We start from the raw sequence: 72,089 nt of genomic DNA, 5'->3' as shown, positions 1-72,089 counted from the left end.
CCCTTACTTCCAGCTAGTAATGATCACATAATTCCTAACAAAGTTTTGACACAGATTCCCAATTCGGGCATTCAGAACATATAGCACGTTGCTGTAAGCAAGCACATTCTCATTCAAAGTTGCAAGTTACTATGTAGGAACAAGTTGGTATAGGTATTTCAAAGATGCCCGGAACTGAGCTAAACGTTGTATGTCTGCAACTCCTAGAAATAACTTCATGCCCCATCTCCCTTACTTCCAGCTAGTAAGGATCACATAATTCCTAACAAAGTTTTGAAACAGATTCCCAATTCGGGCATTCAGAACATATAGCACGTTGCTGTAAGCAAGCACATTCTCATTCAAAGTTGCAAGTTACTATGTAGGAACAAGTTTGTATAGGTATTTCAAAGATGCCCAGAACTGAGCTAAACTTGGTATGTGTCCAACTCCTAGAAATAACTTCATGCCCCATCTCCCTTACTTCCAGCTAGTAAGGATCACATAATTCCTAACAAAGTTTTGACACAGATTCCCAATTCGGGCATTCAGAACATATAGCACGTTGCTGTAAGCAAGCACATTCTCATTCAAAGTTGCAAGTTACTATGTAGGAACAAGTTTGTATAGGTATTTCAAAGATGCCCAGAACTGAGCTAAACTTGGTATGTCTCCAACTCCTAGAAATAACTTCATGCCCCATCTCCCTTACTTCCAGCTAGTAAGGATCACATAATTTCTAGCAAAGTTTTGACACAGATTCCCAATTCGGGCATTCAGAACATATAGCACGTTGCTGTAAGCAAGCACATTCTCATTCAAAGTTGCAAGTTACTATGTAGGAACAAGTTTCTATAGGTATTTCAAAGATGCCCAGAACTGAGCTAAGCTTTGTATGACTCCAACTCCTAGAAATAACTTCATGCCCCATCTCTCTTACTTCCAGCTAGTAAGGATCACATAATTTCTAACAAAGTTTTGACACAAATTCCCAATTTGGGCATTCAGAACATATAGCACGTTGCTGTAAGCAAGCACATTCTCATTCAAAGTTGCAAGTTACTATGTAGGAACAAGTTTGTATAAGTATTTAAAAGATGCCCAGAACTGAGCTAAACGTTGTATGTCTCCAACCTCTAGAAATAACTTCATGCCCCATCTCCCTTACTTCCAGCTAGTAAGGATCACATAATTTCTAACAAAGTTTTGACACAGATTCCCAGTTCGGGCATTCAGAACATATAGCACGTTGCTGTAAGCAAGCTCATTCTCATTCAAAGTTGCAAGTTACTATGAAGGAACAAGTTTGTATAGGTATTTCAAAGATGCCCAGAACTGAGCTAAACTTGGTATGTGTCCAACTCCTAGAAATAACTTCATGCCCCATCTCCCTTACTTCCAGCTAGTAAGGATCACATAATTCCTAACAAAGTTTTGACACAGATTCCCAATTCGGGCATTCAGAACATATAGCACGTTGCGGTAAGCAAGCACATTCTCATTCAAAGTTGCAAGTTACTATGTAGGAAGAAGTTTGTATAGGTATTTCAAAGATGCCCAGAACTGAGCAAAAGTGGATATGTGTCCAACTCCTAGAAATAACTTCATGCCCCATCTCCCTTACTTCCAGCTGGTAAGGATCACATAATTCCTAACAAAGTTTTGACACAGATTCCCAATTCGGGCATTCAGAACATATAGCACGTTGCTGTAAGCAAGCACATTCTCATTCAAAGTTGCAAGTTACTATGTAGAAACAAGTTTGTATAGGTATTTCAAAGATGCCCAGAACTGAGCTAAACGTTGTATGTCTCCAACTCCTAGAAATAACTTCCTGCCCCATCTCCCTTACTTCCAGCTAGTGAGGATCACATAATTCCTAACAAAGTTTTGACACAGATTCCCAATTCGGGCATTCAGAACATATAGCACGTTGCTGTAAGCAAGCACATTCTCATTCTAAGAAGCAAGTTACTATGTAGGAACAAGTTTGTATAGGTATTTCAAAGATGCCCAGAACTGAGCTAAAGTGGTTATGTGTCCAACTCCTAGAAATAACTTCATGCCCCATCTCCCTTACTTCCAGCTAGTAAGGATCACATAATTCCTAACAAAGTTTTGACACAGATTCCCAATTCGGGCATTCAGAACATATAGCACGTTGCTGTAAGCAAGCACATTCTCATTCAAAGTTGCAAGTTACTATGTAGGAACAAGTTTGTATAGGTATTTCAAAGATGCCCAGAACTGAGCTAAACTTGGTATGTCTCCAACTCCTAGAAATAACTTCATGCCCCATCTCCCTTACTTCCAGCTAGTAAGGATCACATAATTCCTAACAAAGTTTTGACACAGATTCCCAATTCGGGCATTCAGAACATATAGCAAGTTGCTGTAAGCAAGCACATTCTCATTCAAAGTTGCAAGTTACTATGTAGGAACAAGTTTGTATAGGTATTTCAAAGATGCCCAGAACTGAGCTAAACGTTGTATGTCTCCAACTCCTAGAAATAACTTCATGCCCCATCTCCCTTACTTCCAGCTAGTAAGGATCACATAATTCCTAACAAAGTTTTGACACAGATTCCCAATTCGGGCATTCAGAACATATAGCACGTTGCTGTAAGCAAGCACATTCTCATTCTAAGAAGCAAGTTACTATGTAGGAACAAGTTTGTATAGGTATTTCAAAGATGCCCAGAACTGAGCTAAAGTGGGTATGTGTCCAACTCCTAGAAATAACTTCATGCCCCATCTCCCTTACTTCCTGCTGGTAATGATAACATAATTCCTAACAAAGTTTTGACACAGATTCCCAAATCGGGCATTCAGAACATATAGCACGTTGCTGTAAGCAAGCACATTCTCATTCAAAGTTGCAAGTTACTATGTAGGAACAAGTTGGTATAGGTATTTCAAAGATGCCCAGAACTGAGCTAAACGTTGTATGTCTCCAACTCCTAGAAATAACTTCATGCCCCATCTCACTTACTTCCAGCTAGTAAGGATCACATAATTCCTAACTAAGTTTTGACACAGATTCCCAATTCGGGCATTCAGAACATACAGCACGTAGCTGTAAGCAAGCACATTCTCATTCAAAGTTGCAAGTTACTATGTAGGAACAAGTTTGTATAGGTATTTCAAAGATGCCCAGAACTGAGCTAAACTTGGTATGTGTCCAACTCCTAGACATAACTTCATGCCCCATCTCCCTTACTTCCAGCTAGTAATGATCACATAATTCCTAACAAAGTTTTGACACAGATTCCCAATTCGGGCATTCAGAACATATAGCACGTTGCTGTAAGCAAGCACATTCTCATTCAAAGTTGCAAGTTACTATGTAGGAAAAAGTTTGTATTGGTATTTCAAAGATGCCCTGAACTGAGCTAAACGTTGTATGTCTCCAACTCCTAGAAATAACTTCATGCCCCATCTCCCTTACTTCCAGCTAGTAAGGATCACATAATTCCTAACAAAGTTTTGACACAGATTCCCAATTCGGGAATTCAGAACATACAGCACGTTGCTGTAAGCAAGCACTTTCTCATTCAAAGTTGCAAGTTACTATGTAGGAACAAGTTTGTATAGGTATTTCAAAGATGCCCAGAACTGAGCTAAACTTGGTATGTGTCCAACCTCTAGAAATAACTTCATGCCCCAACTCCCTTACTTCCAGCTAGTAAGGATCACATAATTCCTAACAAAGTTTTGACACAGATTCCCAATTCGGGCATTCAGAACATATAGCACGTTGCTGTAAGCAAGCACATTCTCATTCAAAGTTGCAAGTTACTATGTAGAAACAAGTTTGTATAGGTATTTCAAAGATGCCCAGAACTGAGCTAAACGTTGTATGTCTCCAACTCCTAGAAATAACTTCATGCCCCATCTCCCTTACTTCCAGCTACTAAGGATCACATAATTCCTAACAAAGATTTGACACAGATTTCCAATTCGGGCATTCAGAACATATAGCACGTTGCTGTAAGCAAGCACATTCTCATTCTAAGAAGCAAGTTACTATGTAGGAACAAGTTTGTATAGGTATTTCAAAGATGCCCAGAACTGAGCTAAAGTGGGTATGTGTCCAACTCCTAGACATAACTTCATGCCCCATCTCCCTTACTTCCAGCTAGTAATGATCACATAATTCCTAACAAAGTTTTGACACAGATTCCCAATTCGGGCATTCAGAACATATAGCACGTTGCTGTAAGCAAGCACATTCTCATTCAAAGTTGCAAGTTACTATGTAGGAACAAGTTTGTATAGGACTTTCAAAGAAGCCCAGAACTGAGCTGAAGTTTGTATGTCTCCAACTCCTAGAAATAACTTCCTGCCCCATCCCCCTTACTTCCAGCTAGTGAGGATCACATAATTCCTAACAAAGTTTTGACACAGATTCCCAATTCGGGCATTCAGAACATATAGCACGTTGCTGTAAGCAAGCACATTCTCATTCTAAGAAGCAAGTTACTATGTAGGAACAAGTTTGTATAGGTATTTCAAAGATGCCCAGAACTGAGCTAAAGTGGTTATGTGTCCAACTCCTAGAAATAACTTCATGCCCCATCTCCCTTACTTCCAGCTAGTAAGGATCACATAATTCCTAACAAAGTTTTGACACAGATTCCCAATTCGGGCATTCAGAACATATAGCACGTTGCTGTAAGCAAGCACATTCTCATTCAAAGTTGCAAGTTACTATGTAGGAACAAGTTTGTATAGGTATTTCAAAGATGCCCAGAACTGAGCTAAACTTGGTATGTCTACAACTCCTAGAAATAACTTCATGCCCCATCTCCCTTACTTCCAGCTAGTAAGGATCACATAATTCCTAACAAAGTTTTGACACAGATTCCCAATTCGGGCATTCAGAACATATAGCACGTTGCTGTAAGCAAGCACATTCTCATTCTAAGAAGCAAGTTACTATGTAGGAACAAGTTTGTATAGGTATTTCAAAGATGCCCAGAACTGAGCTAAAGTGGGTATGTGTCCAACTCCTAGACATAACTTCATGCCCCATCTCCCTTACTTCCAGCTAGCAATGATCACATAATTCCTAAAAAAGTTTTGACACAGATTCCCAATTCGGGCATTCAGAACATATAGCACGTTGCTGTAAGCAAGCACATTCTCATTCAAAGTTGCAAGTTACTATGTAGGAACAAGTTTGTATAGGACTTTCAAAGAAGCCCAGAACTGAGCTGAAGTTTGTATGTCTCCAACTCCTAGAAATAACTTCCTGCCCCATCTCCCTTACTTCCAGCTAGTGAGGATCACATAATTCCTAACAAAGTTTTGACACAGATTCCCAATTTGGGCATTCAGAACATATAGCACGTTGCTGTAAGCAAGCACATTCTCATTCTAAGAAGCAAGTTACTATGTAGGAACAAGTTTGTATAGGTATTTCAAAGATGCCCAGAACTGAGCTAAAGTGGTTATGTGTCCAACTCCTAGAAATAACTTCATGCCCCATCTCCCTTACATCCAGCTAGTAAGGATCACATAATTCCTAACAAAGTTTTGACACAGATTCCCAATTCGGGCATTCAGAACATATAGCACGTTGCTGTAAGCAAGCACATTCTCATTAAAAGTTGCAAGTTACTATGTAGGATCAAGTTTGTATAGGTATTTCAAAGATGCCCAGAACTGAGCTAAACGTTGTATGTCTCCAACTCCTAGAAATAACTTCATGCCCCATCTCCCTTACTTCCAGCTAGTAAGGATCACATAATTCCTAACAAAGTTTTGACACAGATTCCCAATTCGGGCATTCAGAACATATAGCACGTTGCTGTAAGCAAGCACATTCTCATTCAAAGTTGCAAGTTACTATGTAGGAACAAGTTTGTATAGGTATTTCAAAGATGCGCAGAACTGAGCTAAACGTTGTATGTCTCCAACTCCTAGAAATAACTTCATGCCCCATCTCCCTTACTTCCATCTAGTAAGGATCACATAATTCCTAACAAAGTTTTGACACAGATTCCCAATTCGGGCATTCAGAACATACAGCACGTTGCTGTAAGCAAGCACATTCTCATTCAAAGTTGCAAGTTACTATGTAGGAACAAGTTTGTATAGGTATTTCAAAGATGCCCAGAACTGAGCTAAACGTTGTATGTCTCCAACTCCTAGAAATAACTTCATGCCCCATCTCCCTTACTTCCAGCTAGTAAGGATCACATAATTCCTAACAAAGTTTTGACACAGATTCCCAATTTGGGCATTCAGAACATATAGCACGTTGCTGTAAGCAAGCACATTCTCATTCAAAGTTGCAAGTTACTATGTAGGAACAAGTTTGTATAGGTATTTCAAAGATGCCCAGAACTGAGCTATACTTGGTATGTGTCCAACCTCTAGAAATAACTTCATGCCCCAACTCCCTTACTTCCAGCTAGTAAGGATCACATAATTCCTAACAAAGTTTTGACACAGATTCCCAATTCGGGCATTCAGAACATATAGCACGTTGCTGTAGGCAAGCACATTCTCATTCAAAGTTGCAAGTTACTATGTAGAAACAAGTTTGGATAGGTATTTCAAAGATGCCCAGAACTGAGCTAAACGTTGTATGTCTGCAACTCCTAGAAATAACTTCATGCCCCATCTCCCTTACTTCCATTTAGTAAGGATCACATAATTCCTAACAAAGTTTTGACACAGATTCCCAATTCGGGCATTCAGAACATATAGCACGTTGCTGTAAGCAAGCACATTCTCATTTAAAGTTGCAAGTTACTATTTAGGAACTAGTTTGTATAGGTATTTCAAAGATGCCCAGAACTGAGCTAAACGTTCTATGTCTCCAAGTCCTAGAAATAACTTCAGGCCCCATCTCCCTTACTTCCAGCTAGTGAGGATCCCATAATTCCTAACAAAGTTTTGACAAAGATTCCCAATTCGGGCATTCAGAACATATAGCACGTTGCTGTAAGCAAGCTCATTCTCATTCTAAGAAACAAGTTACTATGTAGGAACAAGTTTGTATAGGTATTTCAAAGATGCCCAGAACTGAGCTAAAGTGGGTATGTGTCCAACTCCTAGAAATAACTTCATGCCCCATCTCCCTTACTTCCAGCTAGTGAGGATCACATAATTCCTAACAAAGTTTTGACACATATTCCCAATTCGGGCATTGAGAACATATAGCACGTTGCTGTAAGCAAGCACATTCTCATTCAAAGTTGCAAGTTACTATGTAGGAACAAGTTTGTATAGGTATTTCAAAGATGCCCAGAACTGAGCTGAAGTTTGTATGTCTCCAACTGCTAGAAATAACTACATGCCCCAACTCCCTTACTTCCAGCTAGTAAGGATCACATAATTCCTAACAAAGTTTTGACACAGATTCCCATTTCGGGCATTCAGAACATATAGCACGTTGCTGTAAGCAAGCACATTCTCATTCAAAGTTGCAAGTTACTATGTAGGAACAAGTTTGTATAGGTATTTCAAAGATGCCCAGAACTGAGCTAAACGTTGTATGTCTCCAACTCCTAGAAATAACTTCATGCCCCATCTCCCTTACTTCCATCTAGTAAGGATCACATAATTCCTAACAAAGTTTTGACACAGATTCCCAATTCGGGCATTCAGAACATATAGCACGTTGCTGTAAGCAAGCACATTCTCATTCAAAGTTGCAAGTTACTATGTAGGAACAAGTTTGTATAGGTATTTCAAAGATGCCTAGAACTGAGCTAAACGTTCTATGTCTCCAAGTCCTAGAAATAACTTCATGCCCCATCTCCCTTACTTCCAGCTAGTAAGGATCACATAATTCCTAACAAAGTTTTGACACAGATTCCCAATTCGGGCATTCAGAACATATAGCACGTTGCTGTAAGCAAGCACATTCTCATTCTAAGAAGCAAGTTACTATGTAGGAACAAGTTTGTATAGGTATTTCAAAGATGCCCAGAACTGAGCTAAAGTGGGTATGTGTCCAACTCCTAGACATAACTTCATGCCCCATCTCCCTTACTTCCAGCTAGCAATGATCACATAATTCCTAACAAAGTTTTGACACAGATTCCCAATTCGGGCATTCAGAACATATAGCACGTTGCTGTAAGCAAGCACATTCTCATTCAAAGTTGCAAGTTACTATGTAGGAACAAGTTTGTATAGGACTTTCAAAGAAGCCCAGAACTGAGCTGAAGTTTGTATGTCTCCAACTCCTAGAAATAACTTTCTGCCCCATCTCCCTTACTTCCAGCTAGTGAGGATCACATAATTCCCAACAAAGTTTTGACACAGATTCCCAATTCGGGCATTCAGAACATATAGCACGTTGCTGTAAGCAAGCACATTCTCATTCTAAGAAGCAAGTTACTATGTAGGAACAAGTTTGTATAGGTATTTCAAAGATGCCCAGAACTGAGCTAAAGTGGTTATGTGTCCAACTCCTAGAAATAACTTCATGCCCCATCTCCCTTACTTCCAGCTAGTAAGGATCACATAATTCCTAACAAAGTTTTGACACAGATTCCCAATTCGGGCATTCAGAACATATAGCACGTTGCTGTAAGCAAGCACATTCTCATTCAAAGTTGCAAGTTACTATGTAGGAACAAGTTTGTATAGGTATTTCAAAGATGCCCAGAACTGAGCTAAACGTTGTATGTCTCCAACTCCTAGAAATAACTTCATGCCCCATCTCCCTTACTTCCAGCTAGTAAGGATCACATAATTCCTAACAAAGTTTTGACACAGATTCCCAATTCGGGCATTCAGAACATATAGCACGTTGCTGTAAGCAAGCACATTCTCATTCAAAGTTGCAAGTTACTATGTAGGAACAAGTTTGTATAGGTATTTCAAAGATGCCCAGAACTGAGCTAAACTTGGTATGTGTCCAACTCCTAGACATAACTTCATGCCCCATCTCCCTTACTTCCAGCTAGTAATGATCACATAATTCCTAACAAAGTTTTGACACAGATTCCCATTTCGGGCATTCAGAACATATAGCACGTTGCTGTAAGCAAGCACATTCTCATTCAAAGTTGCAAGTTACTATGTAGGAACAAGTTTGTATAGGTATTTCAAAGATGCCCAGAACTGAGCTAAACGTTGTATGTCTCCAACTCCTAGAAATAACTTCATGCCCCATCTCCCTTACTTCCATCTAGTAAGGATCACATAATTCCTAACAAAGTTTTGACACAGATTCCCAATTCGGGCATTCAGAACATATAGCACGTTGCTGTAAGCAAGCACATTCTCATTCAAAGTTGCAAGTTACTATGTAGGAACAAGTTTGTATAGGTATTTCAAAGATGCCTAGAACTGAGCTAAACGTTCTATGTCTCCAAGTCCTAGAAATAACTTCATGCCCCATCTCCCTTACTTCCAGCTAGTAAGGATCACATAATTCCTAACAAAGTTTTGACACAGATTCCCAATTCGGGCATTCAGAACATATAGCACGTTGCTGTAAGCAAGCACATTCTCATTCTAAGAAGCAAGTTACTATGTAGGAACAAGTTTGTATAGGTATTTCAAAGATGCCCAGAACTGAGCTAAAGTGGGTATGTGTCCAACTCCTAGACATAACTTCATGCCCCATCTCCCTTACTTCCAGCTAGCAATGATCACATAATTCCTAACAAAGTTTTGACACAGATTCCCAATTCGGGCATTCAGAACATATAGCACGTTGCTGTAAGCAAGCACATTCTCATTCAAAGTTGCAAGTTACTATGTAGGAACAAGTTTGTATAGGACTTTCAAAGAAGCCCAGAACTGAGCTGAAGTTTGTATGTCTCCAACTCCTAGAAATAACTTTCTGCCCCATCTCCCTTACTTCCAGCTAGTGAGGATCACATAATTCCCAACAAAGTTTTGACACAGATTCCCAATTCGGGCATTCAGAACATATAGCACGTTGCTGTAAGCAAGCACATTCTCATTCTAAGAAGCAAGTTACTATGTAGGAACAAGTTTGTATAGGTATTTCAAAGATGCCCAGAACTGAGCTAAAGTGGTTATGTGTCCAACTCCTAGAAATAACTTCATGCCCCATCTCCCTTACTTCCAGCTAGTAAGGATCACATAATTCCTAACAAAGTTTTGACACAGATTCCCAATTCGGGCATTCAGAACATATAGCACGTTGCTGTAAGCAAGCACATTCTCATTCAAAGTTGCAAGTTACTATGTAGGAACAAGTTTGTATAGGTATTTCAAAGATGCCCAGAACTGAGCTAAACGTTGTATGTCTCCAACTCCTAGAAATAACTTCATGCCCCATCTCCCTTACTTCCAGCTAGTAAGGATCACATAATTCCTAACAAAGTTTTGACACAGATTCCCAATTCGGGCATTCAGAACATATAGCACGTTGCTGTAAGCAAGCACATTCTCATTCAAAGTTGCAAGTTACTATGTAGGAACAAGTTTGTATAGGTATTTCAAAGATGCCCAGAACTGAGCTAAACTTGGTATGTGTCCAACTCCTAGACATAACTTCATGCCCCATCTCCCTTACTTCCAGCTAGTAATGATCACATAATTCCTAACAAAGTTTTGACACAGATTCCCAATTCGGGCATTCAGAACATATAGCACGTTGCTGTAAGCAAGCACATTCTCATTCAAAGTTGCAAGTTACTATGTAGGAACAAGTTTGTATAGGACTTTCAAAGATGCCCAGAACTGAGCTGAAGTTTGTATGTCTCCAACTCCTAGAAATGACTTCCTGCCCCATCTCCCTTACTTCCAGCTAGTGAGGATCACATAATTCGTAACAAAGTTTTGACACAGAGTCCCAATTCGGGCATTCAGAACATATAGCACGTTGCTGTAAGCAAGCACATTCTCATTCTAAGAAGCAAGTTACTATGTAGGAACAAGTTTGTATAGGTATTTCAAAGATGCCCAGAACTGAGCTAAAGTGGTTATGTGACCAACTCCTAGAAATAACTTCATGCCCCATCTCCCTTACTTCCAGCTAGTAAGGATCACATAATTCCTAACAAAGTTTTGACACAGATTCCCAATTCGGGCATTCAGAACATATAGCACGTTGCTGTAAGCAAGCACATTCTCATTCAAAGTTGCAAGTTACTATGTAGGAACAAGTTTGTATAGGTATTTCAAAGATGCCCAGAACTGAGCTAAACGTTGTATGTCTCCAACTCCTAGAAATAACTTCATGCCCCATCTCCCTTACTTCCAGCTAGTAAGGATCACATAATTCCTAACAAAGTTTTGACACAGATTCCCAATTCGGGCATTCAGAACATATAGCACGTTGCTGTAAGCAAGCACATTCTCATTCAAAGTTGCAAGTTACTATGTAGGAACAAGTTTGTATAGGTATTTCAAAGATGCCCAGAACTGAGCTAAACTTGGTATGTGTCCAACTCCTAGACATAACTTCATGCCCCATCTCCCTTACTTCCAGCTAGTAATGATCACATAATTCCTAACAAAGTTTTGACACAGATTCCCAATTCGGGCATTCAGAACATATAGCACGTTGCTGTAAGCAAGCACATTCTCATTCAAAGTTGCAAGTTACTATGTAGGAACAAGTTTGTATAGGACTTTCAAAGATGCCCAGAACTGAGCTGAAGTTTGTATGTCTCCAACTCCTAGAAATGACTTCCTGCCCCATCTCCCTTACTTCCAGCTAGTGAGGATCACATAATTCGTAACAAAGTTTTGACACAGAGTCCCAATTCGGGCATTCAGAACATATAGCACGTTGCTGTAAGCAAGCACATTCTCATTCTAAGAAGCAAGTTACTATGTAGGAACAAGTTTGTATAGGTATTTCAAAGATGCCCAGAACTGAGCTAAAGTGGTTATGTGACCAACTCCTAGAAATAACTTCATGCCCCATCTCCCTTACTTCCAGCTAGTAAGGATCACATAATTCCTAACAAAGTTTTGACACAGATTCCCAATTCGGGCATTCAGAACATATAGCACGTTGCTGTAAGCAAGCACATTCTCATTCAAAGTTGCAAGTTACTATGTAGGAACAAGTTTGTATAGGTATTTCAAAGATGCCCAGAACTGAGCTAAAGTGGGTATGTGTCCAACTCCTAGAAATAACTTCATGCCCCATCTCCCTTACTTCCAGCTAGTAATGATCACATAATTCCTAACAAAGTTTTGACACAGATTCCCAATTCGGGCATTCAGTACATATAGCACGTTGCTGTAAGCATGCACATTCTCATTCAAAGTTGCAAGTTACTATGTAGGAACAAGTTTGTATAGGTATTTCAAAGATGCCCAGAACTGAGCTAAACGTTGTATGTCTCCAACTCCTAGAAATAACTTCATGCCCCATCTCCCTTACTTCCATCTAGTAAGGATCACATAATTCCTAACAAAGTTTTGACACAAATTCCCAATTCGGGCATTCAGAACATACAGCACGTTGCTGTAAGCAAGCACATTCTCATTCAAAGTTGCAAGTTACTATGTAGGAACAAGTTTGTATAGGTATTTCAAAGATGCCCACAACTGAGCTAAACGTTGTATGTCTCCAACTCCTAGAAATAACTTCATGCCCCAAATCCCTTACTTCCAGCTAGTAAGGATCACATAATTCCTAACAAAGTTTTGACACAGATTCCCAATTCGGGCATTCAGAACATATAGCACGTTGCTGTAAGCAAGCACATTCTCATTCAAAGTTGCAAGTTACTATGTAGGAACAAGTTTGTATAGGTATTTCAAAGATGCCCAGAACTGAGCTAAACTTGGTATGTCTCCAATTCATAAAAATAACTTCATGCCCCATCTCCCTTACTTCCAGCTAGTAAGGATCACATAATTCCTAACAAAGTTTTGACACAGATTCCCAATTCGGGCATTCAGAACATATAGCACGTTGCTGTAAGCAAGCACATTCTCATTCAAAGATGCAAGTTACTATGTACGAACAAGTTTGTATAGGACTTTCAAAGATGCCCAGAACTGAGCTGAAGTTTATATGTCTCCAACTCCTAGAAATAACTTCATGCCCCATCTCCCTTACTTCCAGCTAGTGAGGATCCCATAATTCCTAACAAAGTTTTGACAAAGATTCCCAATTCGGGCATTCAGAACATATAGCACGTTGCTGTAAGCAAGCTCATTCTCATTCTAAGAAACAAGTTACTATGTAGGAACAAGTTTGTATAGGTATTTCAAAGATGCCCAGAACTGAGCTAAAGTGGGTATGTGTCCAACTCCTAGAAATAACTTCATGCCCCATCTCCCTTACTTCCAGATAGTGAGGATCACATAATACCTAACAAAGTTTTGACACAGATTCCCAATTCGGGCATTCAGAACATATAGCACGTTGCTGTAAGCAAGCACATTCTCATTCAAAGTTGCAAGTTACTATGTAGGAACAAGTTTGTATAGGTATTTCAAAGATGCCCAGAACTGAGCTGAACGTTGTATGTCTGCAACTCCTAGAAATAACTTCATGCCCCATCTCCCTTACTTCCATTTAGTAAGGATCACATAATTCCTAACAAAGTTTTGACACAGATTCCCAATTCGGGCATTCAGAACATATAGCACGTTGCTGTAAGCAAGCACATTCTCATTCAAAGTTGCAAGATACTATGTAGGAACAAGTTTTTATAGGTATTTCAAAGATGCCCAGAACTGAGCTAAACGTTCTATGTCTCCAAGTCCTAGAAATAACTTCATGCCCCATCTCCCTTACTTCCAGCTAGTGAGGATCCCATAATTCCTAACAAAGTTTTGACAAAGATTCCCAATTCGGGCATTCAGAACATATAGCACGTTGCTGTAAGCAAGCTCATTCTCATTCTAAGAAACAAGTTACTATGTAGGAACAAGTTTGTATAGGTATTTCAAAGATGCCCAGAACTGAGCTAAACGTTGTATGTCTCCAACTCCTAGAAATAACTTCATGCCCCATCTCCCTTACTTCCAGCTAGTAAGGATCACATAATTCCTAACAAAGTTTTGACACAGATTCCCAATTTGGGCATTCAGAACATATAGCACGTTGCTGTAAGCAAGCACATTCTCATTCAAAGTTGCAAGTTACTATGTAGGAACAAGTTTGTATAGGTATTTCAAAGATGCCCAGAACTGAGCTAAACTTGGTATGTGTCCAACCTCTAGAAATAACTTCATGCCCCAACTCCCTTACTTCCAGCTAGTAAGGATCACATAATTCCTAACAAAGTTTTGACACAGATTCCCAATTCGGGCATTCAGAACATATAGCACGTTGCTGTAGGCAAGCACATTCTCATTCAAAGTTGCAAGTTACTATGTAGAAACAAGTTTGGATAGGTATTTCAAAGATGCCCAGAACTGAGCTAAACGTTGTATGTCTGCAACTCCTAGAAATAACTTCATGCCCCATCTCCCTTACTTCCATTTAGTAAGGATCACATAATTCCTAACAAAGTTTTGACACAGATTCCCAATTCGGGCATTCAGAACATATAGCACGTTGCTGTAAGCAAGCACATTCTCATTTAAAGTTGCAAGTTACTATTTAGGAACTAGTTTGTATAGGTATTTCAAAGATGCCCAGAACTGAGCTAAACGTTCTATGTCTCCAAGTCCTAGAAATAACTTCAGGCCCCATCTCCCTTACTTCCAGCTAGTGAGGATCCCATAATTCCTAACAAAGTTTTGACAAAGATTCCCAATTCGGGCATTCAGAACATATAGCACGTTGCTGTAAGCAAGCTCATTCTCATTCTAAGAAACAAGTTACTATGTAGGAACAAGTTTGTATAGGTATTTCAAAGATGCCCAGAACTGAGCTAAAGTGGGTATGTGTCCAACTCCTAGAAATAACTTCATGCCCCATCTCCCTTACTTCCAGCTAGTGAGGATCACATAATTCCTAACAAAGTTTTGACACATATTCCCAATTCGGGCATTGAGAACATATAGCACGTTGCTGTAAGCAAGCACATTCTCATTCAAAGTTGCAAGTTACTATGTAGGAACAAGTTTGTATAGGTATTTCAAAGATGCCCAGAACTGAGCTGAAGTTTGTATGTCTCCAACTGCTAGAAATAACTACATGCCCCAACTCCCTTACTTCCAGCTAGTAAGGATCACATAATTCCTAACAAAGTTTTGACACAGATTCCCATTTCGGGCATTCAGAACATATAGCACGTTGCTGTAAGCAAGCACATTCTCATTCAAAGTTGCAAGTTACTATGTAGGAACAAGTTTGTATAGGTATTTCAAAGATGCCCATAACTGAGCTAAACGTTGTATGTCTCCAACTCCTAGAAATAACTTCATGCCCCATCTCCCTTACTTCCATCTAGTAAGGATCACATAATTCCTAACAAAGTTTTGACACAGATTCCCAATTCGGGCATTCAGAACATATAGCACGTTGCTGTAAGCAAGCACATTCTCATTCAAAGTTGCAAGTTACTATGTAGGAACAAGTTTGTATAGGTATTTCAAAGATGCCTAGAACTGAGCTAAACGTTCTATGTCTCCAAGTCCTAGAAATAACTTCATGCCCCATCTCCCTTACTTCCAGCTAGTAAGGATCACATAATTCCTAACAAAGTTTTGACACAGATTCCCAATTCGGGCATTCAGAACATATAGCACGTTGCTGTAAGCAAGCACATTCTCATTCTAAGAAGCAAGTTACTATGTAGGAACAAGTTTGTATAGGTATTTCAAAGATGCCCAGAACTGAGCTAAAGTGGGTATGTGTCCAACTCCTAGACATAACTTCATGCCCCATCTCCCTTACTTCCAGCTAGCAATGATCACATAATTCCTAACAAAGTTTTGACACAGATTCCCAATTCGGGCATTCAGAACATATAGCACGTTGCTGTAAGCAAGCACATTCTCATTCAAAGTTGCAAGTTACTATGTAGGAACAAGTTTGTATAGGACTTTCAAAGAAGCCCAGAACTGAGCTGAAGTTTGTATGTCTCCAACTCCTAGAAATAACTTTCTGCCCCATCTCCCTTACTTCCAGCTAGTGAGGATCACATAATTCCCAACAAAGTTTTGACACAGATTCCCAATTCGGGCATTCAGAACATATAGCACGTTGCTGTAAGCAAGCACATTCTCATTCTAAGAAGCAAGTTACTATGTAGGAACAAGTTTGTATAGGTATTTCAAAGATGCCCAGAACTGAGCTAAAGTGGTTATGTGTCCAACTCCTAGAAATAACTTCATGCCCCATCTCCCTTACTTCCAGCTAGTAAGGATCTCATAATTCCTAACAAAGTTTTGACACAGATTCCCAATTCGGGCATTCAGAACATATAGCACGTTGCTGTAAGCAAGCACATTCTCATTCAAAGTTGCAAGTTACTATGTAGGAACAAGTTTGTATAGGTATTTCAAAGATGCCCAGAACTGAGCTAAACGTTGTATGTCTCCAACTCCTAGAAATAACTTCATGCCCCATCTCCCTTACTTCCAGCTAGTAAGGATCACATAATTCCTAACAAAGTTTTGACACAGATTCCCAATTCGGGCATTCAGAACATATAGCACGTTGCTGTAAGCAAGCACATTCTCATTCAAAGTTGCAAGTTACTATGTAGGAACAAGTTTGTATAGGTATTTCAAAGATGCCCAGAACTGAGCTAAACTTGGTATGTGTCCAACTCCTAGACATAACTTCATGCCCCATCTCCCTTACTTCCAGCTAGTAATGATCACATAATTCCTAACAAAGTTTTGACACAGATTCCCAATTCGGGCATTCAGAACATATAGCACGTTGCTGTAAGCAAGCACATTCTCATTCAAAGTTGCAAGTTACTATGTAGGAACAAGTTTGTATAGGACTTTCAAAGATGCCCAGAACTGAGCTGAAGTTTGTATGTCTCCAACTCCTAGAAATGACTTCCTGCCCCATCTCCCTTACTTCCAGCTAGTGAGGATCACATAATTCGTAACAAAGTTTTGACACAGAGTCCCAATTCGGGCATTCAGAACATATAGCACGTTGCTGTAAGCAAGCACATTCTCATTCTAAGAAGCAAGTTACTATGTAGGAACAAGTTTGTATAGGTATTTCAAAGATGCCCAGAACTGAGCTAAAGTGGTTATGTGACCAACTCCTAGAAATAACTTCATGCCCCATCTCCCTTACTTCCAGCTAGTAAGGATCACATAATTCCTAACAAAGTTTTGACACAGATTCCCAATTCGGGCATTCAGAACATATAGCACGTTGCTGTAAGCAAGCACATTCTCATTCAAAGTTGCAAGTTACTATGTAGGAACAAGTTTGTATAGGTATTTCAAAGATGCCCAGAACTGAGCTAAAGTGGGTATGTGTCCAACTCCTAGAAATAACTTCATGCCCCATCTCCCTTACTTCCAGCTAGTAATGATCACATAATTCCTAACAAAGTTTTGACACAGATTCCCAATTCGGGCATTCAGTACATATAGCACGTTGCTGTAAGCATGCACATTCTCATTCAAAGTTGCAAGTTACTATGTAGGAACAAGTTTGTATAGGTATTTCAAAGATGCCCAGAACTGAGCTAAACGTTGTATGTCTCCAACTCCTAGAAATAACTTCATGCCCCATCTCCCTTACTTCCATCTAGTAAGGATCACATAATTCCTAACAAAGTTTTGACACAAATTCCCAATTCGGGCATTCAGAACATACAGCACGTTGCTGTAAGCAAGCACATTCTCATTCAAAGTTGCAAGTTACTATGTAGGAACAAGTTTGTATAGGTATTTCAAAGATGCCCACAACTGAGCTAAACGTTGTATGTCTCCAACTCCTAGAAATAACTTCATGCCCCAAATCCCTTACTTCCAGCTAGTAAGGATCACATAATTCCTAACAAAGTTTTGACACAGATTCCCAATTCGGGCATTCAGAACATATAGCACGTTGCTGTAAGCAAGCACATTCTCATTCAAAGTTGCAAGTTACTATGTAGGAACAAGTTTGTATAGGTATTTCAAAGATGCCCAGAACTGAGCTAAACTTGGTATGTCTCCAATTCATAAAAATAACTTCATGCCCCATCTCCCTTACTTCCAGCTAGTAAGGATCACATAATTCCTAACAAAGTTTTGACACAGATTCCCAATTCGGGCATTCAGAACATATAGCACGTTGCTGTAAGCAAGCACATTCTCATTCAAAGATGCAAGTTACTATGTACGAACAAGTTTGTATAGGACTTTCAAAGATGCCCAGAACTGAGCTGAAGTTTATATGTCTCCAACTCCTAGAAATAACTTCATGCCCCATCTCCCTTACTTCCAGCTAGTGAGGATCCCATAATTCCTAACAAAGTTTTGACAAAGATTCCCAATTCGGGCATTCAGAACATATAGCACGTTGCTGTAAGCAAGCTCATTCTCATTCTAAGAAACAAGTTACTATGTAGGAACAAGTTTGTATAGGTATTTCAAAGATGCCCAGAACTGAGCTAAAGTGGGTATGTGTCCAACTCCTAGAAATAACTTCATGCCCCATCTCCCTTACTTCCAGATAGTGAGGATCACATAATACCTAACAAAGTTTTGACACAGATTCCCAATTCGGGCATTCAGAACATATAGCACGTTGCTGTAAGCAAGCACATTCTCATTCAAAGTTGCAAGTTACTATGTAGGAACAAGTTTGTATAGGTATTTCAAAGATGCCCAGAACTGAGCTGAACGTTGTATGTCTGCAACTCCTAGAAATAACTTCATGCCCCATCTCCCTTACTTCCATTTAGTAAGGATCACATAATTCCTAACAAAGTTTTGACACAGATTCCCAATTCGGGCATTCAGAACATATAGCACGTTGCTGTAAGCAAGCACATTCTCATTCAAAGTTGCAAGATACTATGTAGGAACAAGTTTTTATAGGTATTTCAAAGATGCCCAGAACTGAGCTAAACGTTCTATGTCTCCAAGTCCTAGAAATAACTTCATGCCCCATCTCCCTTACTTCCAGCTAGTGAGGATCCCATAATTCCTAACAAAGTTTTGACAAAGATTCCCAATTCGGGCATTCAGAACATATAGCACGTTGCTGTAAGCAAGCTCATTCTCATTCTAAGAAACAAGTTACTATGTAGGAACAAGTTTGTATAGGTATTTCAAAGATGCCCAGAACTGAGCTAAACGTTGTATGTCTCCAACTCCTAGAAATAACTTCATGCCCCATCTCCCTTACTTCCAGCTAGTAAGGATCACATAATTCCTAACAAAGTTTTGACACAGATTCCCAATTTGGGCATTCAGAACATATAGCACGTTGCTGTAAGCAAGCACATTCTCATTCAAAGTTGCAAGTTACTATGTAGGAACAAGTTTGTATAGGTATTTCAAAGATGCCCAGAACTGAGCTAAACTTGGTATGTGTCCAACCTCTAGAAATAACTTCATGCCCCAACTCCCTTACTTCCAGCTAGTAAGGATCACATAATTCCTAACAAAGTTTTGACACAGATTCCCAATTCGGGCATTCAGAACATATAGCACGTTGCTGTAGGCAAGCACATTCTCATTCAAAGTTGCAAGTTACTATGTAGAAACAAGTTTGGATAGGTATTTCAAAGATGCCCAGAACTGAGCTAAACGTTGTATGTCTGCAACTCCTAGAAATAACTTCATGCCCCATCTCCCTTACTTCCATTTAGTAAGGATCACATAATTCCTAACAAAGTTTTGACACAGATTCCCAATTCGGGCATTCAGAACATATAGCACGTTGCTGTAAGCAAGCACATTCTCATTTAAAGTTGCAAGTTACTATTTAGGAACTAGTTTGTATAGGTATTTCAAAGATGCCCAGAACTGAGCTAAACGTTCTATGTCTCCAAGTCCTAGAAATAACTTCAGGCCCCATCTCCCTTACTTCCAGCTAGTGAGGATCCCATAATTCCTAACAAAGTTTTGACAAAGATTCCCAATTCGGGCATTCAGAACATATAGCACGTTGCTGTAAGCAAGCTCATTCTCATTCTAAGAAACAAGTTACTATGTAGGAACAAGTTTGTATAGGTATTTCAAAGATGCCCAGAACTGAGCTAAAGTGGGTATGTGTCCAACTCCTAGAAATAACTTCATGCCCCATCTCCCTTACTTCCAGCTAGTGAGGATCACATAATTCCTAACAAAGTTTTGACACATATTCCCAATTCGGGCATTGAGAACATATAGCACGTTGCTGTAAGCAAGCACATTCTCATTCAAAGTTGCAAGTTACTATGTAGGAACAAGTTTGTATAGGTATTTCAAAGATGCCCAGAACTGAGCTGAAGTTTGTATGTCTCCAACTGCTAGAAATAACTACATGCCCCAACTCCCTTACTTCCAGCTAGTAAGGATCACATAATTCCTAACAAAGTTTTGACACAGATTCCCATTTCGGGCATTCAGAACATATAGCACGTTGCTGTAAGCAAGCACATTCTCATTCAAAGTTGCAAGTTACTATGTAGGAACAAGTTTGTATAGGTATTTCAAAGATGCCCAGAACTGAGCTAAACGTTGTATGTCTCCAACTCCTAGAAATAACTTCATGCACCATCTCCCTTACTTCCATCTAGTAAGGATCACATAATTCCTAACAAAGTTTTGACACAGATTCCCAATTCGGGCATTCAGAACATATAGCACGTTGCTGTAAGCAAGCACATTCTCATTCAAAGTTGCAAGTTACTATGTAGGAACAAGTTTGTATAGGTATTTCAAAGATGCCTAGAACTGAGCTAAACGTTCTATGTCTCCAAGTCCTAGAAATAACTTCATGCCCCATCTCCCTTACTTCCAGCTAGTAAGGATCACATAATTCCTAACAAAGTTTTGACACAGATTCCCAATTCGGGCATTCAGAACATATAGCACGTTGCTGTAAGCAAGCACATTCTCATTCTAAGAAGCAAGTTACTATGTAGGAACAAGTTTGTATAGGTATTTCAAAGATGCCCAGAACTGAGCTAAAGTGGGTATGTGTCCAACTCCTAGACATAACTTCATGCCCCATCTCCCTTACTTCCAGCTAGCAATGATCACATAATTCCTAACAAAGTTTTGACACAGATTCCCAATTCGGGCATTCAGAACATATAGCACGTTGCTGTAAGCAAGCACATTCTCATTCAAAGTTGCAAGTTACTATGTAGGAACAAGTTTGTATAGGACTTTCAAAGAAGCCCAGAACTGAGCTGAAGTTTGTATGTCTCCAACTCCTAGAAATAACTTTCTGCCCCATCTCCCTTACTTCCAGCTAGTGAGGATCACATAATTCCCAACAAAGTTTTGACACAGATTCCCAATTCGGGCATTCAGAACATATAGCACGTTGCTGTAAGCAAGCACATTCTCATTCTAAGAAGCAAGTTACTATGTAGGAACAAGTTTGTATAGGTATTTCAAAGATGCCCAGAACTGAGCTAAAGTGGTTATGTGTCCAACTCCTAGAAATAACTTCATGCCCCATCTCCCTTACTCCAGCTAGTAAGGATCACATAATTCCTAACAAAGTTTTGACACAGATTCCCAATTCGGGCATTCAGAACATATAGCACGTTGCTGTAAGCAAGCACATTCTCATTCAAAGTTGCAAGTTACTATGTAGGAACAAGTTTGTATAGGTATTTCAAAGATGCCCAGAACTGAGCTAAACGTTGTATGTCTCCAACTCCTAGAAATAACTTCATGCCCCATCTCCCTTACTTCCAGCTAGTAAGGATCACATAATTCCTAACAAAGTTTTGACACAGATTCCCAATTCGGGCATTCAGAACATATAGCACGTTGCTGTAAGCAAGCACATTCTCATTCAAAGTTGCAAGTTACTATGTAGGAACAAGTTTGTATAGGTATTTCAAAGATGCCCAGAACTGAGCTAAACTTGGTATGTGTCCAACTCCTAGACATAACTTCATGCCCCATCTCCCTTACTTCCAGCTAGTAATGATCACATAATTCCTAACAAAGTTTTGACACAGATTCCCAATTCGGGCATTCAGAACATATAGCACGTTGCTGTAAGCAAGCACATTCTCATTCAAAGTTGCAAGTTACTATGTAGGAACAAGTTTGTATAGGACTTTCAAAGATGCCCAGAACTGAGCTGAAGTTTGTATGTCTCCAACTCCTAGAAATGACTTCCTGCCCCATCTCCCTTACTTCCAGCTAGTGAGGATCACATAATTCGTAACAAAGTTTTGACACAGAGTCCCAATTCGGGCATTCAGAACATATAGCACGTTGCTGTAAGCAAGCACATTCTCATTCTAAGAAGCAAGTTACTATGTAGGAACAAGTTTGTATAGGTATTTCAAAGATGCCCAGAACTGAGCTAAAGTGGTTATGTGACCAACTCCTAGAAATAACTTCATGCCCCATCTCCCTTACTTCCAGCTAGTAAGGATCACATAATTCCTAACAAAGTTTTGACACAGATTCCCAATTCGGGCATTCAGAACATATAGCACGTTGCTGTAAGCAAGCACATTCTCATTCAAAGTTGCAAGTTACTATGTAGGAACAAGTTTGTATAGGTATTTCAAAGATGCCCAGAACTGAGCTAAACGTTGTATGTCTCCAACTCCTAGAAATAACTTCATGCCCCATCTCCCTTACTTCCAGCTAGTAAGGATCACATAATTCCTAACAAAGTTTTGACACAGATTCCCAATTCGGGCATTCAGAACATATAGCACGTTGCTGTAAGCAAGCACATTCTCATTCAAAGTTGCAAGTTACTATGTAGGAACAAGTTTGTATAGGTATTTCAAAGATGCCCAGAACTGAGCTAAACTTGGTATGTGTCCAACTCCTAGACATAACTTCATGCCCCATCTCCCTTACTTCCAGCTAGTAATGATCACATAATTCCTAACAAAGTTTTGACACAGATTCCCAATTCGGGCATTCAGAACATATAGCACGTTGCTGTAAGCAAGCACATTCTCATTCAAAGTTGCAAGTTACTATGTAGGAACAAGTTTGTATAGGACTTTCAAAGATGCCCAGAACTGAGCTGAAGTTTGTATGTCTCCAACTCCTAGAAATGACTTCCTGCCCCATCTCCCTTACTTCCAGCTAGTGAGGATCACATAATTCGTAACAAAGTTTTGACACAGAGTCCCAATTCGGGCATTCAGAACATATAGCACGTTGCTGTAAGCAAGCACATTCTCATTCTAAGAAGCAAGTTACTATGTAGGAACAAGTTTGTATAGGTATTTCAAAGATGCCCAGAACTGAGCTAAAGTGGTTATGTGACCAACTCCTAGAAATAACTTCATGCCCCATCTCCCTTACTTCCAGCTAGTAAGGATCACATAATTCCTAACAAAGTTTTGACACAGATTCCCAATTCGGGCATTCAGAACATATAGCACGTTGCTGTAAGCAAGCACATTCTCATTCAAAGTTGCAAGTTACTATGTAGGAACAAGTTTGTATAGGTATTTCAAAGATGCCCAGAACTGAGCTAAAGTGGGTATGTGTCCAACTCCTAGAAATAACTTCATGCCCCATCTCCCTTACTTCCAGCTAGTAATGATCACATAATTCCTAACAAAGTTTTGACACAGATTCCCAATTCGGGCATTCAGTACATATAGCACGTTGCTGTAAGCATGCACATTCTCATTCAAAGTTGCAAGTTACTATGTAGGAACAAGTTTGTATAGGTATTTCAAAGATGCCCAGAACTGAGCTAAACGTTGTATGTCTCCAACTCCTAGAAATAACTTCATGCCCCATCTCCCTTACTTCCATCTAGTAAGGATCACATAATTCCTAACAAAGTTTTGACACAGATTCCCAATTCGGGCATTCAGAACATACAGCACGTTGCTGTAAGCAAGCACATTCTCATTCAAAGTTGCAAGTTACTATGTAGGAACAAGTTTGTATAGGTATTTCAAAGATGCCCACAACTGAGCTAAACGTTGTATGTCTCCAACTCCTAGAAATAACTTCATGCCCCAAATCCCTTACTTCCAGCTAGTAAGGATCACATAATTCCTAACAAAGTTTTGACACAGATTCCCAATTCGGGCATTCAGAACATATAGCACGTTGCTGTAAGCAAGCACATTCTCATTCAAAGTTGCAAGTTACTATGTAGGAACAAGTTTGTATAGGTATTTCAAAGATGCCCAGAACTGAGCTAAACTTGGTATGTCTCCAATTCATAAAAATAACTTCATGCCCCATCTCCCTTACTTCCAGCTAGTAAGGATCACATAATTCCTAACAAAGTTTTGACACAGATTCCCAATTCGGGCATTCAGAACATATAGCACGTTGCTGTAAGCAAGCACATTCTCATTCAAAGATGCAAGTTACTATGTACGAACAAGTTTGTATAGGACTTTCAAAGATGCCCAGAACTGAGCTGAAGTTTATATGTCTCCAACTCCTAGAAATAACTTCATGCCCCATCTCCCTTACTTCCAGCTAGTGAGGATCCCATAATTCCTAACAAAGTTTTGACAAAGATTCCCAATTCGGGCATTCAGAACATATAGCACGTTGCTGTAAGCAAGCTCATTCTCATTCTAAGAAACAAGTTACTATGTAGGAACAAGTTTGTATAGGTATTTCAAAGATGCCCAGAACTGAGCTAAAGTGGGTATGTGTCCAACTCCTAGAAATAACTTCATGCCCCATCTCCCTTACTTCCAGATAGTGAGGATCACATAATACCTAACAAAGTTTTGACACAGATTCCCAATTCGGGCATTCAGAACATATAGCACGTTGCTGTAAGCAAGCACATTCTCATTCAAAGTTGCAAGTTACTATGTAGGAACAAGTTTGTATAGGTATTTCAAAGATGCCCAGAACTGAGCTAAACGTTCTATGTCTCCAAGTCCTAGAAATAACTTCATGCCCCATCTCCCTTACTTCCAGCTAGTGAGGATCCCATAATTCCTAACAAAGTTTTGACAAAGATTCCCAATTCGGGCATTCAGAACATATAGCACGTTGCTGTAAGCAAGCTCATTCTCATTCTAAGAAACAAGTTACTATGTAGGAACAAGTTTGTATAGGTATTTCAAAGATGCCCAGAACTGAGCTAAAGTGGGTATGTGTCCAACTCCTAGAAATAACTTCATGCCCCATCTCCCTTACTTCCAGCTAGTGAGGATCACATAATTCCTAACAAAGTTTTGACACATATTCCCAATTCGGGCATTGAGAACATATAGCACGTTGCTGTAAGCAAGCACATTCTCATTCAAAGTTGCAAGTTACTATGTAGGAACAAGTTTGTATAGGTATTTCAAAGATGCCCAGAACTGAGCTAAACGTTGTATGTCTGCAACTCCTAGAAATAACTTCATGCCCCATCTCCCTTACTTCCAGCTAGTAAGGATCACATAATTCCTAACAAAGTTTTGACACAGATTCCCAATTCGGGCATTCAGAACATATAGCACGTTGCTGTAAGCAAGCACATTCTCATTCAAAGTTGCAAGTTACTATGTAGGAACAAGTTTGTATAGGTATTTCAAAGATGCCTAGAACTGAGCTAAACGTTCTATGTCTGCAACTCCTAGAAATAACTTCATGTCCCATCTCCCTTACTTCCATCTAGTAAGGATCACATAATTCCTAACAATGTTTTGACACAGATTCCCAATTCGGGCATTCAGAACATATAGCACGTTGCTGTAAGCAAGCACATTCTCATTCAATGTTGCAAGTTACTATGTAGGAACAAGTTTGTATAGGTATTTCAAAGATGCCCAGAACTGAGTTAAACGTTGTATGTCTCCAACTCCTAGAAATAACTTCATGCCCCATCTCCCTTACTTCCAGCTAGTAAGGATCACATAATTCCTAACAAAGTTTTGACACAGATTCCCAATTCGGGCATTCAGAACATATAGCACGTTGCTGTACGCAAGCACATTCTCATTCTAAGAAGCAAGTTACTATGTAGGAACAAGTTTGTATAGGTATTTCAAAGATGCCCAGAACTGAGCTAAAGTGGGTATGTGTCCAACTCCTAGAAATAACTTCATGCCCCATCTCCCTTACTTCCAGCTAGTAATGATCACATAATTCCTAACAAAGTTTTGACACAGATTCCCAAATCGGGCATTCAGTACATATAGCACGTTGCTGTAAGCAAGCACATTCTCATTCAAAGTTGCAAGTTACTATGTAGGAACAAGTTTGTATAGGTATTTCAAAGATGCCCAGAACTGAGCTAAACTTGGTATGTCTCCAATTCATAGAAATAACTTCATGCCCCATCTCCCTTACTTCCAGCTAGTAAGGATCACATAATTCCTAACAAAGTTTTGACACAGATTCCCAATTCGGGCATTCAGAACATATAGCACGTTGCTGTAAGCAAGCACATTCTCATTCAAAGATGCAAGTTACTATGTACGAACAAGTTTGTATAGGTATTTCAAAGATGCCCAGAACTGAGCTGAAGTTGTATGTCTCCAACTGCTAGAAATAACTTCATGCCCCATCTCCCTTATTTCCAGCTAGTAAGGATCACATAATACCTAACAAAGTTTTGACACAGATTCCCAATTCGGGCATTCAGAACATATAGCACGTTGCTGTAAGCAAGCACATTCTCATTCAAAGTTGCAAGTTACTATGTAGGAACAAGTTTGTATAGGTATTTCAAAGATGCCCAGAACTGAGCTAAACGTTGTATGTCTGCAACTCCTAGAAATAACTTCATGCCCCATCTCCCTTACTTCCATTTAGTAAGGATCACATAATTCCTAACAAAGTTTTGACACAGATTCCCAATTCGGGCATTCAGAACATATAGCACGTTGCTGTAAGCAAGCACATTCTCATTCAAAGTTGCAAGATACTATGTAGGAACAAGTTTTTATAGGTATTTCAAAGATGCCCAGAACTGAGCTAAACGTTCTATGTCTCCAAGTCCTAGAAATAACTTCATGCCCCATCTCCCTTACTTCCAGCTAGTGAAGATCCCATAATTCCTAACAAAGTTTTGACAAAGATTCCCAATTCGGGCATTCAGAACATATAGCACGTTGCTGTAAGCAAGCTCATTCTCATTCTAAGAAACAAGTTACTATGTAGGAACAAGTTTGTATAGGTATTTCAAAGATGCCCAGAACTGAGCTAAAGTGGGTATGTGTCCAACTCCTAGAAATAACTTCATGCCCCATCTCCCTTACTTCCAGCTAGTGAGGATCACATAATTCCTAACAAAGTTTTGACACATATTCCCAATTCGGGCATTGAGAACATATAGCACGTTGCTGTAAGCAAGCACATTCTCATTCAAAGTTGCAAGTTACTATGTAGGAACAAGTTTGTATAGGTATTTCAAAGATGCCCAGAACTGAGCTAAACGTTGTATGTCTGCAACTCCTAGAAATAACTTCATGCCCCATCTCCCTTACTTCCAGCTAGTAAGGATCACATAATTCCTAACAAAGTTTTGACACAGATTCCCAATTCGGGCATTCAGAACATATAGCACGTTGCTGTAAACAAGCACATTCTCATTCAAAGTTGCAAGTTACTATGTAGGAACAAGTTTGTATAGGTATTTCAAAGATGCCTAGAACTGAGCTAAACGTTCTATGTCTCCAAGTCCTAGAAATAACTTCATGCCCCATCTCCCTTACTTCCAGCTAGTAAGGATCACATAATTCCTAACAAAGTTTTGACACAGATTCCCAATTCGGGCATTCAGAACATATAGCACGTTGCTGTAAGCAAGCACATTCTCATTCAAAGTTGCAAGTTACTATGTAGAAACAAGTTTGTATAGGTATTTCAAAGATGCCCAGAACTGAGCTAAACGTTGTATGTCTGCAACTCCTAGAAATAACTTCATGTCCCATCTCCCTTACTTCCATCTAGTAAGGATCACATAATTCCTAACAATGTTTTGACACAGATTCCCAATTCGGGCATTCAGAACATATAGCACGTTGCTGTAAGCAAGCACATTCTCATTCAATGTTGCAAGTTACTATGTAGGAACAAGTTTGTATAGGTATTTCAAAGATGCCCAGAACTGAGTTAAACGTTGTATGTCTCCAACTCCTAGAAATAACTTCATGCCCCATCTCCCTTACTTCCAGCTAGTAAGGATCACATAATTCCTAACAAAGTTTTGACACAGATTCCCAATTCGGGCATTCAGAACATATAGCACGTTGCTGTACGCAAGCACATTCTCATTCTAAGAAGCAAGTTACTATGTAGGAACAAGTTTGTATAGGTATTTCAAAGATGCCCAGAACTGAGCTAAAGTGGGTATGTGTCCAACTCCTAGAAATAACTTCATGCCCCATCTCCCTTACTTCCAGCTAGTAATGATCACATAATTCCTAACAAAGTTTTGACACAGATTCCCAAATCGGGCATTCAGTACATATAGCACGTTGCTGTAAGCAAGCACATTCTCATTCAAAGTTGCAAGTTACTATGTAGGAACAAGTTTGTATAGGTATTTCAAAGATGCCCAGAACTGAGCTAAACTTGGTATGTCTCCAATTCATAGAAATAACTTCATGCCCCATCTCCCTTACTTCCAGCTAGTAAGGATCACATAATTCCTAACAAAGTTTTGACACAGATTCCCAATTCGGGCATTCAGAACATATAGCACGTTGCTGTAAGCAAGCACATTCTCATTCAAAGATGCAAGTTACTATGTACGAACAAGTTTGTATAGGACTTTCAAAGATGCCCAGAACTGAGCTGAAGTTTATATGTCTCCAACTCCTAGAAATAACTTCATGCCCCATCTCCCTTACTTCCAGCTAGTGAGGATCCCATAATTCCTAACAAAGTTTTGACAAAGATTCCCAATTCGGGCATTCAGAACATATAGCACGTTGCTGTAAGCAAGCTCATTCTCATTCTAAGAAACAAGTTACTATGTAGGAACAAGTTTGTATAGGTATTTCAAAGATGCCCAGAACTGAGCTAAAGTGGGTATGTGTCCAACTCCTAGAAATAACTTCATGCCCCATCTCCCTTACTTCCAGATAGTGAGGATCACATAATTCCTAACAAAGTTTTGACACATATTCCCAATTCGGCCATTGAGAACATATAGCACGTTGCTGTAAGCAAGCACATTCTCATTCAAAGTTGCAAGTTACTATGTAGGAACAAGTTTGTATAGGTATTTCAAAGATGCCCAGAACTGAGCTGAAGTTTGTATGTCTCCAACTGCTAGAAATAACTTCATGCCCCATCTCCCTTATTTCCAGCTAGTAAGGATCACATAATTCCTAACAAAGTTTTGACACAGATTCCCAATTCGGGCATTCAGAACATATAGCACGTTGCTGTAAGCAAGCACATTCTCATTCAAAGTTGCAAGTTACTATGTAGGAACAAGTTTGTATAGGTATTTCAAAGATGCCCAGAACTGAGCTAAACGTTGTATGTCTGCAAGTCCTAGAAATAACTTCATGCCCCATCTCCCTTACTTCCATTTAGTAAGGATCACATAATTCCTAACAAAGTTTTGACACAGATTCCCAATTCGGGCATTCAGAACATATAGCACGTTGCTGTAAGCAAGCACATTCTCATTCAAAGTTGCAAGTTACTATGTAGGAACAAGCTTGTATAGGTATTTCAAAGATGCCCAGAACTGAGCTAAACGTTCTATGTCTCCAAGTCCTAGAAATAACTTCATGCCCCATCTCCCTTACTTCCAGCTAGTGAGGATCCCATAATTCCTAACAAAGTTTTTACAAAGATTCCCAATTCGGGCATTCAGAACATATAGCACGTTGCTGTAAGCAAGCTCATTCTCATTCTAAGAAACAAGTTACTATGTAGGAACAAGTTTGTATAGGTATTTCAAAGATGCCCAGAACTGAGCTAAAGTGGGTATGTGTCCAACTCCTAGAAATAACTTCATGCCCCATCTCCCTTACTTCCAGCTAGTGAGGATCACATAATTCCTAACAAAGTTTTGACACATATTCCCAATTCGGGCATTGAGAACATATAGCACGTTGCTGTAAGCAAGCACATTCTCATTCAAAGTTGCAAGTTACTATGTAGGAACAAGTTTGTATAGGTATTTCAAAGATGCCCAGAACTGAGCTGAAGTTTGTATGTCTCCAACTGCTAGAAATAACTACATGCCCCAACTACCTTACTTCCAGCTAGTAAGGATCACATAATTCCTAACAAAGTTTTGACACCGATTCCCAATTCGGGCATTCAGAACATATAGCACGTTGCTGTAAGCAAGCACATTCTCATTCAAAGTTGCAAGTTACTATGTAGGAACAAGTTTGTATAGGTATTTTAAAGATGCCCAGAACTGAGCTAAACGTTGTATGTCTGCAACTCCTAGAAATAACTTCATGCCCCATCTCCCTTACTTCCATTTAGTAAGGATCACATAATTCCTAACAAAGTTTTGACACAGATTCCCAATTCGGGCATTCAGAACATATAGCACGTTGCTGTAAGCAAGCACATTCTCATTCAAAGTTGCAAGTTACTATGTAGGAACAAGTTTGTATAGGTATTTCAAAGATGCCTAGAACTGAGCTAAACGTTCTATGTCTCCAAGTCCTAGAAATAACTTCATGCCCCATCTCCCTTACTTCCAGCTAGTAAGGATCACATAATTCCTAACAAAGTTTTGACACAGATTCCCAATTCGGGCATTCAGAACATATAGCACGTTGCTGTAAGCAAGCACATTCTCATTCAAAGTTGCAAGTTACTATGTAGAAACAAGTTTGTATAGGTATTTCAAAGATGCCCAGAACTGAGCTAAACGTTGTATGTCTGCAACTCCTAGAAATAACTTCATGTCCCATCTCCCTTACTTCCATCTAGTAAGGATCACATAATTCCTAACAAAGTTTTGACACATATTCCCAATTCGGGCATTGAGAACATATAGCACGTTGCTGTAAGCAAGCACATTCTCATTCAAAGTTGCAAGTTACTATGTAGGAACAAGTTTGTATAGGTATTTCCAAGATGCCCAGAACTGAGCTAAACTTGGTATGTGTCCAACCTCTAGAAATAACTACATGCCCCAACTCCCTTACTTCCAGCTAGTAAGGATCACATAATTCCTAACAAAGTTTTGACACAGATTCCCAATTCGGGCATTCAGAACATATAGCACGTTGCTGTAAGCAAGCTCATTCTCATTCTAAGAAACAAGTTACTATGTAGGAACAAGTTTGTATAGGTATTTCAAAGATGCCCAGAACTGAGCTAAAGTGGGTATGTGTCCAACTCCTAGAAATAACTTCATGCCCCATCTCCCTTACTTCCAGCTAGTGAGGATCACATAATTCCTAACAAAGTTTTGACACATATTCCCAATTCGGGCATTGAGAACATATAGCACGTTGCTGTAAGCAAGCACATTCTCATTCAAAGTTGCAAGTTACTATGTAGGAACAAGTTTGTATAGGTATTTCAAAGATGCCCAGAACTGAGCTGAAGTTTGTATGTCTCCAACTGCTAGAAATAACTACATGCCCCAACTACCTTACTTCCAGCTAGTAAGGATCACATAACTCCTAACAAAGTTTTGACACCGATTCCCAATTCGGGCATTCAGAACATATAGCACGTTGCTGTAAGCAAGCACATTCTCATTCAAAGTTGCAAGTTACTATGTAGGAACAAGTTTGTATAGGTATTTCAAAGATGCCCAGAACTGAGCTAAACGTTGTATGTCTGCAACTCCTAGAAATAACTTCATGCCCCATCTCCCTTACTTCCATTTAGTAAGGATCACATAATTCCTAACAAAGTTTTGACACAGATTCCCAATTCGGGCATTCAGAACATATAGCACGTTGCTGTAAGCAAGCACATTCTCATTCAAAGTTGCAAGTTACTATGTAGGAACAAGTTTGTATAGGTATTTCAAAGATGCCTAGAACTGAGCTAAACGTTCTATGTCTCCAAGTCCTAGAAATAACTTCATGCCCCATCTCCCTTACTTCCAGCTAGTAAGGATCACATAATTCCTAACAAAGTTTTGACACAGATTCCCAATTCGGGCATTCAGAACATATAGCACGTTGCTGTAAGCAAGCACATTCTCATTCAAAGTTGCAAGTTACTATGTAGAAACAAGTTTGTATAGGTATTTCAAAGATGCCCAGAACTGAGCTAAACGTTGTATGTCTGCAACTCCTAGAAATAACTTCATGTCCCATCTCCCTTACTTCCATCTAGTAAGGATCACATAATTCCTAACAAAGTTTTGACACATATTCCCAATTCGGGCATTGAGAACATATAGCACGTTGCTGTAAGCAAGCACATTCTCATTCAAAGTTGCAAGTTACTATGTAGGAACAAGTTTGTATAGGTATTTCCAAGATGCCCAGAACTGAGCTAAACTTGGTATGTGTCCAACCTCTAGAAATAACTACATGCCCCAACTCCCTTACTTCCAGCTAGTAAGGATCACATAATTCCTAACAAAGTTTTGACACAGATTCCCAATTCGGGCATTCAGAACATATAGCACGTTGCTGTAAGCAAGCTCATTCTCATTCTAAGAAACAAGTTACTATGTAGGAACAAGTTTGTATAGGTATTTCAAAGATGCCCAGAACTGAGCTAAAGTGGGTATGTGTCCAACTCCTAGAAATAACTTCATGCCCCATCTCCCTTACTTCCAGCTAGTGAGGATCACATAATTCCTAACAAAGTTTTGACACATATTCCCAATTCGGGCATTGAGAACATATAGCACGTTGCTGTAAGCAAGCACATTCTCATTCAAAGTTGCAAGTTACTATGTAGGAACAAGTTTGTATAGGTATTTCAAAGATGCCCAGAACTGAGCTGAAGTTTGTATGTCTCCAAATGCTAGAAATAACTTCATGCCCCATCTCCCTTATTTCCAGCTAGTAAGGATCACATAATTCCTAACAAAGTTTTGACACAGATTCCCAATTCGGGCATTCAGAACATATAGCACGTTGCTGTAAGCAAGCACATTCTCATTCAAAGTTGCAAGTTACTATGTAGGAACAAGTTTGTATAGGTATTTCAAAGATGCCCAGAACTGAGCTAAACTTGGTATGTGTCCAACCTCTAGAAATAACTACATGCCCCAACTCCCTTACTTCCAGCTAGTAAGGATCACATAATTCCTAACAAAATTTTGACACAGATTCCCAATTCGGGCATTCAGAACATATAGCACGTTGCTGTAAGCAAGCACATTCTCATTCAAAGTTGCAAGATACTATGTAGGAACAAGTTTGTATAGGTATTTCAAAGATGCCCAGAACTGAGCTAAACGTTCTATGTCTCCAAGTCCTGGAAATAACTTCATGCCCCATCTCCCTTACTTCCAGCTAGTGAGGATCCCATAATTCCTAACAAAGTTTTGACAAAGATTCCCAATTCGGGCATTCAGAACATATAGCACGTTGCTGTAAGCAAGCTCATTCTCATTCTAGGAAACAAGTTACTATGTAGGAACAAGTTTGTATCGGTATTTCAAAGATGCCCAGAACTGAGCTAAAGTGGGTATGTGTCCAACTCCTAGAAATAACTTCATGCCCCATCTCCCTTACTTCCAGCTAGTGAGGATCACATAATTCCTAACAAAGTTTTGACACATATTCCCAATTCGGGCATTGAGAACATATAGCACGTTGCTGTAAGCAAGCACATTCTCATTCAAAGTTGCAAGTTACTATGTAGGAACAAGTTTGTATAGGTATTTCAAAGATGCCCAGAACTGAGCTGAAGTTTGTATGTCTCCAACTCCTAGAAATAACTTCATGCCCCATCTCCCTTATTTCCAGCTAGTAAGAATCACATAATTCCTAACAAAGTTTTGACACAGATTCCCAATTCGGGCATTCAGAACATATAGCACGTTGCTGTAAGCAAGCACATTCTCATTCAAAGTTGCAAGTTACTATGTAGGAACAAGTTTGCATAGGTATTTCAAAGATGCCCAGAACTGAGCTAAACGTTGTATGTCTCCAACTCCTAGAAATAACTTCATGCCCCATCTCCCTTACTTCCAGCTAGTAAGGATCACATAATTCCTAACAACGTTTTGACACAGATTCCCAATTCGGGCATTCAGAACATATAGCACGTTGCTGTAAGCAAGCACATTCTCATTCAAAGTTGCAAGTTACTATGTAGGAACAAGTTTGTATAGGTATTTCAAAGATGCCCAGAACTGAGCTAAACGTTCTATGTCTCCAAGTCCTAGAAATAACTTCATGCCCCATATCCCTTACTTCCAGCTAGTAAGGATCACATAATTCCTAACAAAGTTTTGACACAGATTCCCACTTCGGGCATTCAGAACATATAGCACGTTGCTGTAAGCAAGCACATTCTCATTCAAAGTTGCAAGTTACTATGTAGGAACAAGTTTGTATAGGTATTTCAAAGATGCCCAGAACTGAGCTAAACTTGGTATGTCTCCAACCTCTAGAAATAACTTCATGCCCCATCTCCCTTACTTCCAGCTAGTAAGGATCACATATTTCCTAACAAAGTTTTGACACAGATTCCCAATTCGGGCATTCAGAACATATAGCACGTTGCTGTAAGCAAGCACATTCTCATTCTAAGTTGCAAGTTCCTATATAGGAACAAGTTTGTATAGGTATTTCAAAGATGCCCAGAACTGAGCTAAACTTGGTATGTCTCCAACCTCTAGAAATAACTTCATGCCCCATCTCCCTTACTTCCAGCTAGTAAGGATCACATATTTCCTAACAAAGTTTTGACACAGATTCCCAATTCGGGCATTCAGAACATATAGCACGTTGCTGTAAGCAAGCACATTCTCATTCTAAGTTGCAAGTTCCTATATAGGAACAAGTTTGTATAGGTATTTCAAAGATGCCCAGAACTGAGCTAAACTTGGTATGTGTCCAACCTCTAGAAATAACTTCATGCCCCAACTCCCTTATTTCCAGCTAGTAAGGATCACATAATTCCTAACAAAGTTTTGACACAGATTCCCAATTCGGGCATTCAGAACATATAGCACGTTGCTGTAAGCAAGCACAGTCTCATTCAAAGTTGCAAGTTACTATGTAGGAACAAGATTGTATAGGTATTTCAAAGATGCCCAGAACTGAGCTAAACTTGGTATGTGTCCAACCTCTAGAAATAACTTCATGCCCCATCTCCCTTACTTCCAGCTGGTAAGGATCACATAATTCCTAACAAAGTTTTGACACAGATTCCCAATTCGGGGATTCAGAACATATAGCACGTTGCTGTAAGCAAGCACATTCTCATTCAAAGTTGCAAGTTACTATGTAGGAACCAGTTTGTATAGGTATTTCAAAGATGCCCAGAACTGAACTAAACAAGGTATGTGTCCAACCTCTAGAATTAACTTCATGCCCCATCTCCCTTACTTCCAGCTAGTAAGGATCACATAATTGCTAACAAAGTTTTGACACAGATTCCCAATTCGGGCATTCAGAACATATAGCACGTTGCTGTAAGCAAGCACATTCTCATTCAAAGTTGCAAGTTACTATGTAGGAACAAGTTTGTATAGGTATTTCAAAGAAGCCCAGAACTGAGCTAAACGTTGTATGACTCCAACTCCTAGAAATAACTTCATGCCCCATCTCCCTTACTTCCAGCTAGTAAGGATCACATAATTTCTAACAAAGTTTTGACACAGATTCCCAATTCGGGCATTCAGAACATATAGAACGTTGCTGTAAGCAAGCACATTCTCATTCAAAGTTGCAAGTTACTATGTAGGAACAAGTTTGTATAGGTATTTCAAAGATGCCCAGAACTGAGCTAAACTTGGTATGTGCCCAACTCCTAGAAAAATCTTCATGCCACATCTCCCTTACTTCCAGCTAGTAAGGATCACATAATTCCTAACAAAGTTTTGACAGAGATTCCCAATTCGGGCATTCAGAACATATAGCACGTTGCTGTAAGCAAGCACATTGTCATTCAAAGTTGCAAGTTACTATGTGGGAACCAGTTTTTATAGGTATTTCAAAGATGCCCAGAACTGAGCTAAACTTGGTATGTGTCCAACCTCTAGAAATAACTTTATGCCCCATATCCCTTACTTCCAGCTAGTAAGGATCACATAATTCCTAACAAAGTTTTGACACTCATTCACAATTCGGGCATTCAGAACATATAGCACGTTGCTGTAAGAAAGCACATTCTCATACAAAGTTGCAAGTTACTATGTAGGAACAAGTTTGTATAGGTATTTCAAAGATGCCCAGAACTGAGCTAAACTTGATATGTGTCCAACCGCTAGAAATAACTTCATGTCCCAACTCCCTTACTTCCAGCTAGTAAGGATCACATAATTCCTAACAAAGTTTTGACACAGATTCCCAATTCGGGCATTCAGAACATATAGCACGTTGCTGTAAGCAAGCACATTCTCATTCAAAGTTGCAAGTTACAATGTAGGAACAAGTTTGTATAGGTATTTCAAAGACGCCCAGAACTGAGCTAAACTTGGTATGTCCAACCTCTAGAAATAACTTCATGCCCCATCTCCCTTACTTCCAGCTAGTAAGGATCACATAATTCCTAACAAAGTTTTGACACAGATCCCAATTCTGGCATTCAGAACATATAGCACGTTGCTGTAAGCAAGCACATTCTCATTCAAAGTTGCAAGTTACTATGTAGGAACAAGTTTGTGTAGGACTTTCAAAGATGCCCAGAACTGAGGTGAAGTTTGTACGTCTCCAACTCCTAGAAATAACTTCATGCCCCATCTCCCTTACTTCCAGCTAGTGAGGATCACATAATTCCTAACAAAGTTTTGACACAGATTCCCAATTCGGGCATTCAGAACATATAGCACGTTGCTGTAAGCAAGCGCATTCTCATTCAAAGTTGCAAGTTACTATGTAGGAAGAAGATTGTATAAGTATTTCAAAGATGCCGAGAGCTGAGCTGAAGTTTGTATGTCTCCAACTCCTAGAAATAACTTCATGCCCCATCACCCTTACTTCCAGCTAGTGAGGATCACATAATTCCTAACAAAGTTTTGACAGATTCCCAATTCGGGCATTCAGACCATATAGCACGTTGCTGTAAGCAAGCACATTCTCATTCTAAGAAGCAAGTTACTATGTAGGAACAAGTTTGTATAGGTATTTCAAAGATGCCCAGAATTGAGCTGAAGTCGGTATGTGTCCAACTGCTAGAAATAACTTCATACCCCATCTCCCTTACTTCCAGCTAGTAAGGATCACATAATTCCTAACAAAGTTTTGACACAGATTCCCAATTCGGGCATTCAGAACATATAGCACGTTGCTGTAAGCAAGCACATTCTCATTCAAAGTTGCAAGTTACTATGTAGGAACAAGTTTGTATAGGTATTTCAAAGATGCCCAGAACTGAGCTAAAATTGCTATGTGTCCAACCTCTAGAAATAGCTTCATGCCCCAACTCCCTTACTTCCAGCTGGTAAGGATCACATATTTCCTAACAAAGTTTTGACACAGATTCCCAATTCGGGCATTCAGAACATATAGCACGTTGCTGTAAGCAAGCACATTCTCATTCAAACTTGCAAGTTACTATGTAGGAACAAGTTTGTATAGGTATTTCAATGATGCCCAGAACTGAGCTAAAGTGGGTATGGCTCCAACTCCTAGAAATAACTTCATGCCCCATCTCCCTTACTTCCAGCTAGTAAGGATCACATAATTCCTAACAAAGTTTTGACACAGATTCCCAATTCGGGCATTCAGAACATATAGCACGTTGCTGTAAGCAAGCACATTCTCATTCTAAGAAGCAAGTTACTATGTAGGAACCAGTTTGTATAGGTATTTCAAAGATGCCCAGAACTGAGCTAACAGTTGTATGTGTCCAACTCCTAGAAATAACTTCATGCCCCATCTCCCTTACTTCCAGCTAGTAAGGATCACATAATTCCTAACAAATTTTGACACACATTCCCAATTCGGGCATTCAGAACATATAGCACGTTGCTGTAAGCAAGCACATTCTCATTCAAAGTTTCAAGTTACTATGTAGGAACCAGTTTGTATAGGTATTTCAAAGATACCCAGAACTGAGCTAAACTTGGTATGTCTCCAACCTCTAGAAATAACTTCATGCCCCATCTCCCTTACTTCCAGCTAGTAAGGATCACATAATTCCTAACAAAGTTTTGACACAGATCCCAATTCGGGCATTCAGAACATATAGCACGTTGCTGTAAGCAAGCACATTCTCATTCAAAGTTGCAAGTTACTATGTAGGAACAAGTTTGTATAGGTATTTCAAAGATGCCCAGAACTGAGCTAAACGTTGTATGTCTCCAACTCCTAGAAATAACTTCATGCCCCATCTCCCTTACTTCCAGCTAGTAAGGATCACATAATTTCTAATAAAGTTTTGACACAGATTCCCAATTCGGGCATTCAGAACATATAGAACGTTGCTGTAAGCAAGCACATTCTCATTCAAAGTTGCAAGTTACTATGTAGGAACAAGTTTCTATAGGTATTTCAAAGATGCCCAGACTGAGCTAAACTTGGTATGTGTCCAACTCCTAGAAATAACTTCATGCCCCATCTCCCTTACTTCCAGCTCGTAAGGATCACATAATTCCTAACAAAGTTTTGACACAGATTCCCAATTCGGGCATTCAGAACATATAGCACGTTGCTGTAAGCAAGCACATTCTCATTCAAAGTTGCAAGTTACTATGTAGGAACAAGTTTGTATAGGTATTTCAAAGATGCCCAGAACTGAGCTAAACGTTGTATGTCTCCAACTCCTAGAAATAACTTCATGCCCCATCTCCCTTACTTCCAGCTAGTAAGGATCACATAATTCCTAACAAAGTTTTGACACAGATTCCCAATTCGGGCATTCAGAACATATAGCACGTTGCTGTAAGCAAGCACATTCTCATTCAAACTTGCAAGTTACTATGTAGGAACAAGTTTGTATAGGTATTTCAATGATGCCCAGAACTGAGCTAAAGTGGGTATGGCTCCAACTCCTAGAAATAACTTCATGCCCCATCTCCCTTACTTCCAGCTAGTAAGGATCACATAATTCCTAACAAAGTTTTGACACAGATTCCCAATTCGGGCATTCAGAACATATAGCACGTTGCTGTAAGCAAGCACATTCTCATTCTAAGAAGCAAGTTACTATGTAGGAACCAGTTTGTATAGGTATTTCAAAGATGCCCAGAACTGAGCTAACAGTTGTATGTGTCCAACTCCTAGAAATAACTTCATGCCCCTTCTCCCTTACTTCCAGCTAGTAAGGATCACATAATTCCTAACAAATTTTGACACACATTCCCAATTCGGGCATTCAGAACATATAGCACGTTGCTGTAAGCAAGCACATTCTCATTCAAAGTTTCAAGTTACTATGTAGGAACCAGTTTGTATAGGTATTTCAAAGATACCCAGAACTGAGCTAAACTTGGTATGTCTCCAACCTCTAGAAATAACTTCATGCCCCATCTCCCTTACTTCCAGCTAGTAAGGATCACATAATTCCTAACAAAGTTTTGACACAGATCCCAATTCGGGCATTCAGAACATATAGCACGTTGCTGTAAGCAAGCACATTCTCATTCAAAGTTGCAAGTTACTATGTAGGAACAAGTTTGTATAGGTATTTCAAAGATGCCCAGAACTGAGCTAAACGTTGTATGTCTCCAACTCCTAGAAATAACTTCATGCCCCATCTCCCTTACTTCCAGCTAGTAAGGATCACATAATTCCTAACAACGTTTTGACACAGATTCCCAATTCGGGCATTCAGAACATATAGCACGTTGCTGTAAGCAAGCACATTCTCATTCAAAGTTGCAAGTTACTATGTAGGAACAAGTTTGTATAGGTATTTCAAAGATGCCCAGAACTGAGCTAAACGTTCTATGTCTCCAAGTCCTAGAAATAACTTCATGCCCCATATCCCTTACTTCCAGCTAGTAAGGATCACATAATTCCTAACAAAGTTTTGACACAGATTCCCACTTCGGGCATTCAGAACATATAGCACGTTGCTGTAAGCAAGCACATTCTCATTCAAAGTTGCAAGTTACTATGTAGGAACAAGTTTGTATAGGTATTTCAAAGATGCCCAGAACTGAGCTAAACTTGGTATGTCTCCAACCTCTAGAAATAACTTCATGCCCCATCTCCCTTACTTCCAGCTAGTAAGGATCACATATTTCCTAACAAAGTTTTGACACAGATTCCCAATTCGGGCATTCAGAACATATAGCACGTTGCTGTAAGCAAGCACATTCTCATTCTAAGTTGCAAGTTCCTATATAGGAACAAGTTTGTATAGGTATTTCAAAGATGCCCAGAACTGAGCTAAACTTGGTATGTCTCCAACCTCTAGAAATAACTTCATGCCCCATCTCCCTTACTTCCAGCTAGTAAGGATCACATATTTCCTAACAAAGTTTTGACACAGATTCCCAATTCGGGCATTCAGAACATATAGCACGTTGCTGTAAGCAAGCACATTCTCATTCTAAGTTGCAAGTTCCTATATAGGAACAAGTTTGTATAGGTATTTCAAAGATGCCCAGAACTGAGCTAAACTTGGTATGTGTCCAACCTCTAGAAATAACTTCATGCCCCAACTCCCTTATTTCCAGCTAGTAAGGATCACATAATTCCTAACAAAGTTTTGACACAGATTCCCAATTCGGGCATTCAGAACATATAGCACGTTGCTGTAAGCAAGCACAGTCTCATTCAAAGTTGCAAGTTACTATGTAGGAACAAGATTGTATAGGTATTTCAAAGATGCCCAGAACTGAGCTAAACTTGGTATGTGTCCAACCTCTAGAAATAACTTCATGCCCCATCTCCCTTACTTCCAGCTGGTAAGGATCACATAATTCCTAACAAAGTTTTGACACAGATTCCCAATTCGGGGATTCAGAACATATAGCACGTTGCTGTAAGCAAGCACATTCTCATTCAAAGTTGCAAGTTACTATGTAGGAACCAGTTTGTATAGGTATTTCAAAGATGCCCAGAACTGAACTAAACAAGGTATGTGTCCAACCTCTAGAATTAACTTCATGCCCCATCTCCCTTACTTCCAGCTAGTAAGGATCACATAATTGCTAACAAAGTTTTGACACAGATTCCCAATTCGGGCATTCAGAACATATAGCACGTTGCTGTAAGCAAGCACATTCTCATTCAAAGTTGCAAGTTACTATGTAGGAACAAGTTTGTATAGGTATTTCAAAGAAGCCCAGAACTGAGCTAAACGTTGTATGACTCCAACTCCTAGAAATAACTTCATGCCCCATCTCCCTTACTTCCAGCTAGTAAGGATCACATAATTTCTAACAAAGTTTTGACACAGATTCCCAATTCGGGCATTCAGAACATATAGAACGTTGCTGTAAGCAAGCACATTCTCATTCAAAGTTGCAAGTTACTATGTAGGAACAAGTTTGTATAGGTATTTCAAAGATGCCCAGAACTGAGCTAAACTTGGTATGTGCCCAACTCCTAGAAAAATCTTCATGCCACATCTCCCTTACTTCCAGCTAGTAAGGATCACATAATTCCTAACAAAGTTTTGACAGAGATTCCCAATTCGGGCATTCAGAACATATAGCACGTTGCTGTAAGCAAGCACATTGTCATTCAAAGTTGCAAGTTACTATGTGGGAACCAGTTTTTATAGGTATTTCAAAGATGCCCAGAACTGAGCTAAACTTGGTATGTGTCCAACCTCTAGAAATAACTTTATGCCCCATATCCCTTACTTCCAGCTAGTAAGGATCACATAATTCCTAACAAAGTTTTGACACTCATTCACAATTCGGGCATTCAGAACATATAGCACGTTGCTGTAAGAAAGCACATTCTCATACAAAGTTGCAAGTTACTATGTAGGAACAAGTTTGTATAGGTATTTCAAAGATGCCCAGAACTGAGCTAAACTTGATATGTGTCCAACCGCTAGAAATAACTTCATGTCCCAACTCCCTTACTTCCAGCTAGTAAGGATCACATAATTCCTAACAAAGTTTTGACACAGATTCCCAATTCGGGCATTCAGAACATATAGCACGTTGCTGTAAGCAAGCACATTCTCATTCAAAGTTGCAAGTTACAATGTAGGAACAAGTTTGTATAGGTATTTCAAAGACGCCCAGAACTGAGCTAAACTTGGTATGTCCAACCTCTAGAAATAACTTCATGCCCCATCTCCCTTACTTCCAGCTAGTAAGGATCACATAATTCCTAACAAAGTTTTGACACAGATCCCAATTCTGGCATTCAGAACATATAGCACGTTGCTGTAAGCAAGCACATTCTCATTCAAAGTTGCAAGTTACTATGTAGGAACAAGTTTGTGTAGGACTTTCAAAGATGCCCAGAACTGAGGTGAAGTTTGTACGTCTCCAACTCCTAGAAATAACTTCATGCCCCATCTCCCTTACTTCCAGCTAGTGAGGATCACATAATTCCTAACAAAGTTTTGACACAGATTCCCAATTCGGGCATTCATAACATATAGCACGTTGCTGTAAGCAAGCGCATTCTCATTCAAAGTTGCAAGTTACTATGTAGGAAGAAGATTGTATAAGTATTTCAAAGATGCCGAGAGCTGAGCTGAAGTTTGTATGTCTCCAACTCCTAGAAATAACTTCATGCCCCATCACCCTTACTTCCAGCTAGTGAGGATCACATAATTCCTAACAAAGTTTTGACAGATTCCCAATTCGGGCATTCAGACCATATAGCACGTTGCTGTAAGCAAGCACATTCTCATTCTAAGAAGCAAGTTACTATGTAGGAACAAGTTTGTATAGGTATTTCAAAGATGCCCAGAATTGAGCTGAAGTCGGTATGTGTCCAACTGCTAGAAATAACTTCATACCCCATCTCCCTTACTTCCAGCTAGTAAGGATCACATAATTCCTAACAAAGTTTTGACACAGATTCCCAATTCGGGCATTCAGAACATATAGCACGTTGCTGTAAGCAAGCACATTCTCATTCAAAGTTGCAAGTTACTATGTAGGAACAAGTTTGTATAGGTATTTCAAAGATGCCCAGAACTGAGCTAAAATTGCTATGTGTCCAACCTCTAGAAATAGCTTCATGCCCCAACTCCCTTACTTCCAGCTGGTAAGGATCACATATTTCCTAACAAAGTTTTGACACAGATTCCCAATTCGGGCATTCAGAACATATAGCACGTTGCTGTAAGCAAGCACATTCTCATTCAAACTTGCAAGTTACTATGTAGGAACAAGTTTGTATAGGTATTTCAATGATGCCCAGAACTGAGCTAAAGTGGGTATGGCTCCAACTCCTAGAAATAACTTCATGCCCCATCTCCCTTACTTCCAGCTAGTAAGGATCACATAATTCCTAACAAAGTTTTGACACAGATTCCCAATTCGGGCATTCAGAACATATAGCACGTTGCTGTAAGCAAGCACATTCTCATTCTAAGAAGCAAGTTACTATGTAGGAACCAGTTTGTATAGGTATTTCAAAGATGCCCAGAACTGAGCTAACAGTTGTATGTGTCCAACTCCTAGAAATAACTTCATGCCCCATCTCCCTTACTTCCAGCTAGTAAGGATCACATAATTCCTAACAAATTTTGACACACATTCCCAATTCGGGCATTCAGAACATATAGCACGTTGCTGTAAGCAAGCACATTCTCATTCAAAGTTTCAAGTTACTATGTAGGAACCAGTTTGTATAGGTATTTCAAAGATACCCAGAACTGAGCTAAACTTGGTATGTCTCCAACCTCTAGAAATAACTTCATGCCCCATCTCCCTTACTTCCAGCTAGTAAGGATCACATAATTCCTAACAAAGTTTTGACACAGATCCCAATTCGGGCATTCAGAACATATAGCACGTTGCTGTAAGCAAGCACATTCTCATTCAAAGTTGCAAGTTACTATGTAGGAACAAGTTTGTATAGGTATTTCAAAGATGCCCAGAACTGAGCTAAACGTTGTATGTCTCCAACTCCTAGAAATAACTTCATGCCCCATCTCCCTTACTTCCAGCTAGTAAGGATCACATAATTTCTAATAAAGTTTTGACACAGATTCCCAATTCGGGCATTCAGAACATATAGAACGTTGCTGTAAGCAAGCACATTCTCATTCAAAGTTGCAAGTTACTATGTAGGAACAAGTTTCTATAGGTATTTCAAAGATGCCCAGACTGAGCTAAACTTGGTATGTGTCCAACTCCTAGAAATAACTTCATGCCCCATCTCCCTTACTTCCAGCTCGTAAGGATCACATAATTCCTAACAAAGTTTTGACACAGATTCCCAATTCGGGCATTCAGAACATATAGCACGTTGCTGTAAGCAAGCACATTCTCATTCAAAGTTGCAAGTTACTATGTAGGAACAAGTTTGTATAGGTATTTCAAAGATGCCCAGAACTGAGCTAAACTTGGTATGTCTCCAACTCCTAGAAATAACTTCATGCCCCATCTCCCTTACTTCCAGCTAGTAAGGATCACATAATTCCTAACAAAGTTTTGACACAGATTCCCAATTCGGGCATTCAGAACATATAGCACGTTGCTGTAAGCAAGCACATTCTCATTCAAACTTGCAAGTTACTATGTAGGAACAAGTTTGTATAGGTATTTCAATGATGCCCAGAACTGAGCTAAAGTGGGTATGGCTCCAACTCCTAGAAATAACTTCATGCCCCATCTCCCTTACTTCCAGCTAGTAAGGATCACATAATTCCTAACAAAGTTTTGACACAGATTCCCAATTCGGGCATTCAGAACATATAGCACGTTGCTGTAAGCAAGCACATTCTCATTCTAAGAAGCAAGTTACTATGTAGGAACCAGTTTGTATAGGTATTTCAAAGATGCCCAGAACTGAGCTAACAGTTGTATGTGTCCAACTCCTAGAAATAACTTCATGCCCCATCTCCCTTACTTCCAGCTAGTAAGGATCACATAATTCCTAACAAATTTTGACACACATTCCCAATTCGGGCATTCAGAACATATAGCACGTTGCTGTAAGCAAGCACATTCTCATTCAAAGTTTCAAGTTACTATGTAGGAACCAGTTTGTATAGGTATTTCAAAGATACCCAGAACTGAGCTAAACTTGGTATGTCTCCAACCTCTAGAAATAACTTCATGCCCCATCTCCCTTACTTCCAGCTAGTAAGGATCACATAATTCCTAACAAAGTTTTGACACAGATCCCAATTCGGGCATTCAGAACATATAGCACGTTGCTGTAAGCAAGCACATTCTCATTCAAAGTTGCAAGTTACTATGTAGGAACAAGTTTGTATAGGTATTTCAAAGATGCCCAGAACTGAGCTAAACGTTGTATGTCTCCAACTCCTAGAAATAACTTCATGCCCCATCTCCCTTACTTCCAGCTAGTAAGGATCACATAATTTCTAATAAAGTTTTGACACAGATTCCCAATTCGGGCATTCAGAACATATAGAACGTTGCTGTAAGCAAGCACATTCTCATTCAAAGTTGCAAGTTACTATGTAGGAACAAGTTTCTATAGGTATTTCAAAGATGCCCAGACTGAGCTAAACTTGGTATGTGTCCAACTCCTAGAAATAACTTCATGCCCCATCTCCCTTACTTCCAGCTCGTAAGGATCACATAATTCCTAACAAAGTTTTGACACAGATTCCCAATTCGGGCATTCAGAACATATAGCACGTTGCTGTAAGCAAGCACATTCTCATTCAAAGTTGCAAGTTACTATGTAGGAACAAGTTTGTATAGGTATTTCAAAGATGCCCAGAACTGAGCTAAACTTGGTATGTCTCCAACTCCTAGAAATAACTTCATGCCCCATCTCCCTTACTTCCAGCTAGTAAGGATCACATAATTCCTAACAAAGTTTTGACACAGATTCCCAATTCGGGCATTCAGAACATATAGCACGTTGCTGTAAGCAAGCACATTCTCATTCAAAGTTGCAAGTTACTATGTAGGAACAAGTTTGTATAGGTATTTCAAAGATGCCCAGAACTGAGCTAAACGTTGTATGTCTCCAACTCCTAGAAATAACTTCATGCCCCATCTCCCTTACTTCCAGCTAGTAAGGATCACATAATTCCTAACAAAGTTTTGACACAGATTCCCAATTCGGGCATTCAGAACATATAGCACGTTGCTGTAAGCAAGCACATTCTCATTCTAAGAAGCAAGTTACTATGTAGGAACAAGTTTGTATAGGTATTTCAAAGATGCCCAGAACTGAGCTAAAGTGGGTATGTGTCCAACTCCTAGACATAACTTCATGCCCCATCTCCCTTACTTCCAGCTAGTAATGATCACATAATTCCTAACAAAGTTTTGACACAGATTCCCAAATCGGGCATTCAGAACATATAGCACGTTGCTGTAAGCAAGCACATTCTCATTCAAAGTTGCAAGTTACTATGTAGGAACAAGTTGGTATAGGTATTTCAAAGATGCCCAGAACTGAGCTAAACGTTGTATGTCTCCAACTCCTAGAAATAACTTCATGCCCCATCTCACTTACTTCCAGCTAGTAAGGATCACATAATTCCTAACTAAGTTTTGACACAGATTCCCAATTCGGGCATTCAGAACATACAGCACGTAGCTGTAAGCAAGCACATTCTCATTCAAAGTTGCAAGATACTATGTAGGAACAAGTTTGTATAGGTATTTCAAAGATGCCCAGAACTGAGCTAAACTTGGTATGTGTCCAACTCCTAGACATAACTTCATGCCCCATCTCCCTTACTTCCAGCTAGTAATGATCACATAATTCCTAACAAAGTTTTGACACAGATTCCCAATTCGGGCATTCAGAACATATAGCACGTTGCTGTAAGCAAGCACATTCTCATTCAAAGTTGCAAGTTACTATGTAGGAACAAGTTTGTATAGGTATTTCAAAGATGCCCAGAACTGAGCTAAACGTTGTATGTCTCCAACTCCTAGAAATAACTTCATGCCCCATCTCCCTTACTTCCAGCTAGTAAGGATCACATAATTCCTAACAAAGTTTTGACACAGATTCCCAATTCGGGCATTCAGAACATACAGCACGTTGCTGTAAGCAAGCACTTTCTCATTCAAAGTTGCAAGTTACTATGTAGGAACAAGTTTGTATAGGTATTTCAAAGATGCCCAGAACTGAGCTCAACGTTGTATGTCTCCAACTCCTAGAAATAACTTCATGCCCCATCTCCCTTACTTCCAGCTAGTAAGGATCACATAATTCCTAACAAAGTTTTGACACAGATTCCCAATTTGGGCATTCAGAACATATAGCACGTTGCTGTAAGCAAGCACATTCTCATACAAAGTTGCAAGTTACTATGTAGAAACAAGTTTGTATAGGTATTTCAAAGATGCCCAGAACTGAGCTAAACATTGTATGTCTCCAACTCCTAGAAATAACTTCATGCCCCATCTCCCTTACTTCCAGCTACTAAGGATCACATAATTCCTAACAAAGTTTTGACACAGATTCCCAATTCGGGCATTCAGAACATATAGCACGTTGCTGTAAGCAAGCACATTCTCATTCTAAGAAGCAAGTTACTATGTAGGAACAAGTTTGTATAGGTATTTCAAAGATGCCCAGAACTGAGCTAAAGTGGGTATGTGTCCAACTCCTAGACATAACTTCATGCCCCATCTCCCTTACTTCCTGCTAGTAATGATCACATAATTCCTAACAAAGTTTTGACACAGATTCCCAAATCGGGCATTCAGAACATATAGCACGTTGCTGTAAGCAAGCACATTCTCATTCAAAGTTGCAAGTTACTATGTAGGAACAAGTTGGTATAGGTATTTCAAAGATGCCCAGAACTGAGCTAAACGTTGTATGTCTCCAACTCCTAGAAATAACTTCATGCCCCATCTCACTTACTTCCAGCTAGTAAGGATCACATAATTCCTAACTAAGTTTTGACACAGATTCCCAATTCGGGCATTCAGAACATACAGCACGTAGCTGTAAGCAAGCACATTCTCATTCAAAGTTGCAAGATACTATGTAGGAACAAGTTTGTATAGGTATTTCAAAGATGCCCAGAACTGAGCTAAACTTGGTATGTGTCCAACTCCTAGACATAACTTCATGCCCCATCTCCCTTACTTCCAGCTAGTAATGATCACATAATTCCTAACAAAGTTTTGACACAGATTCCCAATTCGGGCATTCAGAACATATAGCACGTTGCTGTAAGCAAGCACATTCTCATTCAAAGTTGCAAGTTACTATGTAGGAACAAGTTTGTATAGGTATTTCAAAGATGCCCAGAACTGAGCTAAACGTTGTATGTCTCCAACTCCTAGAAATAACTTCATGCCCCATCTCCCTTACTTCCAGCTAGTAAGGATCACATAATTCCTAACAAAGTTTTGACACAGATTCCCAATTCGGGCATTCAGAACATACAGCACGTTGCTGTAAGCAAGCACTTTCTCATTCAAAGTTGCAAGTTACTATGTAGGAACAAGTTTGTATAGGTATTTCAAAGATGCCCAGAACTGAGCTAAACGTTGTATGTCTCCAACTCCTAGAAATAACTTCATGCCCCATCTCCCTTACTTCCAGCTAGTAAGGATCACATAATTCCTAACAAAGTTTTGACACAGATTCCCAATTTGGGCATTCAGAACATATAGCACGTTGCTGTAAGCAAGCACATTCTCATTCAAAGTTGCAAGTTACTATGTAGAAACAAGTTTGTATAGGTATTTCAAAGATGCCCAGAACTGAGCTAAACGTTGTATGTCTCCAACTCCTAGAAATAACTTCATGCCCCATCTCCCTTACTTCCAGCTACTAAGGATCACATAATTCCTAACAAAGATTTGACACAGATTTCCAATTCGGGCATTCAGAACATGTAGCACGTTGCTGTAAGCAAGCACATTCTCATTCTAAGAAGCAAGTTACTATGTAGGAACAAGTTTGTATAGGTATTTCAAAGATGCCCAGAACTGAGCTAAAGTGGGTATGTGTCCAACTCCTAGACATAACTTCATGCCCCATCTCCCTTACTTCCAGCTAGTAATGATCACATAATTCCTAACAAAGTTTTGACACAGATTCCCAATTCGGGCATTCAGAACATATAGCACGTTGCTGTAAGCAAGCACATTCTCATTCAAAGTTGCAAGTTACTATGTAGGAACAAGTTTGTATAGGACTTTCAAAGAAGCCCAGAACTGAGCTGAAGTTTGTATGTCTCCAACTCCTAGAAATAACTTCCTGCCCCATCTCCCTTACTTCCAGCTAGTGAGGATCACATAATTCCTAACAAAGTTTTGACACAGATTCCCAATTCGGGCATTCAGAACATATAGCACGTTGCTGTAAGCAAGCACATTCTCATTCTAAGAAGCAAGTTACTATGTAGGAACAAGTTTGTATAGGTATTTCAAAGATGCCCAGAACTGAGCTAAAGTGGTTATGTGTCCAACTCCTAGAAATAACTTCATGCCCCATCTCCCTTACTTCCAGCTAGTAAGGATCACATAATTCCTAACAAAGTTTTGACACAGATTCCCAATTCGGGCATTCAGAACATATAGCACGTTGCTGTAAGCAAGCACATTCTCATTCAAAGTTGCAAGTTACTATGTAGGAACAAGTTTGTATAGGTATTTCAAAGATGCCCAGAACTGAGCTAAACTTGGTATGTCTCCAACTCCTAGAAATAACTTCATGCCCCATCTCCCTTACTTCCAGCTAGTAAGGATCACATAATTCCTAACAAAGTTTTGACACTGATTCCCAATTCGGGCATTCAGAACATATAGCACGTTGCTGTAAGCAAGCACATTCTCATTCTAAGAAGCAAGTTACTATGTAGGAACAAGTTTGTATAGGTATTTCAAAGATGCCCAGAACTGAGCTAAAGTGGGTATGTGTCCAACTCCTAGACATAACTTCATGCCCCATCTCCCTTACTTCCAGCTAGCAATGATCACATAATTCCTAACAAAGTTTTGACACAGATTCCCAATTCGGGCATTCAGAACATATAGCACGTTGCTGTAAGCAAGCACATTCTCATTCAAAGTTGCAAGTTACTATGTAGGAACAAGTTTGTATAGGACTTTCAAAGAAGCCCAGAACTGAGCTGAAGTTTGTATGTCTCCAACTCCTAGAAATAACTTCCTGCCCCATCTCCCTTACTTCCAGCTAGTGAGTATCACATAATTCCTAACAAAGTTTTGACACAGATTCCCAATTCGGGCATTCAGAACATATAGCACGTTGCTGTAAGCAAGCACATTCTCATTCTAAGAAGCAAGTTACTATGTAGGAACAAGTTTGTATAGGTATTTCAAAGATGCCCAGAACTGAGCTAAAGTGGTTATGTGTCCAACTCCTAGAAATAACTTCATGCCCCATCTCCCTTACTTCCAGCTAGTAAGGATCACATAATTCCTAACAAAGTTTTGACACAGATTCCCAATTCGGGCATTCAGAACATATAGCACGTTGCTGTAAGCAAGCACATTCTCATTCAAAGTTGCAAGTTACTATGTAGGAACAAGTTTGTTTAGGTATTTCAAAGATGCCCAGAACTGAGCTAAACTTGGTATGTCTCCAACTCCTAGAAATAACTTCATGCCCCATCTCCCTTACTTCCAGCTAGTAAGGATCACATAATTCCTAACAAAGTTTTGACACAGATTCCCAATTCGGGCATTCAGAACATATAGCACGTTGCTGTAAGCAAGCACATTCTCATTCAAAGTTGCAAGTTACTATGTAGGAACAAGTTTGTATAGGTATTTCAAAGATGCCCAGAACTGAGCTAAACGTTGTATGTCTCCAACTCCTAGAAATAACTTCATGCCCCATCTCCCTTACTTCCAGCTACTAAGGATCACATAATTCCTAACAAAGTTTTGACACAGATTCCCAATTCGGGCATTCAGAACATATAGCACGTTGCTGTAAGCAAGCACATTCTCATTCTAAGAAGCAAGTTACTATGTAGGAACAAGTTTGTATAGGTATTTCAAAGATGCCCAGAACTGAGCTAAAGTGGGTATGTGTCCAACTCCTAGACATAACTTCATGCCCCATCTCCCTTACTTCCAGCTAGTAATGATCACATAATTCCTAACAAAGTTTTGACACAGATTCCCAATTCGGGCATTCAGAACATATAGCACGTTGCTGTAAGCAAGCACATTCTCATTCAAAGTTGCAAGTTACTATGTAGGAACAAGTTTGTATAAGACTTTCAAAGAAGCCCAGAACTGAGCTGAAGTTTGTATGTCTCCAACTCATAGAAATAACTTCCTGCCCCATCTCCCTTACTTCCAGCTAGTGAGGATCACATAATTCCTAACAAAGTTTTGACACAGATTCCCAATTCGGGCATTCAGAACATATAGCACGTTGCTGTAAGCAAGCACATTCTCATTCTAAGAAGCAAGTTACTATGTAGGAACAAGTTTGTATAGGTATTTCAAAGATGCCCAGAACTGAGCTAAAGTGGTTATGTGTCCAACTCCTAGAAATAACTTCATGCCCCATCTCCCTTACTTCCAGCTAGTAAGGATCACATAATTCCTAACAAAGTTTTGACACAGATTCCCAATTCGGGCATTCAGAACATATAGCACGTTGCTGTAAGCAAGCACATTCTCATTCAAAGTTGCAAGTTACTATGTAGGAACAAGTTTGTATAGGTATTTCAAAGATGCCCAGAACTGAGCTAAACTTGGTATGTCTCCAACTCCTAGAAATAACTTCATGCCCCATCTCCCTTACTTCCAGCTAGTAAGGATCACATAATTCCTAACAAAGTTTTGACACTGATTCCCAATTCGGGCATTCAGAACATATAGCACGTTGCTGTAAGCAAGCACATTCTCATTCTAAGAAGCAAGTTACTATGTAGGAACAAGTTTGTATAGGTATTTCAAAGATGCCCAGAACTGAGCTAAAGTGGGTATGTGTCCAACTCCTAGACATAACTTCATGCCCCATCTCCCTTACTTCCAGCTAGCAATGATCACATAATTCCTAACAAAGTTTTGACACAGATTCCCAATTCGGGCATTCAGAACATATAGCACGTTGCTGTAAGCAAGCACATTCTCATTCAAAGTTGCAAGTTACTATGTAGGAACAAGTTTGTATAGGACTTTCAAAGAAGCCCAGAACTGAGCTGAAGTTTGTATGTCTCCAACTCCTAGAAATAACTTCCTGCCCCATCTCCCTTACTTCCAGCTAGTGAGGATCACATAATTCCTAACAAAGTTTTGACACAGATTCCCAATTCGGGCATTCAGAACATATAGCACGTTGCTGTAAGCAAGCACATTCTCATTCTAAGAAGCAAGTTACTATGTAGGAACAAGTTTGTATAGGTATTTCAAAGATGCCCAGAACTGAGCTAAAGTGGTTATGTGTCCAACTCCTAGAAATAACTTCATGCCCCATCTCCCTTACTTCCAGCTAGTAAGGATCACATAATTCCTAACAAAGTTTTGACACAGATTCCCAATTCGGGCATTCAGAACATATAGCACGTTGCTGTAAGCAAGCACATTCTCATTCAAAGTTGCAAGTTACTATGTAGGAACAAGTTTGTTTAGGTATTTCAAAGATGCCCAGAACTGAGCTAAACTTGGTATGTCTCCAACTCCTAGAAATAACTTCATGCCCCATCTCCCTTACTTCCAGCTAGTAAGGATCACATAATTCCTAACAAAGTTTTGACACAGATTCCCAATTCGGGCATTCAGAACATATAGCACGTTGCTGTAAGCAAGCACATTCTCATTCAAAGTTGCAAGTTACTATGTAGGAACAAGTTTGTATAGGTATTTCAAAGATGCCCAGAACTGAGCTAAACGTTGTATGTCTCCAACTCCTAGAAATAACTTCATGCCCCATCTCCCTTACTTCCAGCTAGTAAGGATCACATAATTCCTAACAAAGTTTTGACACAGATTCCCAATTCGGGCATTCAGAACATATAGCACGTTGCTGTAAGCAAGCACATTCTCATTCTAAGAAGCAAGTTACTATGTAGGAACAAGTTTGTATAGGTATTTCAAAGATGCCCAGAACTGAGCTAAAGTGGGTATGTGTCCAACTCGCAGAAATAACTTCATGCCCCATCTCCCTTACTTCCTGCTAGTAATGATCACATAATTCCTAACAAAGTTTTGACACAGATTCCCAAATCGGGCATTCAGAACATATAGCACGTTGCTGTAAGCAAGCACATTCTCATTCAAAGTTGCAAGTTACTATGTAGGAACAAGTTGGTATAGGTATTTCAAAGATGCCCAGAACTGAGCTAAACGTTGTATGTCTCCAACTCCTAGAAATAACTTCATGCCCCATCTCCCTTACTTCCAGCTAGTAAGGATCACATAATTCCTAACTATGTTTTGACACAGATTCCCAATTCGGGCCTTCAGAACATACAGCACGTAGCTGTAAGCAAGCACATTCTCATTCAAAGTTGCAAGTTACTATGTAGGAACAAGTTTGTATAGGTATTTCAAAGATGCCCAGAACTGAGCTAAACTTGGTATGTGTCCAACTCCTAGACATAACTTCATGCCCCATCTCCCTTACTTCCAGCTAGTAATGATCACATAATTCCTAACAAAGTTTTGACACAGATTCCCAATTCGGGCATTCAGAACATATAGCACGTTGCTGTAAGCAAGCACATTCTCATTCAAAGTTGCAAGTTACTATGTAGGAACAAGTTTGTATAGGACTTTCAAAGATGCCCAGAACTGAGCTGAAGTTTGTATGTCTCCAACTCCTAGAAATAACTTCCTGCCCCATCTCCCTTACTTCCAGCTAGTGAGGATCACATAATTCGTAACAAAGTTTTGACACAGATTCCCAATTCGGGCATTCAGAACATATAGCACGTTGCTGTAAGCAAGCACATTCTCATTCTAAGAAGCAAGTTACTATGTAGGAACAAGTTTGTATAGGTATTTCAAAGATGCCCAGAACTGAGCTAAAGTGGTTATGTGACCAACTCCTAGAAATAACTTCATGCCCCATCTCCCTTACTTCCAGCTAGTAAGGATCACATAATTCCTAACAAAGTTTTGACACAGATTTCCAATTCGGGCATTCAGAACATATAGCACGTTGCTGTAAGCAAGCACATTCTCATTCGAAGTTGCAAGTTACTATGTAGGAACAAGTTTGTATAGGTATTTCAAAGATGCACAGAACTGAGCTAAAGTGGGTATGTGTCCAACTCCTAGAAATAACTTCATGCCCCATCTCCCTTACTTCCAGCTAGTAATGATCACATAATTCCTAACTAAGTTTTGACACAGATTCCCAATTCGGGCATTCAGAACATATAGCACGTTGCTGTAAGCAAGCACATTCTCATTCAAAGTTGCAAGTTACTATGTAGGAACAAGTTTGTATAGGTATTTCAAAGATGCCCAGAACTGAGCTAAACGTTGTATGTCTCCAACTCCTAGAAATAACTTCATGCCCCATCTCCCTTACTTCCAGCTAGTAAGGATCACATAATTCCTAACAAAGTTTTGACACAGATTCCCAATTCGGGCATTCAGAACATACAGCACGTTGCTGTAAGCAAGCACATTCTCATTCAAAGTTGCAAGTTACTATGTAGGAACAAGTTTGTATAGGTATTTCAAAGATGCCCAGAACTGAGCTAAACGTTGTATGTCTCCAACTCCTAGAAATAACTTCCTGCCCCATCTCCCTTACTTCCAGCTAGTAAGGATCACATAATTCCTAACAAAGTTTTGACACAGATTCCCAATTTGGGCATTCAGAACATATAGCACGTTGCTGTAAGCAAGCACATTCTCATTCAAAGTTGCAAGTTCCTATGTAGGAACAAGTTTGTATAGGTATTTCAAAGATGCCCAGAACTGAGCTAAACTTGGTATGTGTCCAACCTCTAGAAATAACTTCATGCCCCAACTCCCTTACTTCCAGCTAGTAAGGATCACATAATTCCTAACAAAGTTTTGACACAGATTCCCAATTCGGGCATTCAGAACATATAGCACGTTGCTGTAAGCAAGCACATTCTCATTCAAAGTTGCAAGTTACTATGTAGAAACAAGTTTGTATAGGTATTTCAAAGATGCCCAGAACTGAGCTAAACGTTGTATGTCTCCAACTCCTAGAAATAACTTCATGCCCCATCTCCCTTACTTCCAGCTACTAAGGATCACATAATTCCTAACAAAGATTTGACACAGATTTCCAATTCGGGCATTCAGAACATATAGCACGTTGCTGTAAGCAAGCACATTCTCATTCTAAGAAGCAAGTTACTATGTAGGAACAAGTTTGTATAGGTATTTCAAAGATGCCCAGAACTGAGCTAAAGTGGTTATGTGTCCAACTCCTAGAAATAACTTCATGCCGCATCTCCCTTACTTCCAGCTAGTAAGGATCACATAATTCCTAACAAAGTTTTGACACAGATTCCCAATTCGGGCATTCAGAACATATAGCACGTTGCTGTAAGCAAGCACATTCTCATTCAAAGTTGCAAGTTACTATGTAGGAACAAGTTTGTATAGGTATTTCAAAGATGCCCAGAACTGAGCTAAACTTGGTATGTCTCCAACTCCTAGAAATAACTTCATGCCCCATCTCCCTTACTTCCAGCTAGTAAGGATCACATAATTCCTAACAAAGTTTTGACACAGATTCCCAATTCGGGCATTCAGAACATATAGCACGTTGCTGTAAGCAAGCACATTCTCATTCAAAGTTGCAAGTTACTATGTAGGAACAAGTTTGTATAGGTATTTCAAAGATACCCAGAACTGAGCTAAACGTTGTATGTCTCCAACTCCTAGAAATAACTTCATGCCCCATCTCCCTTACTTCCAGCTAGTAAGGATCACATAATTCCTAACAAAGTTTTGACACAGATTCCCAATTCGGACATTCAGAACATATAGCACGTTGCTGTAAGCAAGCACATTCTCATTCTAAGAAGCAAGTTACTATGTAGGAACAAGTTTGTATAGGTATTTCAAAGATGCCCAGAACTGAGCTAAAGTGGGTATGTGTCCAACTCCTAGAAATAACTTCATGCCCCATCTCCCTTACTTCCTGCTAGTAATGATCACATAATTCCTAACAAAGTTTTGACACAGATTCCCAAATCGGGCATTCAGAACATATAGCACGTTGCTGTAAGCAAGCACATTCTCATTCAAAGTTGCAAGTTACTATGTAGGAACAAGTTTGTATAGGTATTTCAAAGATGCCCAGAACTGAGCTAAACTTGGTATGTCTCCAACTCCTAGAAATAACTTCATGCCCCATCTCCCTTACTTCCAGCTAGTAAGGATCACATAATTCCTAACAAAGTTTTGACACAGATTCCCAATTCGGGCATTCAGAACATATAGCACGTTGCTGTAAGCAAGCACATTCTCATTCTAAGAAGCAAGTTACTATGTAGGAACAAGTTTGTATAGGTATTTCAAAGATGCCCAGAACTGAGCTAAAGTGGGTATGTGTCCAACTCCTAGACATAACTTCATGCCCCATCTCCCTTACTTCCAGCTAGCAATGATCACATAATTCCTAACAAAGTTTTGACACAGATTCCCAATTCGGGCATTCAGAACATATAGCACGTTGCTGTAAGCAAGCACATTCTCATTCAAAGTTGCAAGTTACTATGTAGGAACAAGTTTGTATAGGACTTTCAAAGAAGCCCAGAACTGAGCTGAAGTTTGTATGTCTCCAACTCCTAGAAATAACTTCCTGCCCCATCTCCCTTACTTCCAGCTAGTGAGGATCACATAATTCCCAACAAAGTTTTGACACAGATTCCCAATTCGGGCATTCAGAACATATAGCACGTTGCTGTAAGCAAGCACATTCTCATTCTAAGAAGCAAGTTACTATGTAGGAACAAGTTTGTATAGGTATTCCAAGATGCCCAGAACTGAGCTAAAGTGGTTATGTGTCCAACTCCTAGAAATGACTTCATGCCCCATCTCCCTTACTTCCAGCTAGTAAGGATCACATAATTCCTAACAAAGTTTTGACACAGATTCCCAATTCGGGCATTCAGAACATATAACACGTTGCTGTAAGCAAGCACATTCTCATTCAAAGTTGCAAGTTACTATGTAGGAACAAGTTTGTATAGGTATTTCAAAGATGCCCAGAACTGAGCTAAACGTTGTATGTCTCCAACTCCTAGAAATAACTTCATGCCCCATCTCCCTTACTTCCAGCTAGTAAGGATCACATAATTCCTAACAATGTTTTGACACAGATTCCCAATTCGGGCATTCAGAACATATAGCACGTTGCTGTAAGCAAGCACATTCTCATTCTAAGAAGCAAGTTACTATGTAGGAACAAGTTTGTATAGGTATTTCAAAGATGCCCAGAACTGAGCTAAAGTGGGTATGTGTCCAACTCCTAGAAATAACTTCATGCCCCATCTCCCTTACTTCCTGCTAGTAATGATCACATAATTCCTAACAAAGTTTTGACACAGATTCCCAAATCGGGCATTCAGAACATATAGCACGTTGCTGTAAGCAAGCACATTCTCATTCAAAGTTGCAAGTTACTATGTAGGAACAAGTTGGTATAGGTATTTCAAAGATGCCCAGAACTGAGCTAAACGTTGTATGTCTCCAACTCCTAGAAATAACTTCATGCCCCATCTCACTTACTTCCAGCTAGTAAGGATCACATAATTCCTAACTAAGTTTTGACACAGATTCCCAATTCGGGCATTCAGAACATACAGCACGTAGCTGTAAGCAAGCACATTCTCATTCAAAGTTGCAAGTTACTATGTAGGAACAAGTTTGTATAGGTATTTCAAAGATGCCCAGAACTGAGCTAAACTTGGTATGTGTCCAACTCCTAGACATAACTTCATGCCCCATCTCCCTTACTTCCAGCTAGTAATGATCACATAATTCCTAACAAAGTTTTGACACAGATTCCCAATTCGGGCATTCAGAACATATAGCACGTTGCTGTAAGCAAGCACATTCTCATTCAAAGTTGCAAGTTACTATGTAGGAACAAGTTTGTATAGGACTTTCAAAGATGCCCAGAACTGAGCTGAAGTTTGTGTGTCTCCAACTCCTAGAAATAACTTCCTGCCCCATCTCCCTTACTTCCAGCTAGTGAGGATCACATAATTCGTAACAAAGTTTTGACACAGATTCCCAATTCGGGCATTCAGAACATATAGCACGTTGCTGTAAGCAAGCACATTCTCATTCTAAGAAGCAAGTTACTATGTAGGAACAAGTTTGTATAGGTATTTCAAAGATGCCCAGAACTGAGCTAAAGTGGTTATGTGACCAACTCCTAGAAATAACTTCATGCCCCATCTCCCTTACTTCCAGCTAGTAATGATCACATAATTCCTAACAAAGTTTTGACACAGATTCCCAATTCGGGCATTCAGAACATATAGCACGTTGCTGTAAGCAAGCTCATTCTCATTCTAAGAAACAAGTTACTATGTAGGAACAAGTTTGTATAGGTATTTCAAAGATGCCCAGAACTGAGCTAAAGTGGGTATGTGTCCGACTCCTAGAAATAACTTCATGCCCCATCTCCCTTACTTCCAGCTAGTGAGGATCACATAATTCCTAACAAAGTTTTGACACATATTCCCAATTCGGGCATTGAGAACATATAGCACGTTGCTGTAAGCAAGCACATTCTCATTCTAAGTTGCAAGTTACTATGTAGGAACAAGTTTGTATAGGTATTTCAAAGATGCCCAGAACTGAGCTGAAGTTTGTATGTCTCCAACTGCTAGAAATAACTACATGCCCCAACTCCCTTACTTCCAGCTAGTAAGGATCACATAATTCCTAACAAAGTTTTGACACAGATTCCCAATTCGGGCATTCAGAACATATAGCACGTTGCTGTAAGCAAGCACATTCTCATTCAAAGTTGCAAGTTACTATGTAGGAACAAGTTTGTATAGGTATTTCAAAGATGCCCAGAACTGAGCTAAACGCTGTATGTCTGCAACTCCTAGAAATAACTTCATGCCCCATCTCCCTTACTTCCATTTAGTAAGGATCACATAATTCCTAACAAAGTTTTGACACAGATTCCCAATTCGGGCCTTCAGAACATATAGCACGTTGCTGTAAGCAAGCACATTCTCATTCAAAGTTGCAAGTTACTATGTAGGCACAAGTTTGTATAGGTATTTCAAAGATGCCTAGAACTGAGCTAAACGTTCTATGTCTCCAAGTCCTAGAAATAACTTCATGCCCCATCTCCCTTACTTCCAGCTAGTAAGGATCACATAATTCCTAACAAAGTTTTGACACAGATTCCCAATTCGGGCATTCAGAACATATAGCACGTTGCTGTAAGCAAGCACATTCTCATTCAAAGTTGCAAGTTACTATGTAGAAACAAGTTTGTATAGGTATTTCAAAGATGCCCAGAACTGAGCTAAACGTTGTATGTCTCCAACTCCTAGAAATAACTTCATGTCCCATCTCCCTTACTTCCAGCTAGTAAGGATCACATAATTCCTAACAAAGTTTTGACACAGATTCCCAATTCGGGCATTCAGAACATATAGCACGTTGCTGTAAGCAAGCACATTCTCATTCAATGTTGCAAGTTACTATGTAGGAACAAGTTTGTATAGGTATTTCAAAGATGCCCAGAACTGAGCTAAACGTTGTATGTCTCCAACTCCTAGAAATAACTTCATGCCCCATCTCCCTTACTTCCAGCTAGTAAGGATCACATAATTCCTAACAAAGTTTTGACACAGATTCCCAATTTGGGCATTCAGAACATATAGCACGTTGATGTAAGCAAGCACATTCTCATTCAAAGTTGCAAGTTACTATGTAGGAACAAGTTTGTATAGGTATTTCAAAGATGCCCAGAACTGAGCTAAACTTGGTATGTGTCCAACCTCTAGAAATAACTTCATGCCCCAACTCCCTTACTTCCAGCTAGTAAGGATCACATAATTCCTAACAAAGTTTTGACACAGATTCCCAATTCGGGCATTCAGAACATATAGCACGTTGCTGTAAGCAAGCACATTCTCATTCAAAGTTGCAAGTTACTATGTAGAAACAAGTTTGTATAGGTATTTCAAAGATGCCCAGAACTGAGCTAAACGTTGTATGTCTCCAACTCCTAGAAATAACTTCACGCCCCATCTCCCTTACTTCCAGCTACTAAGGATCACATAATTCCTAACAAAGATTTGACACAGATTTCCAATTCGGGCATTCAGAACATATAGCACGTTGCTGTAAGCAAGCACATTCTCATTCTAAGAAGCAAGTTACTATGTAGGAACAAGTTTGTATAGGTATTTCAAAGATGCCCAGAACTGAGCTAAAGTGGGTATGTGTCCAACTCCTAGACATAACTTCATGCCCCATCTCCCTTACTTCCAGCTAGTAATGATCACATAATTCCTAACAAAGTTTTGACACAGATTCCCAATTCGGGCATTCAGAACATATAGCACGTTGCTGTAAGCAAGCACATTCTCATTCAAAGTTGCAAGTTACTATGTAGGAACAAGTTTGTATAGGACTTTCAAAGAAGCCCAGAACTGAGCTGAAGTTTGTATGTCTCCAACTCCTAGAAATAACTTCCTGCCCCATCTCCCTTACTTCCAGCTAGTGAGGATCACATAATTCCTAACAAAGTTTTGACACAGATTCCCAATTCGGGCATTCAGAACATATAGCACGTTGCTGTAAGCAAGCACATTCTCATTCTAAGAAGCAAGTTACTATGTAGGAACAAGTTTGTATAGGTATTTCAAAGATGCCCAGAACTGAGCTAAAGTGGTTATGTGTCCAACTCCTAGAAATAACTTCATGCCCCATCTCCCTTACTTCCAGCTAGTAAGGATCACATAATTCCTAACAAAATTTTGACACAGATTCCCAATTCGGGCATTCAGAACATATAGCACGTTGCTGTAAGCAAGCACATTCTCATTCAAAGTTGCAAGTTACTATGTAGGAACAAGTTTGTATAGGTATTTCAAAGATGCCCAGAACTGAGCTAAACTTGGTATGTCTCCAACTCCTAGAAATAACTTCATGCCCCATCTCCCTTACTTCCAGCTAGTAAGGATCACATAATTCCTAACAAAGTTTTGACACAGATTCCCAATTCGGACATTCAGAACATATAGCACGTTGCTGTAAGCAAGCACATTCTCATTCAAAGTTGCAAGTTACTATGTAGGAACAAGTTTGTATAGGTATTTCAAAGATGCCCAGAACTGAGCTAAAGTGGGTATGTGTCCAACTCCTAGAAATAACTTCATGCCCAATCTCCCTTACTTCCAGCTAGTAATGATCACATAATTCCTAACAAAGTTTTGACACAGATTCCCAAATCGGGCATTCAGAACATATAGCACGTTGCTGTAAGCAAGCACATTCTCATTCAAAGTTGCAAGTTACTATGTAGGAACAAGTTTGTATAGGTATTTCAAAGATGCCCAGAACTGAGCTAAACTTGGTATGTCTCCAATTCATAGAAATAACTTCATGCCCCATCTCCCTTACTTCCAGCTAGTAAGGATCACATTATTCCTAACAAAGTTTTGACACAGATTCCCAATTCGGGCACCAGAACATATAGCACGTTGCTGTAAGCAAGCACATTCTCATTCAAAGATGCAAGTTACTATGTAGGAACAAGTTTGTATAGGACTTTCAAAGATGCCCAGAACTGAGCTGAAGTTTGTATGTCTCCAACTCCTAGAAATAACTTCATGCCCCATCTTCCTTACTTCCAGCTAGTGAGAATCCCATAATTCCTAACAAAGTTTTGACAAAGATTCCCAATTCGGGCATTCAGAACATATAGCACGTTGCTGTAAGCAAGCTCATTCTCATTCTAAGAAACAAGTTACTATGTAGGAACAAGTTTGTATATGTATTTCAAAGATGCCCAGAACTGAGCTAAAGTGGGTATGTGTCCAACTCCTAGAAATAACTTCATGCCCCATCTCCCTTACTTCCAGCTAGTGAGGATCACATAATTTCTAACAAAGTTTTGACACAGATTCCCAATTCGGGCATTCAGAACATATAGCACGTTGCTGTAAGCAAGCACATTCTCATTCAAAGTTGCAAGTTACTATGTAGGAACAAGTTTGTATAGGTATTTCAAAGATGCCCAGAACTGAGCTGAAGTTTGTATGTCTCCAAATTCTAGAAATAACTTCATGCCCCATCTCCCTTATTTCCAGCTAGTAAGGATCACATAATTCCTAACAAAGTTTTGACACAGATTCCCAATTCGGGCATTCAGAACATATACCACGTTGCTGTAAGCAAGCACATTCTCATTCAAAGTTGCAAGTTACTATGTAGGAACAAGTTTGTATAGGTATTTCAAAGATGCCCAGAACTGAGCTAAACTTGGTATGTGTCCAACCTCTAGAAATAACTACATGCCCCAACTCCCTTACTTCCAGCTAGTAAGGATCACATAATTCCTAACAAAGTTTTGACACAGATTCCCAATTCGGGCATTCAGAACATATAGCACGTTGCTGTAAGCAAGCTCATTCTCATTCTAAGAAACAAGTTACTATGTAGGAACAAGTTTGTATAGGTATTTCAAAGATGCCCAGAACTGAGCTAAAGTGGGGATGTGTCCAACTCCTAGAAATAACTTCATGCCCCATCTCCCTTACTTCCAGCTAGTGAGGATCACATAATTCCTAACAAAGTTTTGACACAGATTCCCAATTTGGGCATTCAGAACATATAGCACGTTGCTGTAAGCAAGCACATTCTCATTCAAAGTTGCAAGTTACTATGTAGGAACAAGTTTGTATAGGTATTTCAAAGATGCCCAGAACTGAGCTAAACGTTGTATGTCTCCAACTCCTAGAAATAACTTCATGCCCCATCTCCCTTACTTCCAGCTAGTAAGGATCACATAATTCCTAACAAAGTTTTGACACAGATTCCCAATTCTGGCATTCAGAACATATAGCACGTTGCTGTAAGCAAGCACATTCTCATTCTAAGAAGCAAGTTACTATGTAGGAACCAGTTTGTATAGGTATTTCAAAGATGCCCAGAACTGAGCTAACAGTTGTATGTGTCCAACTCCTAGAAATAACTTCATGCCCCATCTCCCTTACTTCCAGCTAGTAAGGATCACATAATTCCTAACAAATTTTGACACACATTCCCAATTCGGGCATTCAGAACATATAGCACGTTGCTGTAAGCAAGCACATTCTCATTCAAAGTTTCAAGTTACTATGTAGGAACCAGTTTGTATAGGTATTTCAAAGATGCCCAGAACTGAGCTAAACTTGGTATGTCTCGAACCTCTAGAAATAACTTCATGCCCCATCTCCCTTACTTCCAGCTAGTAAGGATCACATAATTCCTAACAAAGTTTTGACACAGATCCCAATTCGGGCATTCAGAACATATAGCACGTTGCTGTAAGCAAGCACATTCTCATTCAAAGTTGCAAGTTACTATGTAGGAACAAGTTTGTATAGGTATTTCAAAGATGCCCAGAACTGAGCTAAACGTTGTATGTCTCCAACTCCTAGAAATAACTTCATGCCCCATCTCCCTTACTTCCAGCTAGTAAGGATCACATAATTTCTAATAAACTTTTGACACAGATTCCCAATTCGGGCATTCAGAACATATAGAACGTTGCTGTAAGCAAGCACATTCTCATTCAAAGTTGCAAGTTACTATGTAGGAACAAGTTTCTATAGGTATTTCAAAGATGCCCAGACTGAGCTAAACTTGGTATGTGTCCAACTCCTAGAAATAACTTCATGCCCCATCTCCCTTACTTCCAGCTCGTAAGGATCACATAATTCCTAACAAAGTTTTGACACAGATTCCCAATTCGGGCATTCAGAACATATAGCACGTTGCTGTAAGCAAGCACATTCTCATTGAAAGTTGCAAGTTACTATGTAGGAACAAGTTTGTATAGGTATTTCAAAGATGCCCAGAACTGAGCTAAACGTTGTATGTCTCCAACTCCTAGAAATAACTTCATGCCCCATCTACCTTACTTCCAGCTAGTAAGGATCACATAATTTCTAACAAAGATTTGACACAGATTCCCAGTTCGGGCATTCAGAACATATAGCACGTTGCTGTAAGTAAGCACATTCTCATTCAAAGTTGCAAGTTACTATGTAGGAACAAGTTTGTATAGGACTTTCAAAGATGCCCAGAACTGAGCTGAAGTTTGTACGTCTCCAACTCCTAGAAATAACTTCATGCCCCATCTCCCTTACTTCCAGCTAGTGAGGATCACATAATTCCTAACAAAGTTTTGACACAGATTCCCAATTCGGGCATTCAGAACATATAGCACGTTGCTGTAAGCAAGCGCATTCTCATTCAAAGTTGCAAGTTACTATGTAGGAAGAAGTTTGTATAAGTATTTCAAAGATGCCGAGAGCTGAGCTGAAGTTTGTATGTCTCCAACTCCTAGAAATAACTTCATGCCCCATCTCCCTTACTTCCAGCTAGTGAGGATCACATAATTCCTGACAAAGTTTTGACACAGATTCCCAATTCGGGCATTCAGAACATATAGCACGTTGCTGTAAGCAAGCACATTCTCATTCTAAGAAGCAAGTTACTATGTAGGAACAAGTTTGTATAGGTATTTCAAAGATGCCCAGAATTGAGCTAAAGTGGGTATGTGTCCAACTGCTAGAGATAACTTCATGCCCCATCTAACTTACTTCCAGCTAGTAATGATCACATAATTTCTAACAAAGTTTTGACACAGGTTCCCAATTCGGGCATTCAGAACATATAGCACGTTGCTGTAAGCAAGCACATTCTCATTCTAAGAAGCAAGTTACTATGTAGGAACAAGTTTGTATAGGTATTTCAAAGATGCCCAGAACTGAGCTAAAGTGGGTATGTGTCCAACTCCTAGAAATAACTTCATGCCCCATCTCCCTTACTTCCTGCTAGTAATGATCACATAATTCCTAACAAAGTTTTGACACAGATTCCCAAATCGGGCATTCAGAACATATAGCACGTTGCTGTAAGCAAGCACATTCTCATTCAAAGTTGCAAGTTACTATGTAGGAACAAGTTTGTATAGGTATTTCAAAGATGCCCAGAACTGAGCTAAACTTGGTATGTCTCCAACTCCTAGAAATAACTTCATGCCCCATCTCCCTTACTTCCAGCTAGTAAGGATCACATAATTCCTAACAAAGTTTTGACACAGATTCCCAATTCGGGCATTCAGAACATATAGCACGTTGCTGTAAGCAAGCACATTCTCATTCTAAGAAGCAAGTTACTATGTAGGAACAAGTTTGTATAGGTATTTCAAAGATGCCCAGAACTGAGCTAAAGTGGGTATGTGTCCAACTCCTAGACATAACTTCATGCCCCATCTCCCTTACTTCCAGCTAGCAATGATCACATAATTCCTAACAAAGTTTTGACACAGATTCCCAATTCGGGCATTCAGAACATATAGCACGTTGCTGTAAGCAAGCACATTCTCATTCAAAGTTGCAAGTTACTATGTAGGAACAAGTTTGTATAGGACTTTCAAAGAAGCCCAGAACTGAGCTGAAGTTTGTATGTCTCCAACTCCTAGAAATAACTTCCTGCCCCATCTCCCTTACTTCCAGCTAGTGAGGATCACATAATTCCCAACAAAGTTTTGACACAGATTCCCAATTCGGGCATTCAGAACATATAGCACGTTGCTGTAAGCAAGCACATTCTCATTCTAAGAAGCAAGTTACTATGTAGGAACAAGTTTGTATAGGTATTCCAAGATGCCCAGAACTGAGCTAAAGTGGTTATGTGTCCAACTCCTAGAAATGACTTCATGCCCCATCTCCCTTACTTCCAGCTAGTAAGGATCACATAATTCCTAACAAAGTTTTGACACAGATTCCCAATTCGGGCATTCAGAACATATAACACGTTGCTGTAAGCAAGCACATTCTCATTCAAAGTTGCAAGTTACTATGTAGGAACAAGTTTGTATAGGTATTTCAAAGATGCCCAGAACTGAGCTAAACGTTGTATGTCTCCAACTCCTAGAAATAACTTCATGCCCCATCTCCCTTACTTCCAGCTAGTAAGGATCACATAATTCCTAACAATGTTTTGACACAGATTACCAATTCGGGCATTCAGAACATATAGCACGTTGCTGTAAGCAAGCACATTCTCATTCTAAGAAGCAAGTTACTATGTAGGAACAAGTTTGTATAGGTATTTCAAAGATGCCCAGAACTGAGCTAAAGTGGGTATGTGTCCAACTCCTAGAAATAACTTCATGCCCCATCTCCATTACTTCCTGCTAGTAATGATCACATAATTCCTAACAAAGTTTTGACACAGATTCCCAAATCGGGCATTCAGAACATATAGCACGTTGCTGTAAGCAAGCACATTCTCATTCAAAGTTGCAAGTTACTATGTAGGAACAAGTTTGTATAGGTATTTCAAAGATGCCCAGAACTGAGCTAAACTTGGTATGTCTCCAACTCCTAGAAATAACTTCATGCCCCATCTCCCTTACTTCCAGCTAGTAAGGATCACATAATTCCTAACAAAGTTTTGACACAGATTCCCAATTCGGGCATTCAGAACATAGAGCACGTTGCTGTAAGCAAGCACATTCTCATTCAAAGTTGCAAGTTACTATGTAGGAACAAGTTTGTATAGGTATTTCAAAGATGCCCAGAACTGAGCTAAACTTGGTATGTGTCCAACTCCTAGACATAACTTCATGCCCCATCTCCCTTACTTCCAGCTAGTAATGATCACATAATTCCTAACAAAGTTTTGACACAGATTCCCAATTCGGGCATTCAGAACATATAGCACGTTGCTGTAAGCAAGCACATTCTCATTCAAAGTTGCAAGTTACTATGTAGGAACAAGTTTGTATAGGACTTTCAAAGATGCCCAGAACTGAGCTGAAGTTTGTGTGTCTCCAACTCCTAGAAATAACTTCCTGCCCCATCTCCCTTACTTCCAGCTAGTGAGGATCACATAATTCGTAACAAAGTTTTGACACAGATTCCCAATTCGGGCATTCAGAACATATAGCACGTTGCTGTAAGCAAGCACATTCTCATTCTAAGAAGCAAGTTACTATGTAGGAACAAGTTTGTATAGGTATTTCAAAGATGCCCAGAACTGAGCTAAAGTGGTTATGTGACCAACTCCTAGAAATAACTTCATGCCCCATCTCCCTTACTTCCAGCTAGTAATGATCACATAATTCCTAACAAAGTTTTGACACAGATTCCCAATTCGGGCATTCAGAACATATAGCACGTTGCTGTAAGCAAGCTCATTCTCATTCTAAGAAACAAGTTACTATGTAGGAACAAGTTTGTATAGGTATTTCAAAGATGCCCAGAACTGAGCTAAAGTGGGTATGTGTCCGACTCCTAGAAATAACTTCATGCCCCATCTCCCTTACTTCCAGCTAGTGAGGATCACATAATTCCTAACAAAGTTTTGACACATATTCCCAATTCGGGCATTGAGAACATATAGCACGTTGCTGTAAGCAAGCACATTCTCATTCTAAGTTGCAAGTTACTATGTAGGAACAAGTTTGTATAGGTATTTCAAAGATGCCCAGAACTGAGCTGAAGTTTGTATGTCTCCAACTGCTAGAAATAACTACATGCCCCAACTCCCTTACTTCCAGCTAGTAAGGATCACATAATTCCTAACAAAGTTTTGACACAGATTCCCAATTCGGGCATTCAGAACATATAGCACGTTGCTGTAAGCAAGCACATTCTCATTCAAGGTTGCAAGTTACTATGTAGGAACAAGTTTGTATAGGTATTTCAAAGATGCCCAGAACTGAGCTAAACGCTGTATGTCTGCAACTCCTAGAAATAACTTCATGCCCCATCTCCCTTACTTCCATTTAGTAAGGATCACATAATTCCTAACAAAGTTTTGACACAGATTCCCAATTCGGGCATTCAGAACATATAGCACGTTGCTGTAAGCAAGCACATTCTCATTCAAAGTTGCAAGTTACTATGTAGGCACAAGTTTGTATAGGTATTTCAAAGATGCCTAGAACTGAGCTAAACGTTCTATGTCTCCAAGTCCTAGAAATAACTTCATGCCCCATCTCCCTTACTTCCAGCTAGTAAGGATCACATAATTCCTAACAAAGTTTTGACACAGATTCCCAATTCGGGCATTCAGAACATATAGCACGTTGCTGTAAGCAAGCACATTCTCATTCAAAGTTGCAAGTTACTATGTAGAAACAAGTTTGTATAGGTATTTCAAAGATGCCCAGAACTGAGCTAAACGTTGTATGTCTCCAACTCCTAGAAATAACTTCATGTCCCATCTCCCTTACTTCCAGCTAGTAAGGATCACATAATTCCTAACAAAGTTTTGACACAGATTCCCAATTCGGGCATTCAGAACATATAGCACGTTGCTGTAAGCAAGCACATTCTCATTCAATGTTGCAAGTTACTATGTAGGAACAAGTTTGTATAGGTATTTCAAAGATGCCCAGAACTGAGCTGAAGTTTGTACGTCTCCAACTCCTAGAAATAACTTCATGCCCCATCTCCCTTACTTCCAGCTAGTGAGGATCACATAATTCCTAACAAAGTTTTGACACAGATTCCCAATTCGGGCATTCAGAACATATAGCACGTTGCTGTAAGCAAGCGCATTCTCATTCAAAGTTGCAAGTTACTATGTAGGAAGAAGTTTGTATAAGTATTTCAAAGATGCCGAGAGCTGAGCTGAAGTTTGTATGTCTCCAACTCCTAGAAATAACTTCATGCCCCATCTCCCTTACTTCCAGCTAGTGAGGATCACATAATTCCTGACAAAGTTTTGACACAGATTCCCAATTCGGGCATTCAGAACATATAGCACGTTGCTGTAAGCAAGCACATTCTCATTCTAAGAAGCAAGTTACTATGTAGGAACAAGTTTGTATAGGTATTTCAAAGATGCCCAGAATTGAGCTAAAGTGGGTATGTGTCCAACTGCTAGAGATAACTTCATGCCCCATCTAACTTACTTCCAGCTAGTAATGATCACATAATTTCTAACAAAGTTTTGACACAGGTTCCCAATTCGGGCATTCAGAACATATAGCACGTTGCTGTAAGCAAGCACATTCTCATTCAAAGTTGCAAGTTACTATGTAGGAACAAGTTTGTATAGGTATTTCAAAGATGCCCAGAACTGAGCGAAACTTGGAATGTGTCCAACCTATAGAAATAACTTCATGCCCCAACTCCCTTACTTCCAGCTGGTAAGGATCACATATTTCCTAACAAAATTTTGACACAGATTCCCAATTCGGGCATTCAGAACATATAGCACGTTGCTGTAAGCAAGCACATTCTCATTCAAAGTTGCAAGTTACTATGTAGGAACAAGTTTGTATAGGTATTTCAAAGATGCCCAGAACTGAGCTAAACGTTGTATGTCTCCAACTCCTAGAAATAACTTCATGCCCCATCTCCCTTACTTCCAGCTAGTAAGGATCACATAATTCCTAACAAAGTTTTGACACAGATTCCCAATTCGGGCATTCAGAACATACAGCACGTTGCTGTAAGCAAGCACATTCTCATTCAAAGTTGCAAGTTACTATGTAGGAACAAGTTTGTATAGGTATTTCAAAGATGCCCAGAACTGAGCTGAAGTTTGTATGTCTCCAACTCCTAGAAATAACTTCATGCCCCATCTTCCTTATTTCCAGCTAGTAAGGATCACATAATTCCTAACAAAGTTTTGACACAGATTCCCAATTCGGGCATTCAGAACATATAGCACGTTGCTGTAAGCAAGCACATTCTCATTCAAAGTTGCAAGTTACTATGTAGGAATAAGTTTGTATAGGTATTTCAAAGATGCCCAGAACTGAGCTAAAGTGGGTATGTGTCCAACTCCTAGAAATAACTTCATGCCCCATCTCCCTTACTTCCAGCTAGTAAGGATCACATAATTCCTAACAAAGTTTTGACACAGATTCCCAATTCGGGCATTAAGAACATATAGCACGTTGCTGTAAGCAAGCACATTCTCATTCAAAGTTGCAAGTTACTATGTAGGAACAAGTTTGTATAGGTATTTCAAAGATGCCCAGAACTGAGCTAAACGTTGTATGTCTCCAACTCCTAGAAATAACTTCATGCCCCATCTCCCTTACTTCCAGCTACTAAGGATCACATAATTCCTAACAAAGTTTTGACACAGATTCCCAATTCGGGCATTCAGAACTTATAGCACGTTGCTGTAAGCAAGCACATTCTCATTCTAAGAAGCAAGTTACTAAGTAGGAACAAGTTTGTATAGGTATTTCAAAGATGCCCAGAACTGAGCTAAAGTGGGTATGTGTCCAACTCCTAGAAATAACTTCATGCCCCATCTCCCTTACTTCCAGCTAGTAAGGATCACATAATTCCTAACAAAGTTTTGACACAGATTCCCAATTCGGGCATTCAGAACATACAGCACGTTGCTGTAAGCAAGCACATTCTCATTCAAAGTTGCAAGTTACTATGTAGGAACAAGTTTGTATAGGTATTTCAAAGATGCCCAGAACTGAGCTAAACTTGGTATGTGTCCAACCTCTAGAAATAACTACATGCCCCAACTCCCTTACTTCCAGCTAGTAAGGATCACATAATTCCTAACAAAGTTTTGACACAGATTCCCAATTCGGGCATTCAGAACATATAGCACGTTGCTGTAAGCAAGCACATTCTCATTCAAAGTTGCAAGTTACTATGTAGGAACAAGTTTGTATAGGTATTTCAAAGATGCCCAGAACTGAGCTAAACGTTGTATGTCTCCAACTCCTAGAAATAACTTCATGCCCCATCTCCCTTACTTCCATTTAGAAAGGATCACATAATTCCTAACAAAGTTTTGACACAGATTCCCAATTCGGGCATTCAGAACATATAGCACGTTGCTGTAAGCAAGCACATTCTCATTCAAAGTTGCAAGTTACTATGTAGGAACAAGTTTGTATAGGTATTTCAAAGATGCCCAGAATTGAGCTAAAGTGGGTATGTGTCCAACTGCTAGAAATAACTTCATGCCCCATCTAACTTACTTCCAGCTAGTAATGATCACATAATTTCTAACAAAGTTTTGACACAGGTTCCCAATTCGGGCATTCAGAACATATAGCACGTTGCTGTAAGCAAGCACATTCTCATTCAAAGTTGCAAGTTACTATGTAGGAACAAGTTTGTATAGGTATTTCAAAGATGCCCAGAACTGAGCTAAACGTTGTATGTCTCCAACTCCTAGAAATAACTTCATGCCCCATCTCCCTTACTTCCAGCTAGTAAGGATCACATAATTCCTAACAAAGTTTTGACACAGATTCCCAATTCTGGCATTCAGAACATATAGCACGTTGCTGTAAGCAAGCACATTCTCATTCTAAGAAGCAAGTTACTATGTAGGAACCAGTTTGTATAGGTATTTCAAAGATGCCCAGAACTGAGCTAACAGTTGTATGTGTCCAACTCCTAGAAATAACTTCATGCCCCATCTCCCTTACTTCCAGCTAGTAAGGATCACATAATTCCTAACAAATTTTGACACACATTCCCAATTCGGGCATTCAGAACATATAGCACGTTGCTGTAAGCAAGCACATTCTCATTCAAAGTTTCAAGTTACTATGTAGGAACCAGTTTGTATAGGTATTTCAAAGATGCCCAGAACTGAGCTAAACTTGGTATGTCTCGAACCTCTAGAAATAACTTCATGCCCCATCTCCCTTACTTCCAGCTAGTAAGGATCACATAATTCCTAACAAAGTTTTGACACAGATCCCAATTCGGGCATTCAGAACATATAGCACGTTGCTGTAAGCAAGCACATTCTCATTCAAAGTTGCAAGTTACTATGTAGGAACAAGTTTGTATAGGTATTTCAAAGATGCCCAGAACTGAGCTAAACGTTGTATGTCTCCAACTCCTAGAAATAACTTCATGCCCCATCTCCCTTACTTCCAGCTAGTAAGGATCACATAATTTCTAATAAAGTTTTGACACAGATTCCCAATTCGGGCATT

Source organism: Diceros bicornis, chromosome 39 (assembly GCF_020826845.1).
Source record: "Diceros bicornis minor isolate mBicDic1 chromosome 39, mDicBic1.mat.cur, whole genome shotgun sequence".
In the NCBI taxonomy this organism is placed as follows: domain Eukaryota; kingdom Metazoa; phylum Chordata; class Mammalia; order Perissodactyla; family Rhinocerotidae; genus Diceros; species Diceros bicornis.
This window is presented reverse-complemented; position numbering follows the sequence as displayed.